Below are 60,948 nucleotides of genomic sequence, written 5' to 3'. Positions count from 1 at the left end.
CGCTCGCTAGTGCCCAGTTTCCTTCAACACTCCCTCTTGGCTCTCTTAGCTGATGGTTGTAAAGGTGAACATGTGACCTTTTTTTGTGAACAAAATCACCACCTACTTTCCCATTTTCTTGAGAAGCGTGTGAGAAATTTGAAGTCCTACAACTTTCTGCTCTCATTCAGTAACAACAGAATCAAATAAGCTGCCGCTTTATGGAATCCCTACTCCTTAAAGAGTAACTGAACAGGTGACTTGATATGTCACAGAGCTTTATGAAGCACAGCTAACAATAAGTATCAACTGCCTTCAACCAGTTTACGAGTAACTTCAACTTACTGTGCTCTATAGTGCTGAGACAGTGCATGTGGGCAAAAAGATTGAGGCAGCCCAATCTCAGCAGTCTCTTCCAATACACTTCACCCCATATTACTTAAAAGCCTTGAACTACTCGCACATCAGACAGGTGCCCAATCAAAGGAGAATCACTTGTATTCATCTTTTTATTAATAAATAATACTTTCTAAATCATTCAAAGTAAACATTCTTTACCCCACAGACCAAGAAAAAATGTCTGAAAAGAGTTCACAAAGTAGAAAACATGCTAAACATGAGATCACTCAATTAATAAGCTAAGAAGGAAAAGTAATGTACAAGTAACTAAAACTACAGGGTGAAGGAGTATTTTTGCTAAGCACCTGCCCTTTGTCAATCTTCACATTAGCTCTTTATATTTTCTTAGTTTCAGGACATTCTCTATCAAATTGAGATAGCATCAGATACTGATATAATTCCATATATGTAGCAATACAGCACTGCCCAAGAAAAGACTTGAAATCACAAGAAAATGAAGGAAGGATATACAAAATTAAAAATGAACATGACACTACTACTTAAGACATTCTTTAATTATTTGCTTAATGTTCATAATTTACACACATTATTTTTTTCTTTTAGTTACTTCTGGTGGTATGTAATTTTCGTCGTCTTCTTTCTTTTTCCCTTTCCTTTTTACCTCCTCCTTTGGTACAGACTTGGCTTCTTTTATAATAAGGTTAAGTTTCTGTAAATTATCAAAAAAGAATAATTCCTCCTCTTGTTTTGCTAGCCGCTCCTTTTCCTCTTGAATTTGCTGCAATCTTTTCTGTGTCTTCACTTTGTCCAATTCTTTCTGGAGGACTTCTTCACGCAGCTTCTCCCATTCCTTATATACACTACGTTGTGCAGTTATCATCTGCTGTTCATGCTCGGCCACTACAGCTTTAACTTTACTCACGACTGCTGTATGTAAACACTCGTTTGAAACAAGGCCCAAAGTTCTTAGGTTTTCTATTTTTTGTATGCACGTATCTCTTACACTACTTCCAGGGTCCTGTTTTTCTGGATCCTTTTCCATTTTCTGGAGTTCACGATCAAGTATTTTTATCTGGAACCAAAACAGAAAGAATCAGTTCTCTGAAGATTCACCAGTTTGTCATCATTTTTTACATATACACACTGGCACACTTACCCCTTGATTGAATACTGTTTGTTTTTTCTCTAGCACTTCATCCAGACATTTAACAACTTTGCTCCATTTTTTATATAGTGCCCAACCCACTAACTGGTATGTGTATCCAACAGAATCAGACAAAGCTATGCCAATGGTAGCAAAAGTCTTTCCGAGCAAGAGTTGAGGATCACGTAGATCAAAATGGTCATCAAAATATGGGTTTCGTATGTACTTTACACGTACTTTCACCTGAAAAAATATTGCAATGTAACTAACAATACCTCAAAATATTTATTTTACATGCACTTCATTATTACCTTCCCCCCCACGTTAAGTCATGGGAATAATGGAAGAAATTTGTGCGACTATCTAATGCTCGATGCCTCCACTATACACTGAGGGAACAAAAGTTATGGGATACTTCCTAATATCACGTTGAGCCTCCTTTCCCCCAGCGTAGCACAGCAACTCGATGTGGCATGGATTCAACAAGTCGTTGGAAGTCCCCTGCAGAAATATTGAGCTTTGCTACCTCTACAGCCATCCATAATTGCGAAAGTGTTGCTAGTTCAGGAAGTTGTGCACCAACTGACCTCTCGATTATGTCCCATACATGTTTCATGGTATTCTGTTAGGTGATCTAGGTGGCCAAAACAGTCACTAGAACTGACAGAATTTTCTTCAAATCAATCATGAACAACTGTGGCCCTGTGACATGACATCATTGCTTGGGAGTATGAAGACCATGAATGGCTGAAAATGGTCTCAAAGTAGCCAAATACAACCATTTCCAGTCAGTGATCAGTTCAGTTGGACCAGAGGACCCAGTCCATTCTATATAAACACAGTCCACAGCATTGTGGAGCCACCACCAGCTTGCACAGTGCCTTGTTGACAACTTGGAACCATGGCTTCGTGGGATCTGCACTACACTCAAACCCTACCATCAGTTGATACAAACTTAAACCAGGACTCTTCTGACTACGCTATGGTTTTCCAGTCATCCAGAGTCCACCTGATATGGTCACAAGCCCAGGAGATATGCTACAGGCGATGTCGTGCTGTTAACGAAGGCACTCGCATTGTTCGTCTGCTGCCATACCCCTTTAACACCAAATTTTGCCACACTGTCCTAACAAATACTTTCATTGTACATTCCACATTGATTTATGCAGTTATTTCATGGAATGTTGCTTGTCTGTTAGCACTAACAACTCTACACAAATGCTGTTGCTCTCGGTTATTAAGTGAACGGTGTCAGCCACTGTGTTGTCTGTGGTGAGATAATGCCTGGAATTTGGTACTCTTGACACACTCCTGTCACTACGGATCTCAGAATATTGAATTTCTTAATGATTTCCAAATCGGAATGTATCATGCATCTAGCTTCAAGTACTATTTTGTATTTAAAGTCTGTAAATTCCCATCGTGTGGCCATGATCATGTCAGAAATCTTTTTGCATGAATCATCTGAGCACAAATGACAGCTCTGCCAATGCACAGCCCTTTTATGCCTTGTGCATGTGATACTATCGCCATTTGTATATGTGCATATTGCTATCCTATAACTTTCGTCACTTCAGTGTACAGTGAGTTGTTACCTTTACTTCTTCTATTATTATTATTATTATTATTATTACTATTATTCAAATCTACTTGCAATTATGTACAGCATGACCTAATACACAATTCATGTGTCAAATACGAGATACAAAAAACGAACATCAAAATCAAATAGATCTGTGCTTTGTTTGGAAAACGTAGAACAGTGGATATAGGTAAAATGGACAAATGCCAACATATCAAACATTGGCTGCATCTAAATTTTGAAGGGAAGAAACTTTTGTGTGAGAAAATAAGTAAAATTATCACAGAGCCTGATAGGGATGCTTTTGGAGAGTAAAACATAGCAATTTAATCCTTACATACCAAAATGTCAGTAAATAACAAATGAAACAGAGCACTTGGACGTATACTTAAATGAATCAAAACTGCAATTCTTCATAGCACGTGATTTAGGTTGCAAGGAAGAGGAAGCATACGGATACAGGCTAAGAAATTACAAACTCATGAACTTGTATTTTAGAAGGTGGGGTAGGCATTTATAGTAGAAATGATACATCATGTGAAAAAGACAAATGGATTGACGAGCTGAGTAAAGAAACAGTACTTGAGGTTGCAGAAATAAATTTAAAACTAGAGAACAATAGCCTGATTATAGTAGCTCTGTATAGGTCACCTGGAAGCAATACTGTAGAATTTTTCAGTTGTCTGGATGACTTGCTGGAGAAGACATCAGCATACAAAAAATGTGCTTTTTGTTGGAGACAGCAACACAGACTCTTTAAATAACAGCAATAATTATTTGCGTTATGTTGACTTACTTCAGAGTTATAACTATTATCACATAAACTCAGCACCTACAAGAATTACTGTAGAAAGACAGACATAATTGACCACAATCTACATAACAAAGGAGAACATAAACATAACCACCGTAGAAAACAACAGGTCTGAACACAGAGCCATTACTATGGAGATTGATTTAGGGAATGTAGATATAACTAAAAGTGATACATTTATGTATTAAAGAAAATTTAATTGTAATAAACTTAAGAGGGCATTAGGCAATGAAAAATGGGAACTAGTTTACAATGCAACAAATGTGAATGATAAATGGGAAATTTTCTGTAAACTATTAAATAAGACTTTAAATGAAACACATCCTTTTGTAAAACAAGTAAGCAAAGCTATTAATCACAAAGCTGATAATTTCCCTCCAAAAGTCATGGAACTGAGAGAACATGAAAGTCTGTTACATACTCTTTAGAGATACTAAATTACAATACTGTGTTACAAAATACAAACTGGGGAAGAGAGAGAGAGGGAGAGAGAGAGAGAGAGAGAGAGAGAACAGAGATTTCTTGACTAAACTTAAAGCTCAGAAATATGCCTATCAAAAAAGCAAACTCAACCTGTGTTGGTAAAACAGCCTGGAAAATAGTGGGAAACAGCATCTCATCAACACATCGGCATAACATTGAAAGAAGATGACAATGTAACCAATGACCCAAAAGAGAAACACATACAGTTGTTTAATACAATTGTCACAAACAAAACACATGACTGGGCACTGAATTTAAGCCAATCCTTTTTCATCCATGGCATTACTGAGAAGGACTTCCTAGCAATCATTTCAAAACTTCAAGCTAAAATGCCTTGTGGGTGGGATGACATTTCACCTAAGCTGCTACAGGAATGCAGAGGAGAATTAGTGAAGCCTCTGCCACATCTAATAAATATCTCCCTCTGCCATGGAGAATTCCCTGCTCTTTTGAAAATCACTGAAATTCTACCGGTGTATAAGAAGGGAATAAAAACTGACACGAAAAATTATAGACCAATATCATTAACTTCAGAGCTTGGGAAACTATTAGAGAGAGTAACATGAAATAAATTTGAGGTAAATTTCATCAAACATAATCTATTTAACAATCTATAACATGGTTTTAGAAAAGGTAGATCTACTGTAAAAGAAGTAGCAATTTTTATTCATGAAATAGTAAAGAAGTTAGAAGAAGGAGACAGGGTAACGGGTACCTGCCTGGTTATGAGTAAAGCTGTTGATACTGTAAGTCATATGATTCTATTGCATAAATTAGAAGCATGTGGGTAGAGAGGGGTAGCCTTACAACTACTTACCTCCTATTTGAACGACAGGAAACAGTGTGTCAAGCTAACTTATGAAAGGAACGAACAGTTGGGAACAACCATATCAAACCACGCGATACTTCAATGTGGTGTGCCCCAAGGAAGTGTATTGGGGCCTTTTCTGTGTCTCGTGTACCTGAATGATTTAACTGAACCCCAAAATTGCATGTTTGTAAACTATGCTGATGACATCTCTTGTCAGCTGGGGCCGTGATGCGCAAACTACCACAAACAGTAGTGAAATCAATTATAATTTTCTGTCAAGTTATCTTATGGCAAATAAGCTAATCGTAAATAAACGGAAGACAGTGACAATGCAATTTATGCTTAACTATAGTCAGAACATAAATAGAACTCTATCTATACATCCACTGGCATTTAGCTATGGAAACAAACACAAATTTTTGGGTATAATTGTTGACAAACAGTATAATTTTTTACAAACACCTTCCATGGAAAGAACATATAGAACATATTTATAAGAAAACCAGTACAAATGTGTATACTGAAAAGGGTCTCAGCCTTTGTGAATCATGATAGCTTGGGACAAACATACTTTGGAGCGATACATCCACATCTTCTGTATAGTATTGAGATATGGGGTGGGGCACCAGCTGCCTATACAGGCAGGTTCTTCAGACTAAAATAAGGTAGAAAGGGTGGTAGTCAAGGTAAATAGGAGAGAGTATTGTAGAGAAATCTTCAGTTAAAATATGAGTGCTATTCAAAAAGTAGGGAACATTTCCATCTGACGCTGGTAGGCGTGCACCAATCGTGTATATTTTGGTATGTGTGTGCTCTGCAGCTCAGTCGGCATTCATCCGTGACAGCGAGAACATCTCTGCGCATCTGGTTTTTTTTTATATTCGAATTTGAAATGTGCGCTGCAATCAAAAATCTCTCCAGTTGTGAGGTGCGATCTGTGATATGGTTTTGTTGGCAAAAAACCTAAAACCTATAGAAATTTATCGTGAACTGTGTGAAGTGAATGGAAACAACGTAATGAGTGAAAGTTCCGTCCAGAAATGGTGCATTCAGTTTAAAAATGGCCAAACCAATGTTAATGACAAAGAGAAGAGCAGACGCCCGAGAACATTGACTGACGATCTTGTCGCTAATGTTGATGAAACGATTCGTGAAACCCATCTCATCACAATAATGGAGCTTTCGCTTTCTTTTCCGCAAGTTTCACAGACTTTGTTGTTTTAAATTGTCACTCACAAGCTAGGCTACCACAAATTTTGTTTTTGCACAACAATGCCCGACCTCACATGGCAAACCGCATTAAAGAACTCCTTAATTCATTCAAATGGGAAATTTTCCCTCATCCGCCCTACAGCCCCGATCTTGCACCAAGCAACTTCCACTTGTTTCCCAAGATGAAGAACTAGCTTGCAACGCAGTGATTTGATGAAGACGTGGAACTCCCGGCAGGTGTGATTCACTGGGTGAAGTCTCAGGCGGCAGAATTTTATGACAATGGTCTTTCAAAGATTGTCCACCACTATGATAAGTGCCTCAATGTGTTTTGTGACTATGTGGAAAAGTAGTATATCAATCAATCTTTCAGATGCATATAATAAAATGTATTTCTTGTACTTAGCTTTTTAAATGCCAAAATGTTCCCTACTTTCTGAATAGCCCTCGTATAAGGTACTAATCATCTACTCTATGCACATCCTGCAGGCAGTAATGTTTGTCAAACAAAATCCAGTATATCATGTAACAAACAGTAATGTGCATAGGCACAATACATGGCAAGGCAAAATTGTCACAGAACTGAAAAGGGGGCGGGGGCTACCGACTGTAGTCCACATACAATAGGAACTACCTTTTATACTTTTATAACAGACTTTCATCTGACTTCAAGAGAGCTAATTTAAACACTTTAAAGAATAAACTTAAGCATTTATTAATAGAGAAAAGTTGTTATTCAGTAGAAGGTTTCAAGCTGTAATCTCCCTTTGTAAAACAGTGTATGTAGCTTAAGTATGTTTCTGCAATGCAAAAATAATAATTTCTAATCTTCACACACTATGTCAATGTATGCATTTATATTTCAAGTTGTAAAGTCTCTCTATAAAACAGTGAATATAGCATACGTTTGTGTTTGAAACAAAAAAATCATAATTTTTCACCTACCCTATTATATCAATGTGTGCACTTACAGATGTTAACTAAACCTCTGTATATGTGAACTAAAATCTATTACCATGCCCAAAAACTGACTATATATGAACTGCAAACAAACAAATAAATACACACATAAATAAAAATAAATAAGTAAGCAAAAGTTCTACGATTTAGACTGGTTATAAAATGTCTCAAAATAACCACACTTTAATTCCTGCAAATCCCGTAAGTACACTTTGTTTTGTTGAGTAATACACGTCACATTTAAAAATAAATGTTTGATAAAACATGAAGAGACTGACAGATGACCCTATGAATAAAGTTGTTTATTCAGTATGGTGTTGAAAACAGGATGAACTTTTGAGTGATGGCATGTTTAACAGCAAATGTATGAAAAGTCTCAAAACGTAAATTGTTTTGATGGTGTGCAGTGATCTCATTTTAAAGTAAATGCTGAACGTATATGGTTTTCAATACATGGCTGCAATTAGGTAATGGACCATAGTAGTGTAAGAGATGCACACGATGAACAGTGGCTTGCATAGGTAATCTTTCCCTCATAACCATGGACACAAATAAAATGATAAAAGGCAAAAACATTCTGTTCAAAAAAGAATCACGAACTCACTTCACAAGGCAGAATACCATACAATAATTCATCCAATGCCATGGTTGGTTAGTGGACACTAGAAAACTATAAGAATAAATATGAACTTTCAGTTTCTCCTGTCATGATGCACACACACACTGAAATTTAAGCCTGTAACACTTTTCATTTTGGTCCTGTATCTATCATTCAGCATGTGTTTACCTATACTTAATTTTTGTTTGATAATGAATACTTTGAACAAATTGATGATGTTGCCATTGGTATTCTTCCTTCACCCTAATTGTCAATGTATCTGCTTTTCTTCCACATGTCAGAAGTAAGTCCTCAAAGTTGGAATTAATCCTTGAAAAGTGACCTCCTGTTCCAATTAAGGAATGTGTGATTACATCAGGCAGATGTTTACAGAGTTATCTGTTAATGTTACAAGGTCTACATGCTGCAAGAAACAAACTCTCTCTCTCTCTCTCTCTCTCTCTCTCTCTCCCTCCCTCCCTCCAGGAGTGTGTATCAAACCACATCAAAGTACCCATCTTTTTGCAACCTAATAAGTCTGCTGTTGCTGAATACTGAATCATTACTGGCCATTGTATGAACAATAATAATATTAAAATTGCCCTCTGCGCCCTCTATCACTTATTATTAATAATTCTGTGGAACCAGAGCTGGTGGATGATATAATCAACAATAATGAAGGTTCTTTCCACAACAAAGCCTGATATCTAACTTTTGCATGTCTGTGTATGTGCGGATGGATATGTGTGTGTGTGCGCGAGTGTATACCTGTCCTTCCCCCCCCCCCCCCCCCCCCTCCCCCCCAAGGTAAGTCTTTCCGCTCCCGGGATTGGAATGACTCCTTACTCTCTCCCTTAAAACCCACATCCTTTCGTCTTTCCCTCTCCTTCCCTCTTTCCTGATGAAGCAACCGTTGGTTGCGAAAGCTTGAAGTTTGTGTGTATGTTTGTGTGTCTATCGACCTGCCAGCACTTCGTTTGGTAAGTCACATCATCTTTGGTTTTAGATATATTTTGCTCATGTAGGACGGTTATAGAAAAAAAAAAATTTACTCTGCAGTTGAATGTGCACTGATATGAAACTTCCTACCAGATTAAAATTGTGTGCAGACCAAGACTCAAACTCAGGACCTTTGCCCCTTTTGTGAACAACTGCTCTACCAACTGAGCTAACCAAGCAAGACTCACAACCCATACTTCCAGTTTTGGAAGACAGAATACGAGATACTGTTGGAAATGAAGCTATGAGAACAGGTTGTGAGTCATGCTAAGGTATGGCACCTAACAGTAAGTTAACATTACTAACAACACAAACCCTGCAATGCACTGTCTGAAAAATTTTTCTATAAAGTTGGCTAGCTATGAGGTAAACAGTTTTCTGTCTACCTTGACACAAATACGGAATGTTTAATTATAAAAACCCTGTATTGGTATTACTAATAGCACAAATATAACCATACGCATTTTTGTAAGATACCATGAAGAATTTTCTGTCAATGGGTACAATGAAAACAAAAAAATTAGGTAAATTACCTATAACACTTCCTATATATTGCAAAGGTTAGTGCCTATCCCATCTGGCATGTTGAAAATAACAGTTAATTACATAAAATATACTGTTAACACCAAAACAAAAGAGGGAACATATTGCTGTGCAAGTTGGAGCACAATGCAACATGTCAGAACCTTCTTAGTGGAATGGACAGTGTGGAGGTCATGATACCAACAGCGGAAGTACCCCAGCTCGATTGGCTAAATAACCTTTAAATTTGGAGATCTGTGTGTTCTATCACCCATCATGGTCATGAATCTATAAAATTCTGCATTTGCGTACAATTGATATTTCAAGTTCACACTGTAGAAGCACTGAATATACAGGGGAAGAGGGGGGGGGGGGGGTCGGATACTCTGTGACAACAATTATAACTAGCAGATTCACAAGAGTCAGACATTAGGTATTATTTGGGGAAAAGTTCAACATTTGCTTTAAACAACATATGTTAAGACGTGCAATATTTATAGTCATACCTTCCAAACTGCAATGGAACAGTAAGTACATTTGACAAGGGTGGCATGTGAACGCACTATGTTATTTTTGATGAATATAGTGATATCATCAAATAATGCAACAAGAATATCTACTTTGTAACTCATTTTGGTGCAGAAAGTTTGTTGTTGATATGGATTGAAGATGATGGTGAAATATCAATCAAGTAAAATGTGACCTGTGATTTATTAATCCCCAGCATACATAATCAACATGGTGCATTCTCAAGTATACAAAATCAATAAGATATTTGGCATTTAGTTTTTACCGTCTAAAAACATGTACATACAGGGGTTGGTAGTATTTTCAATGTAACATCCTTGTTGGGAAATCTATTTTCCATCAGACTGTAGTCTTTATGTTTCGACAAGGAGTCGCAAAATACCAGGCCCCGCTCTCTAGAATGTTCTCTGAGGAACACATATAAAAAGCTTTCCATGTGTTCACAAGTCATTTTTCCACTTTTACTCATTTCAACATGGGTGTTTCACTAACACATTTATCCCAGTTTTTTGCAATTTCTTTGCAATCTGTATACCAAATATCTCATGGGTTCGGTGTAAACAAGTATAAAGGTTGTTTGCTAAACCACCATCCATGGGCAAAGCAACATAAGCAACATCCACTGTGGAATTGTGTGTGGTCCTATGAACAGATTGTACTACACCAGTTGTTGAGTCCCTCCACCAGCCCAACACTCCCCCGCTGCCGAACACACACACACACACACACACACAAAATGACAAAATGGATGGTGTTGAAGAAGGCAATAGTTCATTGGGAGGGGGGGGGGGGAGGGTAGGGAAGGATCTGGATACCGTTTAACAAATGGGAGCTATGACTGTAACAATACATCTTGAACAAATATATTCTTCTTTGCAAACACTGTGAAGTGCAAAGAAGCTTTAAAACTGCCCATGTTAACTGCTCTAGTAGGTTACATAAGCAATATTTGACTGAATGCACCAATAGTGGCTACTGATACAACGTCTCTATCTCTGGCAAACTGTGCCCTTATACACTCTTTAAGACTTTATTTTGGATGTCTTGTTGCTGCTGAAACTTAGATCTTGCCTTTTGTGTGGCATATTACCTAAAATTATCTTGTAATTGGATTTAGAATGAATGCAGCAATAACAGTTCATTAAATGAGGGGAAATCCATGATGGGACAACAACAGTGGAAAATGTTAGATTGCTACACATCACATGGAGGAGACATTGAGTGGAAGTCATACTTAAAGTCAATTTAACTGTACATCCGGCTATTAGAAAAAGTCGTCCTTCAGGCGCGCGCGCGCACACACACACACACACACACACACACACACACACACACAGTGGAAGTGTACAGAAGAGGCATGGAGCACAACGTGGGGTGGGCGGAAGGGGGAGGGGATAGCACGATAGGGGTATGGCAAGATGCTGTAGTGCTGCCAGTGGGAGTGTGGAGGAATGAGGTAGGGACAAAATGGTGGGCTGTTAGGTGCAGCATAGGGAGGCTGTTCTTCGAGAGAAAAGGGGAGATGAAAGAAGCTGAGAAGGGGGCTATGCAGATATACTAGTGGGCAGATAGGAGGCATGAGTGAGACTGAAGTGGGAGCAGGGAAGGGAACAGAGGCAGGAGGGGACAGGAAATAGCAAAAGTTGAGGCCAAAGGGATTATGAGAATGAAGGATACGTTGCAGGGAGAGTTCCCCACCTGTGCAATTCAGGAAAGCTGGTGTTGGTGGAAAGAATCCTGAAGGCACAGTCTGTGAAACAGTCACTGAAGTCAAACACATGATGTTGCATGGCATGCTAGGCAACTGGGTGGTCCAGCTGCCTCTTGGCCACAGTTTGGCAGTGGCCATTCATGTGAACAAAAAGCTTGTTGGTGGACATGTGATTGTACAATGCCACACATTGTTTGCAGTTGGTAGACCAATTGGCTGCTTTCGTAGGTGGCCGTGCGTTTGATGAGTTAGGAGAAGCCTATGACAGGACTGGAGTAGGTGGTAGCAGGAAAATGTATGAAACAGGTCCTGTAGCTAGTCTATTGCAGAGATGTGAGTCATGGGGCAAGGGGTTGGGAGCAGGGGTGGAATAAGAACATACAAGGACACTGCACAGATTGGGTGGATGTCAGAGATGCTCTGTGAGAACAGTGAGGAGGATGTCTGCTGCTCAATGCCTCCTCTTGGTGGTGAGTAACAATCTCTCTTATTTCATTGTTTTAATGACTCGTTCGTTTCTTATTAGTTTTATAACCATAGTTACAATAATTCTCAGTATCCAATGTTCACTTATCAACACTCTGTAGCTCATTTTTTTAGGTTAGACTAAAGTTACAGACGGACAGTCTTGAAAGAAATTAGAATAGAACAGGACCGTGATATACATAAGTTTCCAGAAAAGTAAAATTAATTCATCTCAACGGAACATTAATGGGATGAAAAAAAAAAAGATGTGGAAAACTCTGATGTGATAAATGTTCTGTCCTTTATGAAAACCATATAACTACAGGAACAGAGACATTAAATAAAGGTGATTTCAGACCAGTATCATTTTCATATAGAGTGAACATGGAGAGACTGACTTTAAATACAAGGAGTTATAGACCAACATCATTTTCATGTAGAGTGAACATGGAAAAAGAAGGTGCTACATCATATGTAAAAGTTGAACACACAGTCAAAAATACAGATATAAGCAATTTCTATGTAGATCAGAACCTAGAAGCATGTGTTTGTGAATCATTATTGCAGAGTACTTCTCTTTTAATTGCAACAGTCTACAGATCCACATCGGGAAACACAGCTATTTACAAAAAATTTAGGTGCATCATTAAGCTACCTGTAAGACAATAAGAAACAGTCAGTAGTTTTATTATTTTATTCATTGCTGTAATTCTCAGCAATTGTAGTATATATTTCAGAACAAAATTCAGTCGTCAGTTTCAAATATATTTTTATTTCATTTTATCAGTTCCCACTGTAAAGTAATTTCAGTTGCTCTAAATTGTACATTTGTGTTTACAATAATCAAACACAATATGTACATTTTTGGACATATCATGGCATTATGCTTCTCTGGAGAATATACTGACATCTGCTAAACTAATACTAAACTTCTGAAGATGAAAAATTAATTTTTCAAACCCAGTAAAGCAAAATAAAAATATATTTGCAACTGATGACTCAATTTTATTCTGAAGTTAGTAGTTTGTGGAGATTTCTATACATATTTCTTAACAGATTCTGATATTAACAATGAACTCGAATCATTATTTGGCTGTTTCTGGTTGATTTCAGAGGTAAATTTTCCAACAAAAATGCAGCAAGATAGTGGGACTCTAATAACATTTTTACAAAAAGTGCTCACACTGAAACAATTAATGTGTACCCAATTGTTAATGAACTATCTGAGCATGATGCACAATTTATGGAAATATACAAAATAGCGCCTTAGAATTCTGGGACAGTGAGGATTATTAAAGAGAACAGAGTACAAAGTTTTAAGAATAAGTTAAAATAGGCAGTCGGAATGAAGCATATATAGAAACAGGTGCTAATGTGAAAGACGATAAATTCCACACCAAATTTGTTTCAGTATTTGAAAGTAGTTTTCCTAAAAACTTATAGAAAATGCCCATTAAGAAAACAAGTGAATCAAGGATAACTAACTGGGTTAAAATTTCATGTAAGGTGAAAAGGCGAATTTATGTAGAAGCCAGAATATGATCTGATGTTACTTGCATTCTACAAAAATAAGATTTCAAGGAAAGGCATTAAAATGTCCAGAAATACGCACATCCTGACAAAAATTAATAAGGCAGATAATAAAATTAAAACTACATGGGATATTGTGAAATGGCGACAGGAAAACCAGTCAGTGCACAAAAATTAAACTAAATGACAATGGTGTGTCTGACAACTCACATGTTGCAAGTATTTTTAACAACTACTTTATAAATGTAGCAGCAACAATAGGATTAAATGGTAAAATTGAAGAAGTAAAAGAATATATTATAAATGTCATTCCACAAAACTTTACACAACTACAAGTAACACTGAAATTCATGTAGTCATAAAAGCAATTGATGGCTTTACACACAACTGGTTTGAATCACACTTAACAAATAGAATGCAAAAAGTTTGCTGAATAATTCAAACAATGTAGAAAGGAGAGAAAATTTTAATGACTACAAAGTAATCGAGGTTCAATTTTGGATCAATTCCTACTTCAAATATATGTGGGAATGACCTTCCACTTAACATTCATCAGGCAGAACTGGCACTTTTGCAGATGACTGATAAACTAAATCCCAATGGAAAGACAGCAACACAAGATTCTGTAATGATATTTTCCAAACAATTATTAATTGGTTCTCTGAAAATGGACTCTACCTTAATTTTGGGAAACCACACTATATTCAGTTCTGTAGTACATAGAGAATATGAACAATTGATGTAGCACATAAACAGGAGTCAGTAAACAGGGTGGAATGTTCCAAATTTTTGTGTGTATGTACTGATGAAAACCTGAAGCTCTACTGAGCTGGTTGAACAATTAAGTTCAGCAACTTTGTCTACATATAATTGCTGGTCCTCAAAACAAACAAATCAATCTGTTGAAATTATTCATATTTCCATTCAGTAATGTCTTATGGAATAATTTTCTGGGTAATTCATCACTTAGAAAGAAAGTATTGCCTACACAAAAGCGAGCAGCATGAATAATATGCAGTGTTCACCCGCAGTCATCATGTAGGGACCTCTTCAAGAAGTAATGCATTTTAATTGCATTGTCACAACACATATACTCACTAGTGAAATTCATCATAAATTATCTATTACAATTTGAGAACAATAGTGATGTCCATACCTACAACATCAGAGGAAAAATGACCTTTATTACCCATTATTAATGCTGTCTGTGGCTCAGAAAGGAGATCAATATGCAGCAACAAAAATTTTTGATCATTTTCCCAATACCATAAAATATCTGAAAGGTAGAAAACAAGCTTTAAATCTAACCTAAAATAATTTCCTCTGGACAATTCCTTCTGCTCCATGCATGAATTTTTATTTAATAACTGCTAGCCTGGAAAAAACTGATTTTTAAGTTTACTTGCATGACTGGGACTAAAAAATTACACATTCATTAATTTTAATGCTAACCACATATACGTATCCTGTAAGCTGAATCGTTCCATGTCTTCTCGATAAAAGAATCATCAAATTACCTACAGAACGCATAACTAACTAACTAGCACACCTTTCTGTGATAGTTGTGGGAGTAAAGGTGCATATTCGCTTTGACTTTTAGTTCACTCAGTTGCCGAGTATGATGTTTCAAAATTTCTCAAGCTCTCTTACCCTTGCAGTGTTTCTTCTCAGACATCAGATTCACACTCAGTATTCCTCTGTAAAGTGTCAATGTTTTTGCATTAAGATAACATGAGACATGCATGCAAACAGCTTATTTTCCACTCCAGTTACATCCATATTAACCAGTGTATAAATTCAAGGAACATATTTGTGCAGTAGCTTAACATTGGTCACAGCATTAACTGGTTTTTGTTTACTCATGTCATCTACTGGTATGGCAATAACACAGTGAGGCTATTACACTAACCTACAGATGATCCTAGTGGCTGCACATTTTACAGACAAATGGCATTCATTTGCTTCGACTAATACAATGCTATAATTTAACAACAGAAAATCCAAGATGAAATAATGACTGTATTATGAAAAGGATAGTTGCAACTCATCATGCAGCAGAGCTGATGAGTTGCAGAGAAGCATAACTGCCTATCTGCAACTCTGCATCTACGTTATGTGGTAACAACTATACTTTTCAAAAAGTTATAATTTAAAAATGTTTCCAGTTTGTTTCAGTTGTTTGAGCTCAGGTGCTTGCCTTGTAACTGTTGACTGATCTGAATGTGAGAGAACTTGCTTCCTTCCTCTATGCACAGTAGTGGTACTGGCCAGTGCAAGCCAGCACTGACACAACTACACTGATTGCAGTCATTAGTTGATGCAGCATATCATCAGCCCATTCAGTTGGCAACCACGACTATCAGGAAAATCCAGGCTGCTTCTGCAGCATTTCGACAGGCGAGCTACATGACACTTGGAACATCTGCATCTCAACACGCCTGACCCTGGTATATGTACTGCCCACCCTGGTGGCAGAGAAGGCATTGAATTGACAACTGCCCAGAGAAACACTGTTGCTCTACTGCTGTCCGTTGGTGAAGTCATTATCATCCATCATCCTGCAGCACCATTCATTGTACAGTACAGTACAGCATCAGCTTCAATGGGCTGAGTGTCAAAGAAAGACTCTTTTAGTCTCTAACCTGCTTTGTTACTGAGTGAAGACAGACAGACATCAGGAGGGGGGGGGGGGGGGGCAGCAGAGTTTGCTCCCTGGATGTCATCACTTTCATCACCAGTCACTGCTGGGGCAGACTGCCAGCCCATCATGCATGTGGCATAGAGGCATGGGTCTGCAACACCAGCACATGATACAGCTATGCCACCAGCTGGGAATGCCTACCTCACAATATCACTCTGCTCATGGGCTGTGCTGAACCGTGCCGGACACAGGCAATGATACAACAAAGCATTGCTGTCGAGGATTGAAGTTTGATGCCCATTCTTGCTCAGTGCGGGTATATGATTTCTGATGTATGCTTTACCAGAGAAATAAATCAAGTAGTGCCAACCTGAGTGTGGTTGGGTTTGCTCCTGCCCCCAAAAAAGAAGCCACATGCTTATGGGGTCATACTCACCTCCCTGACAATTCTGCCCCTGACTACCTCACCCTGCAACAGGGTGACTCTACCCAGCAATGTTGATGCTGTGGCAGCACACTTCATGTCTTTCATAACATGAATACTACAAATGATCAAAGAGCTACTTCGTTTCAGTTAGTAGTGCCACTTAGGCTGCCATGATTCAGAATAATTGTTGTGGTTTTTTCCTTACTTAATGAGCCTTTAACAAAGGAGACCACAGACTAAACTATTACCGCAGCATACATTTACACACTGTTGTCATGCCTACACAAACACTGTTGTCCTATCTACACAAACTACTCGCGAAAACCTTCATGGCTTTTAAGACAGAGAAAATTTTCAAGAAAAGTTCCTTCATGTCTCTGATATTATCGAGGCAATATGCATCACATTGTTTGTACTGCAAACAATGAGTTGAGCTCTTCTTTATGAGATACATCTTCAACTGAAAACAATTCTCCATCTGCAAATCTGTCAAAATAATCTTCCAAACATGATCACGAACTCAGGCATTGCAGGCAACAAATCTATGCCCTTAAACTGTAATATATGTTCATCCCACACAGCAACAGACAAGAACATACTGATGCTCTTCCATTCAGACTTTACATGTTACTAAAGCCACTCTTCCATGGAACAAAAGATGTTTGCAGACATAGAACAGGTCAAGTTTAGTGGTGTCGCTGTGTAGAATTTCAGTTTCCATAGCTTTCGGTACCATACAATTTTTTTATAATAAAATGTTAGGGCAGGAAATGTTTTTGTAATAAAATGGCAGGAAATGCAGTACAGCGGGCACTAGCGCGCGCGCACACGCTCACACACACGCGCGCGCACGCGCGCGCACGCACGCGCACGCACGCACACACACACACATTCTCTCTCTCTCTCTCTCTCTCTCTCTCTCTCTCTCAGGGTTTTACTGCCTGAAAGTGAGAATGATGAAGTAATCTTTATCTTATCTGGAAGACTTGTAAATTTGTATCACACTATTTGTACAGGAAGTTTTAAAAGTTGATGTCCTTACTGACTGGACAAGTAACTTTCCTTTATGTCTTGTATCATGGTCATGGATGTGGCAGTTTTTATTCATGTATGCTACAAAGGCATTAACATGGCTAGCATATGGACAAGAGCAGAAATGTGTGTTATACTAGAGGCAACATAGCAATGTTACATGTGCCCATTTTCTTAAACAAACTGTGTAGTTTAAGCACCAGAACTGATGCTGGAGAGAGCTGCAGTTGCAAATGAAAATGAGGAGCACATTCCGTGTGATGCACCAGCTTGTTTATAAGAGTGCACCAACCATGACAGAAACCATGTCTAGCATGCTTCACAATAAGAAACTCACTTCATGTGAGGATGGCATTGTGGACTGCCATGACTCACTTCAAATATTACTTGTGTACTGCACGACATCACCGACTGTCTGTCATAAATGTTTCTTTAAGCTTGGTTTTCAGTGTTTCTCTTTAACAGTACCAATATTCTAAAAAACTTTCCCATGGGATGTACAAATAATTGCTGTATCCTGCTATTTTTGCATGTGAGTGTGGCTGCACCAAGCGTAGTGTCATTGTGCGTATGTACTCAAATAAATCATCAACTGTATAAGTGCAGGCTGGCCACTAGAGGCCACCTGTAAAAACCTTTCCCTCAGCATGGTCTGTGCCATGCCGTTTACAGGTGACTCACATCTATACACACACAGAGCAGTGCTGACTCACCCTCATTGTGTTCTTTTAGTTTGCACTGCTCACATCAGTCATTCTGTGTATCCCTTAGGTTGCACCTTCTGTATGATTCTTTTGTACTGTTACATGTGGAGTCACAAGAGACTTATTTCCATTATTGTTCAGAGGTTTTCGAATGAAACCATATTTATGCTACGTGGGTCAGTTTCATGCATTACTTGCTTACTACAATAACAATAACAATAATAATATAAAATGTTAGTTTGATTTTCATTTCATTCTTTGAAATGTAGTCAGTTGGCAAGTTCCTTGCACTGTTTCTCTTGGTGATTGAATCTTTTCATACTTTTTATTCCACAGAGCTAGTTTCCTAGCATTTGTTGTTCTGGTGGACAAGCTAATGTTTCATCATCCTGAATTCAGTACCTCTGATTGTGGGCTGGTAACTCTTAAGAAATTGACATTGACAGGCATCTGTAATAAATTATCTTTAGACAAAGAGGCTATATTATCATGAGCTTTCCTACACTTAAAACTTCTTCTGCATCACATTTTTAACCCATGTTCCACACATAAAGAAATAAAGTTTAATAAGTGAAACGAGAACATTTAAATTCACACATGTACATCTCTAGAGCTGCATGTATAAAAACACTCTTCTGTTGCAACACTTTTCCTTTCAAAATTTGTTCCTTTTTGTTTTCTTGACAAATATAAAGTTAGCACCTACAAAATAGCATTTCCTGCCTGTCTTTCAGTACCACAGAACATAGTTTATTCTGAGAACTTTTCCAGTTATTTGTACAATGTTCAAGTTAGTATGTCTATCAGTACCCAGATAGGTACACCATAATTAGAAGTTTTACTAATGTCTCCAGGACAATTTGAAGTGTTAGCACTAGATAAATCATCTCTAGAACTAACATTTTTCTGGTTTAAACATATTAATAATCTCTTTAAACATCTAATTGCTTAATTCATGAAAGAAAAAAACTTTGACTTCAATTCTTGCCTCTTCTTCAGTGTCATTTTCTTCCACCACCTCCTCTTTCCAAGGTTCAGGCCCAGGATCCTTTAAGTACATATGGCATGAATAGAGGGCAAGGTGTGTAGTAAGAGGATTGGACCAGTCCTCCTGTAGCATTTCCATTGCAGCAACTTTTGCAGCAGCTGTAAAATAAAAATGTCTAATTACACAAGAAAATGGTCTTAAACTGAAATCTACCAAATAAACATACTCATACAATAACAGAGATAAATACATGTGGCATGCTATCAGAAACATAAGCCACTTGTTCCCCAGAGGGAAAAATGTTTGACAAAATCTGACACTCCAGTCAACCCAAGAACCTAGGTTAAGTGAGCTACAGCAGCACAGCAAATGAGCAATAGCATGGCCACAACATTTGAAAACCTGAGAGGTTGTATGTTAGATCTCTCTTTCTGGACCTACAGCTTTGAGTAACTATTTCTTACATGCATTGTTTGTACAGTGTCAATCTGAATGAGGGGTCTATAACGCCACAGTTTCTTAAGATGCTTTATGACGATCCAGGGCATGTAAATGTGTAGAAAGTTTTCAAAATAACTACCTTCAGTTGCCATAACCTTCTACGGAATTAAATACATTAAGCAGTTAAAAATTTCTGTAGATAGGAGGATAAATGGAAACCAGCAATGCCAAATCTGGGGAACAGGATGGACGTTCCAACAATTCTTTCTTCAAACCTATCAGTTTTCTCATTGCCAAAAACCTTTACACATCATCATGCTGAAAGACTTTTCTCCCTCCTTTTGCAATCCAGGTCTCTTTGCACATACTTTTTCACATAGTTGATCCAGGAGTCTTGTACACACACTTTTCCATCCTGGAAAATACTGGCCAGCACATGGAACTGACTTTGCCGTTTCTGGTGTAGAGCAACCAGCTTCCACCCACTGTGTTCTTTGCTGTTTTGTTTCTGTCCTTTTATTGCACGCTATTCGTGCTCAAATGAAGCACAGATTTGATATAGAGCATAGGGCAACACAGCATGGGCTTACCTAAAGTATGCCTGAAGACGGTGTTGAATAACTGCATTTTAATAGTGACAGTTGTGTTATAAAACAGCCTATTTATGATCACGATGCAATACAACTCAGTATATGAATGAACTGCATTTATTGCTTTTTTAGCTTTTGCTATAATATAATTTACCTGCATAATTTCCTGATTTTAGGAATGTATCCATTAACAAACATGAACAATAATAATCAGGAAAGATTCCATAGTTAATTCTGTCATTCAAAATGTTCAACAGCTGTTCATGCCTGCCAAGCTCTAGTAAGATACGAATGACAGCATGTGGTGTGGAAGGTAACATAGAGGATGTGTTTTCACTTAATCGAAGCTTATGAACCAAATCTTCCAACTCATCAGCATGTTCTTCAGTCTTCACAGCATTTGCAAACTGTAACAGAAATGAAAATGACATTACTACACCCATGAAAATGTTACTGCACAAAGGAAACAAAATAAGCCTGCGCTGAGTAGATACTACATTAAAATCATTTAAAATGGCAAACTGTGCAACAACACATGAAAAGTATTCCAAGGTTCCTTATATACCTGTTTAGTTTGCAAGATGGAACATCAACACGAGCAATTAATAATGAAAATAATCTAATCATCATCTTTTCATTAACAGTGCTCTAACAGAAGGCTTGTTTGCAGATTAAATTACAGAAATAGCGTTCTGCAGGATTATGTAAATATTAAAATCTTCGCAAGAGATTTCGTGGTATGCACAATCAGTAGAACCCTATTCCCATAATTTGAAATAACACCATACATGACGTAATGCCAGATTAAGTGCATTTTACCATTTGATGTATGAAGACAGGAATTCAAACCAGACATGATGGTGTTTCAACACAAAGGTTTAAACCTGGAGGCAAAATAATAAAAAAAAAAAATGAACTTATAAAAACTGTTTATCTGTCATCAGAGGAACACAATTCTGCAAAAAAGAAGCAATTCATGATTACTCTTGCAACATAATAATCCATACACCTATCTGCCTCCTCTCTCACTGTACAAGACACTCACTGAAATTGTAACAAAGCACACAGAAAAAAAAAACCATTAGATTTTAATCTGATAAAGCAAGTGACCTTTAGACAAGTAAATGTTACAATGTACCATTTGCAAGTCTCAAATAAAATTATATGATGGGGTATTTACAAAGTAACAATATTATGAAAAGGAAAGTTGTCACTCACCATATGGCGGAGATGCTGAGTCGCAGATAGGCACAACAAAATGTCTGTCACAAATAAGCTTTCGGCCAACAATGCCTTTATCAAAAATAGATGACACACACACACACACACACACACACACACACACACACACACACACACACACACACACACACACACACGACTGCAGTCTCTGGCAGCTGAAGCCACACTGCGAGCAGCAGCAGCAACAGCATTGCATAATGGGAGTGGCAACCGGGTGGGGGTAAGGAGGAGGATAGGGTGGGGAGGGGGAGGGACAGTAAGGTAGGGGGTGGGGACAGTGACGTACTGCTGGGGAGCGTGCAGGGACAAGGTGGAGGGGGGGTAGGGCAGACAGGTGCAGTCGGGAGGTTAGACAGAGGGAAGGGGAGAGGGGGCAGTAGCAGAAAAGGAGAGAAGTAAAAAGACTGGGTGCGTTGGTGGAATGAGGGCCATGTAGTGCTGAAATGGGGACAGGGAAGGTGCTGGATGGATGAGGACAATGACTAACAAAGGTTGGGGCCAGGAGAGTTACGGGAACATACGATATATTTCAGGGACAGTTCCCACCTGCGCAATTCAGAAAAGCTGGTGTTGGTGGGAAGGATCAGTATGGCACAGGGTGTGAAGCAGTCACTTCAATAATAAAGTCTATAAACAAAATGATGGCCTTGCAATGGGTAGCAGTCTTGCTGGATTATTAGCCGATATTTACATTAACCATCTTGAGCAAAAGTTCTTCTCATCTAATAACCAAATGAACAGTAAAATAATTTACTACAAGAGATACGTAGATGACACTCTATTACTTTTTGATGGTAACAGCAGTGAAATTGATGCCTTAGCTGAAGATCTGAGCAAATTACACATCAACATCAAATTTACAGTGGAGCATGAAATAAATAATAGCATCAATTTTCTGGATCTCAAAATATCAAGCATACATAACAAACACCATTTTGGTATCTTTCGAAAACCAACAACCACAGATGTTACCATCAGTAACACATCCTGCCACCCGAACCAACATAAGATGGCTAACTTCCGGTCAATGCTACATCGTATGCATAAAGTCCCCCTCAACCCCACTGAACAGCACAAAGAAATCAGCATAATCAAATCAATTGCCCAAAATAATGGCTATGATGCTTCAATCATAGACACACTCTCTCAAAAAACAAAAGTAAAAATTGCTAGCAATAAGTCTTTGCAACAAGCAACAGCCACAATAACTATGAAAGATAAAAAATCAGTAAAATATGTAGCCCTACCATATATAGGCCCACTTTCATATAAAATTTCCAACTTATTCAAGAAAAAGAATGTCAAAATCAGTTTCTCTACCAATAACAAACTCCAACAAAGAGTCATACACTCACTCCCACACAATAGCATACCCCATAAAAGATCTGGAATTTATAAACTCAAGTGTAACAACTGTCCTAAATTCTACATTGGCCAAACAGGTAGAGCTTTTGAAACAAGATTCAAGGAACACCTTGATGCCCTACGTCTGAAAAACCTAAGCAAATCTGCATTTGCCACCCATCTTGCAGAAAACAATCATACAGTTGAGAATATAGAAAACAATCTGCAGATATTAAACCTCAAAGACAAAGGTTTCACATTGAATCTCCTAGAGGAGATTGAGATTCATACACATAAAAACAGGTTCCCTGATCTCATTTTGAATGAACAGACAGAGTCAGTTAACACCCCCTTCCTAAATAACTTTGAAGAAGCTTTCACTTTTTTTAAAATAACTTAAGCCTAATATTCCATCAAAAACATTCAGTATACAGGCCCCAAAAACTGCTTATATGTCATTGAAAAAATTGCATAATGAAAACATGTGCATTGCATATTATGCCATATATTGACTTTATCTCCTACTATTGTAACAACTAATTAGTAACACACAGTAATTCTGTACTACATATAATGTTTGTAATCTTATTTCTATATAATTTTATTTATTCCATTTTAGATTAATTTCATACAATAGCAAAGAGATATTTTACTGTACCCATATCGACCATACAGCATCTGTAAGTTAACATTGTTATGACCGTAAGCTCTTTGCAAACGTTGTTTCTTGGTTGTAATGTGAAGCTGGGCCACGTTATGTAAACGTTATTCGTGTGTGCTGCTTGTGTAATTAAAATGATGAGGTTAAAAGTGACGCCCATTGACTGGAATAGCACTCACATAGTGCATATTGAAAAGTGTATGAAGCTTGCGTTCGAAAACATAAACGCACGAATATTTCGTCAGGCAGAACTACACGGCTCGTAAGTACACTAACCTGCAAGTTTACTAATGTTTATAAAAACCATCTCATGAGCAATTAGATCTTGTAAAAGAAGTAAATCTTTCGTAAAAATACCATTACCGATATGACAACAAAATATTTCTTTTCTTTCCCAGTGCAGCAAACGAATAACACAAACAAAACTAGGTCCAACTAAGAATGCGTGTAATCTGCCATCTGAAGATGGATTTGTAAAGGAAAATCCGAAACCGGTCATGGTCTGAAGATAATAAAACTTTTTAAACCATACATGTGGCTGGTAGCTGTTTTTTATATAAATTATAAACCTGAAGGATGTTGTGTTGGGCAGCACGTACAGCAACAGGCTAGTCCACTTGTTTCTAGGCCACAGTTTGTCGGTGGCCATTTATGCCGACAGACAGCTTGTTGGTTGTCATGCCCACATAGAATGCTGCAAAAATTCAAAAACAAATTTCCTGTGCCTTATCTTTCCAGTCTCCCACCACCTCCCAAAGTCTCACCATCCCGACACAGAGGAGCATTTCCCTCATAATTCAGTACCACCCTGGACTGGAGGAACTGAACAACGTTCTCCGCCTGCATTTCGACTACCTCTCGTCATGGGTTGAAATGATAAATGTCCTGCCCACTATACTTCCCACAGTGGTAGTCCACTGTTCACTGAAACTACAAAATATACTCATTCATCCCTAAACACAAGCCCTGCTCCCAGCCACTTACTTCATGGCTGACATCCCTGTAATAGACCTAGATGCAAGACCTGGCCCAGACATCCTCCCACCACCACCTACTCCAGTCTGGTCACAAACATCACCTATCCCATCAAAAGGAGGACTACCTGTGAAACCAGGCATTTGATCTACAAGCTAAGCTGCAACCACTGTACTGCACTCTATGTGGGCATGACAACCAACAAGCTGTCTGTGCACATGAATGGCCACCCACAAAATGTAGCCAAGAAACAAGTGGGCCACCCTGTTGCTGAGCACACTGACCAACACGACATTCTTCATTTCATTGACTGCTTCACACCCTGTGCCATATAGATCCTTCCCAGTAACACCAGCTTTACTGAATTCCACAGAGGGAACTCTCCTTGCCTCTCCTGGCATCAACCTTCATTAGTCATTGTCCTCACCATCCAGCCCCTTCCCTGTTCTCATTCCAGCACTAAATATCCCTCATTCCACTGACGCACCCAGTCTGTTTACTTCTCTCCTTTTCTGCTGCCTCGCCCCCCCCCCCCCCCACCAAACTCTCCCCTGCCCACAGTTTAACTTCCTGACTGAACCTAGCTGCCCTAACCTCTCTCTACCTCGTCCCTGCGCACTCTTCCACAACACTTCACTGTCCACCCCCCCAACCTACTAACCCTTCCTCTTCCCTTAGCCCTACCCAGTTGCCACTCCTTTCATGCACTGCTGCTGCTGCTCGCAGCAGCTATGGTGACTGTGATTGTTGTTATTATTATTGTTATGTTGATTACTTAATGCAATACTTCCTTCGTAAAAAAATTAATCGAACCAGTTTTCATTGATTTTATAAATCTACAAATTTTGTCATGATGTACGAATAGAATGAGGACTATATTAAAATGACCTTAAAATGGGCATGGTTTATTTTACCCAAGAAATAATCATACCAAGATCTGGCAACAGACTTAAGTGTAAAATGTAATTTGAACAAAAAAGTTACAGGAAAATTAGAATGAATCTGGGTTCCAAAGGAAGTAAAACATTATTAATAAACATTTACATTATAAGCAATCAGCTGTTGGGAGGATCTAGAGATCTAAGAATAAATTCAAATGCAATTTGAGAAGAACAATTATGGAAGGAACAGTAATAGACTAGTCTGATAAGGACACATTCATGAACACTAAATCAAGTCACAAGCAGGTACTTTTTAGTGATAGAATTACTACTTCATTCTGAGAAATCTCTTTCTCATAGTTTGCAGTGCTCTTAGCTTTCCTCTACTCACTTTTTATTTGTCTCATAGTCTTTCAAAGACTTCTCAGTTACCCTCTTCTCTGTTACTGATTCTACCATGTGCATTTTGGAAATTATGTATTAACTGCTTTGTGACAGTTACAGATACCACACTCTCTGTGACTGCATCATGAACAGCACAAACGGTATGAGAGTGGCTTCTGTCAAATTTTTGACCAACACAGAGAAATCTCTTTCAAGGCTGATATTGCCATGGAAGAGACTGCAAGTATCCTTGATAAACCTCTTCACATTTTCACGTTCACTCTTAACCTGAATGACCATTATCCAGAACTGATTGATGCAAAGACAAACCCCATCAAATTCTTCGAGGATATCCTTCACTGACATGATCCCTACTAGATTTTGAAACTTGTAGACAATGGCATCAGCCTTATGATCATTAAAGCATTTTAAGGTACTGAGAGATGTATTAATGCTATGCTTAAGTGTCTTTCTTATGGTCAGCATTAATTGCCACTTCTGGGTCTAAACATGGAATGCCCTTTGCAAAAGAGTATGTCAGGGGCAATTTATCCCGAATTTTGGATACCATACTTTTTATAAATGTAAGGCACTCATTTCAGAATGCCAAGATATGTTTCTTCAATGTGTCACATTGACTAAGGGCTTCTTTGGCTCTGTGTCTTCTGATGTCCACTTTCTGAGGTTGCAACTAATTAATATTGTCATTCAGATCTATTTTGAAGCTAGTCTGCAGGTGACTCAGACGCGTCCATGGCTGGCAGCCTCTGATGGGCACCTGGAGCAGCCACATTGTGTGCTGCTTGAAGTGCATGATGCATGCTGCGGTGAAAGTGTTGTAAAGGAAGGATTACTACAGTAATGTCTCAACATATAGTTGAAGCACTGAGTGCGCACACACACACACACACACACACACACACACACACGTGTGCAACAGCATGGTTGGTCTGGGGCATGAGGGTAGTCGTGAAAGTGGGTGTGGGGGCAAGGACTAACAGCGAATGAGGCCATGACTCTAGGAGAACAAAGGATGTTTTATAAGACAATACCCATCTAAATAATTAAGGCACACTGGTACTGAGGATAGGGAGTGAGGATGAATTTCAAATAGTATGGGTTGTGAAGCATCCACTGACATCAAGCACATTGTGTTAAGCAGGTGGTCTTGGCCACATTTTGGCAGTGGCCATTCATTCAGATAGATAGCTGGTTAGTGGCCATGTCCACATAAAAGGCTGGGCAGTAATTACTCCGGGGCTGGTATATGACTGCCTTCGCCAGTGGCATAGCTTCTGATAGAGTAGGATTAGGATATGCCTATGATGACATTAAAGTAGGCTGTTGTGAGAGGGTATTGACAGCAGGTCTTGCTCTTGGATCTTTCATATTCTGATTACATACCAGATCAATGTCAACAGCAGCAGCTTTTCCTTCTTGCTGAAACCTTATATCCAACTCGTGGTACATCTCATCTAAAAAAAAAAGAGGGGAAAAATCAAGTGTTAATAAAAAATCATTATGTTGAGCATTAACACTGGTTTTACTAATGTCACAACAAATTTGATCTGCATATATCTGCATCCAAACTGATAAGTAATTATAAATCAGGCTTAATTCAAATAAGAGAGACGAAATATGTCATTCCATATGGCCAACTGATGCCATAGGAATGGACAGAGCTGAGATGACAAACACAGGAGTAAATATGTTAAACTTATAACTTTCAGAATTTCTCTCTCTGAAAGAAAAGAAAGTAGCTATTAAAAGAACTGAAACTGAAAGGGATACATATGTTCTTCAGGAACAGATATTCACCAAATTCCTAGACTATGGCACAAGAAAGATAACCAGAAACAGGCTTCCAGCCACTTTATGGATTTCAGAGTACAAATACTGAGCTACTGCTAATGAAAGCGATCAAAGAAGAGAACTTAATTCAATAGAAATAAAATGAAACAAATGAAAATGGATGATAAATTAAATGATAAAGAAAAAGAAGAACTAAAAACAGAAAATATAACTGAAAGAAATTTTTAAGAGAGGGAGAGAGGGGGCAGATTAGAAACAGAGGCAGGTGTTGAAAATCATTTACATGATTAAACAAGTACCCCTGTCATACATCACAAGTATGTTCAGAAATAGTATACAGTTTGTGTCCACTCAGCATGGTTATGGACATGATAGTAAAAAAAGAGAGAGAAAACTTATTGGTTGGTTGAGACAGACAACATTTATTGTCATAAATAATTGCTTTGTTGATTACGTATGTTTCACCATTTGCACTAATAAGCACAACTACCATCTTATCACCATTCATCAACTTGACTGTGAGTGGCATGTCCGAGGTAGGTCTAGGAGACGCATACAAGTGGAGTCAGGGTCCAGGGAAAACTTGGGGTACTACACCCACACCTCAACCAACGAGTTTCAGGTGCTATTTCTCATTGAAACTGAGCCAGTACGACACACTCCACCTGTTGGAAGTCCTACTGTGTTTTGTGATGCAGGAGACAAGCTCAGAAGTGTAGTGGTCTGCTAATAATTAGTTCAAACATAGTGCAAATAACACCCCTTATGGAAATGACAACAAGGGATAAGAATGACCCCAGGGTACTCAGTATGCTTGTCTGGGAGGATAATTGAACATGATGATGTGACTGTTTTGGCAGTCATTGAGGAAAGAGGATGCAATCAGCTGTAGATTGTGGTGCACACTGGAACAAACAACGACTGTCATCTGGGCTCTGTGATCATTTTGGGAATTTTTCAGTGACTGGCAGAGAAGGCTGATATGGCTAGTCTTACTTGGGGGCTTTTCAATGAAGTCCCCAGTCTGCAGAATTGTCCCTTGGACTGATTTGTCACCCTGGTTCTGAATGAAATGTACAACAGAAGACATTGAAGGTTCTGTAACAAGCTAGGCTGAAATTTTCTACATTTGCACTACAGGATTGAGAACTGTAGGATCCTTCTAAATGGTTCAGGGGTGCATTACATATCAGAGGCTGCTACCTAGGCAGTCGACTTTGTGTAGGGAGCACAAACAGGATGTGGATTTTGTGACTCTCCATTCTTTCCTGTTAATGATACCTGTAAAAGACTCAAGTATTTGTATAAGATCCAAAGAGTGACCATCCACATACGAGACTATTAAAATCTTAGTGATAAACTAATGAAAACACCACATCGATACTTACTAACAAAATTACAATCGTAAGGATATCAAGTGAAATTTATGACTTGACTGAGGATCTCTTGGAAGGAAGGATGCTGTCTGTTATCTCAGATGGAGAGTCATCGAAAGATATAAAAGTAACTTCAGAAATGACCCAGGCAAGTGTGTTGAGATCATTTCTGTTCGTGTTGCACTCTAATGAGCTGGTAGACAGTATTAACACACTTTTTGCAGATGATGCTGGTATCTATAATAAAGTACTATCCACAAAATGTTGCACAAATAAACAGTCAGACCGTGATAAGATTTTTTAGTGGCAGTAAGATTGGCAATTTGCTTTAAATTTTCAAAAATGAAAAAAACTGCAGTTCATAAAACACAATATGCTATGAGTTAAATATCAATCAGCTACAATGGGAATCAATAAACTCACACAAGTCCTGAATTTAACAATTGGTGGAAATATGAAATGGAATAATCACAGAGTGTCTGTTGGAGATAAAGCAGAATTTGGTTAATTGGTATGATGTTTGGAAAATGCAATCTGCATTACATTTGCAATCAGTTTATAAAGGTAATTACTTACAAAATACTCATGAACCCATCCTAGAACATTACTCAAGTGTGTGGAACCCAGACTGAATATGATTAACACGGGATATTGAATGCATACAAAAAAAAAAGGCAGTGTAATGGTCACAGATTTATAGGAGAGTGACACGGAAATGGTGAAGACCTGAACAGGGAGATGCTTGAGATAGATGCCAAGTATTTTGAGTATTATGGAGATGCTTCATGAACTCAAATGGAAATTCCCAGAAGGAAGAGGATATTCTTTTTGCAAAACACTATTGAGAAAATTTAGACTACTGGCATTTGTGGCTGACTACAGAATGATTCTACCACTGTCCATGTACATTTCATGTATGGACCCTGATGAAAAGATAAGAGAAATCAGGGCTTGTACAGGGGCATATAAACAGTCATTTTCCCTCACTCTATTTGGGAATGGAATGTGGAAGCGTATAACTAGCAGATGCAGATAATATGGAATGTGGAAGGGTATAACTAGCAGATGCAGATAATATCCAAAACAACCTTTGTTTGCAGCACACACAGAAGCAAGGAAAGTTGAGAGTGTGTTAGGACCTAGGAACTATGCTGTCTATAGTGTCTGCTATAGCTGCTGAAGGGTGTACAGCAAAGTTACACAGGAAAGATGATCAACAAAGTGATTCCACAGTTGTTAAACTGGAAATACAAAAAAATATGTCTCAAACACTTGGTATCAGGTCATCCATTCCCTCTTCCAAGAGATTTGTCAGTGCACGATTTGGCAAAGAGTTCTTACAAAGGACACACAGGACTTATCAAAACAATCATTGTGTGTATTTCAATTAACACATTATCAGTTCAAAAAAACTGCTATGTTAGAAAAAGTAACTTTTATCATCTGTGTCCATAATTTCCATTATTACCTTCATGGTGTGCTAGTCAAACCCACACAATGGATTACAAGTCCTTTCTAATTACTCTAATACCCTTCATTCCACTTTCAACATAACAGTTTTGACACCTCAGGGGAAGTCTGCTGTTAACTATATGATCAGCTGCTACATCCATTTCATAAATTCCCTGCACAATGTGGACAATGTGTCCACACCCTAAAGTATGATTACAATTACATGAGAAATGGATGGTCTAAAAGTCACTGACCAAAACACCCAGAACTCAATAGTTCCCATTCCCTTTACAATGTTATTAGATTCAGTCAAAACATTCTATTTGTCTTCTCCAATAAATGAAGACAGTTTATCACCACTGCAATGCCATTACTTACATCTTACTCTCATCCTTAACAGAGTTTGAACCTGTCTGATGGAAAACAGCTCATGAAGAGAGACACAGATTTGCCAGTGATAAAAAGATAACAAAAGGATAGTGGCAATACATTGTGGATCTGTGTTGTTCCAGCAGGATCACTCCAACTGTCCACACCAGAGTCACTATCATAGGACCTTTGTTATCATATTCATGATGATTTCAACCCTAATTCATCATTGTCATCAATGCTCTATCGAATTTACCCCTGTGATGCAGAAGTTATTCATTTTAACACAAACCACAAAAAGGGGCCCTGAATGGTTTTTACCCTAAAATGAGTAATGGATGGGATAATCTCCAATAATGAGTCCCAAATACAGACTCAAATGTTTGTTTCATACATTATATAACAACATAGCTACATGGTTCATTCAAGCATTCAGCGTACAGCACCACAAGATGTAAATTGCAACATAGAGCTCAGAAAATCTCCCATAGTATATTCCACACAATAAACATCAAAAAGGAAAGCTCTGTCATGATACTACTAGGGCTCAAGTTGAGAACAGCACTCTGCATTCTCAGTCACCTTTTTCAGAGTAACACATATTCTGACAGCAGAACCTGATGATTATTTACAGGAATGGAAACTAGTTCAGCTTTATATCCAGAACCATCCTCAAACTTCATATAAAAACAATGGCACCAGCATAAAACCAAAATGAGGTAGTGCAGGACCACATATATCAGATTCAACCTCATTGTCTATCTCAGTGACAATTTGAAGGCAGATACAATTGAACTGCATTGTGCAGGTGACTAGCAAACACTTGTCACTTTTGTGACCTCAATTCAGGCACACACTTCACTTTGTCAAGTTGTATTTAAAACCTTAATTTGCTGGTACTGTTCTTGAATCAGATCTATGAGCAGAAATCTGCTTCTTACTGATTTTTCCTTTTGTATTCACTATCTTCTGTCAGCTTGCATTTATAGATAACACCCTGGTTGTCTTTGAATTATGATATAGAATAAAATGCTTCCACTACAAAATTATGCCTAGTGATACACGAAGTTATAATATGAAGTATGCTCAATTGTGTCAAAAATAATGATGATGTTTTTCTTATTTTATAGACAAGACAAGAAACAACACATTGATAAAACAGTACAGTAGCAACTTTATTGAAGACTCAGCTCATGTGTACCCTTAGTTCCTATGTGCAATCACACAGAGGCTGCAAAGAGCTTGTGTTTCTTTTCTTAATTAACTCCTCACCACGGCAGGTTCTCTTTGATGGAATCAAAAGAATATCTATATCTCTATCTCTATCTCCATCTATACTCAGCAAATCACTGAGAAGAGCGTTGTACCATTTATCGCAGCTTCTTTCCCTTCAATTCATGTATGCATTTCAGGAAGGAGGAGGAGATTACTGTTTAACGTCCCGTCGACAACGAGGTCATTAGAGACGGAGGACAAGCTCGGATTAGGGAAGGATGGGGAAGGAAATCGGCCGTGCCCTTTCTAAGGAACCATCCCGGCATTTGCCTGAAGCGATTTAGGGAAATCACGGAAAACCTAAATTAGGATGGCCGGACGCAGGATTGAACCGTCGTCCTCCCGAATGCGAGTCCAGTGTGCTAACCACTGCACCACCTCGCTCGGTCAGGAAGTATGATTGCTGAATGCCGAATACCTCTGTGAGCATTATAATTAGTCTAATCTTGTCTTTGTGATCCTCACAGGAGGGATTTGTAGTTTATTGCCAGATTCCTCACTTAAAGTTGATACTCAAAACTCATTAAGTAGAACTTCACCACATCTACCTTCAAGGATCTATCATTTCCAGTTTTTAACAGCTCTGTGACACTCTCCCAAGGGTCAAACAAACCTGCAACTATTCATGTTGCCTGGTTTCTATACATTCAATGTCCCCTGTTAGCCCTACTGGGTATGGTTATCACACACTTGAGCAATGTAGTACGATGGGTCAAATAAATGTTTTGCAAGCAATCAACTGAGCTTACGTGATCATTCCATTTCATGTTCTTTCAAATTGTTACACCCAGATGTTTGCACGAGTTGCCTGTTGTATTGAGCTGTGTGTGTGTGTGTGTGTGTGTGTGTGTGTGTGTGTGTGTGTGTGTGACAAAAAGAGAAAAAATACTCACCCAATTTAATTTTCTGGATGACTGGAGAGGAAAACCGATTATTCCATGCATCTTCACAACGATATGCTTCAGATAGTATGTATCGCCTCCCTGTCAACATTTTTAAGTAGCTTTGTAAAACAATTTCTGTAAAGTACCAACAAAAAAGCATTTATTGACAAAAAATCTATCCAGTGAGAAACACTATTTAAATGCAAGACTCTGGGAAAAAGCAAATTCAAGATTACAGAAAAATTATAGCAATGTATTTGTGAGAACTGCAGACAGGCTTTTGAGAATACCACTAGTTCTCTCATCATATTCATACAACATGCACCATTAACAATCACACCTTCATCAGCACTTGGAGAAACCCATTAGGTTCTATGGAAAACTGGGGATTTGTCATCACTTGCTGTCAGTATTGTGGATTGGGTGGAAGATAGGCAAAACTGGAAAAGAGTAAATAATAACTAGAAATATTAGGAGGAATCATTATGTTAGAACTATTACAATATACCACTTTTTAGTTAAAATAGGATGATTTTGTGTTAAAAGATGATGGTTTAGGGCCTAAACAGAAAGGTTATTAGTGCCTTTGGTTGAATTAAAGAGAGTTTGGTTGTTTGTTGGAGATCATCAGTGCCTTTATCCTATATGTATCTAACCAGGAATAACCATCAGTAGAAAGATACAAAAGGCGAATACTGGGCAGCCCAACTGTAAGCAAGATACAGTAAAACAGAGATAAAATCAAGGAGAAATAGGAGGGAAGTGAGAAAGGGCAAGGTGGGCAAGCCACCCTGCCCAGAATGCAACTGGAGTTCGCCGAAGCAAGGTATGCATTGGGACATGCACACTCTCCTCACCATCCCTTAGCCCAAGGAATTGAGCAATACAGACATGATGAGAAAAGTTTAGGACAAAAAAATTACAAATAGCAAACAAAGAAGAACAAGGAGAATAAAAAGGTGGTAGAGGACAACCAGAAGACCATCCAACAAGGGCCACCACTGGTCCCCTAAGTCAAAGCAGATGAGGGGTGCCCCTCAAACTCCAACTGCCCTGGCGGTCAATGAGGCTGAAGTGTCCCACCTCACAGAGATGAGTAGAAACACCTTCACAATGAAACATAAAACCAGGTCAGCAGTCTTGGCAACAACCACTACCACCAGAGGTAGCATGTCAAGAAGCTGAAGATATCGTCACAAAGCAGCCAAATTTTTGCAATCTTGTAGCATGTGGGCCACTGTCAGGCATACGCCATATTGGCAGTAAGAATGGTCCTAACGTCAGAGAATATGACTGTGGGTCAGGCAAGTGCGGCCAATGTATAGCCGACAAAAGACACTGGATTTCCTGTGAGAGGCGCGAACATAAGACTGCCATGTGGTCCTGGTCTTCTTTATTGCCCTCAGTTTGTTTGTGGACTCTAAGGTGAACCATTCTGAGTTCTGGACATCCAACAATTGATAGAGTCAACCACGGGTCACAGTTCTGAGACCTCCATTTCCAAAATTGGTATCCTGATAGCCAACTTTGCCAAGCGGTTGGCATGTTCATTCCCCGAGGTCCCAACATGCCCAGGGGTCCACACAAAGATGTTGGGTGTCCAGCTTGATGGAGGTCAGAAAGAAGATCCTGGATATTCGGGACTACTGAGTGACGAGAGTAGCACTGGTCTATAGCCTGAGGGCTGCTCATGGAGGCACTGCAGATTAGAAGCATCTTCCTGGTGCAAGAACGAGTGTAGCTAAGTGCTTGTTAAATGGCCACAATTTAGCAGTGAAGATGCAGAATCCATTCAGCAAGGAGCCTAGTTCACGGCACCTTGTGTACGTGTATGTAACTGGTTCATCCATCTACCAATGAGCCTTTAGTGTATGTCACTTTCAAACTTGGAAATGCATTGAGGACAGCCAGGAACAGGTGGCAAAACACCATGGGGTCAACTGAATCTTTTGGTCCAAATGATAACTTGAGACAGATCCAAGATCAGAGCACATGCCATGGGGGGCATGAACAATTGCTCCCTGATGAGAGGTGACAGTGGAGGAAGTTGGAGTTCAGAACAGAGACACTGTAGTCAAACAACAATTGTGATCCCACTACTGTGTCTCTGTTGTGGGAGGTGGAATCCCTACTAGGAAAAAGGATATGATAGTTTGGATGCTTAGGAGAGCATCTTGGTGGCAGAAAACTGAAAGCTGTTAGTGGGGTCCCATGACTGTGCCTTTCGAATGGTGCCTTGCAGTCGGCATTCAGCAAAGCCTACATTAGAGGAGCAATAGTAAAAGCAAAAATTGTCAGCATACAAGGAGAGTGATACTGAAGACCCCACAGCTGCTGCTAGACCACTGACGGCCACTGAAAAGAGAGGGGCAATTAAAACAGAGCCCTGTGGGACCCCATTCTCTTGAATATAGGGGCTACTGTGGGAATTAAAAAGTTGAACTCAAAAGTATGGTGCAACAAGAAATTCTGGACAAAAATCGGAAGTGGGCCTGGAGACCCCACTCACATAATGTAGCAAGGATGTGATGTTGCCATGTCATGTCATAAACATTTTATAGGCTGAAGAAGACAGCAATAAGGTGCTTACATCAGTCAAAAGCTGCCTGGATTGTAGACTACAGCAAACCACATTATCAGCAGTTGAACAGTCTTGCTAAACACCACCTTGGGACAGAACCAGAAGGCCCCGAGGCTCAAGGAAACAATGCAGCAATGGGGATTGGTGTTCCTGGTGGGTGAGAAGCAATTGTTCCCAAACTGGGTGTGTGGGAAATAGCAGCAGGAGAGCACCCAACCATCAAGGCGACAGCACAGTCGAGCAGCACTGAGAGCTTGCTGTAGGGTGCATAATGGAGGGGAGTACCGTTAAGAGAGAGGACAATGTCATCATAGCTGTAGCAAACGACATTGTCATATCCGGAGGATGTAGACACTCGTACTTTCTCTGCAGTCGGCAGTGACTTGGTATGTCAGTCTATCCGAGTACTATATTCTCGTATCTTTTCTCTCTTTCTGAAAGACAGTACAGTCTGGTGAGCAGGGCGAATGGTGCTCTCCACAGATATGCACACGGGGAAAGGGGAGGGGGCAGAGGCAGAACACAAGGAATGTTCATGTGCTGCAGTTGTCCGCAATCCAGACAGATCTGGCATCACAATATGAAGACATGTGCCCGACTTTCATACGTTTGAAGCACCACATGGGGAGAAACATACGATTTCATGTCACATTTGTATATCAACACCTTGACCTTTTCAGCCAAGATGAACATATTGGAGCAACCCTATTGTTCTTTGGCCCCCTATGGACATGGCAGATAAAGTGTACACCATGTCACTCGAAATTGGCACATAGCTCAGCATCAGACTGTAAGGAGAGGTCAAGATCAAAAATTAAGCCTTGAACCACGTTTAAACTATTACAGGGAACGATAGTACCAGAATGCATGCATGTTCAAAGGAACTTTACATTGTAATTCAGAATACAGGCAATGCAATATCATATTTATCTGCCAAACCGGGCAAGTGACTTTCAAGTAAAATGTCTCCCCTGTATGGGTACATACATGACTGAGTATGAGTACAGGTTGTAGACACATGGTTGATGACATATGGAAGTTTGGATCTGGATGTGAGTCATGCTCGGATAACTTAACGGTAAGGCGACCACTCCTGCTAAGTGGGAAATCTGGGTTCAAGTTCCGGTCTGGCACAAATTTTCATTGGCGCCATTTCATTATACAGATGATGTAGTCCATGTTCGCAACTGTGAATATATTACATGTATTTCATGATGGCTGTAATCACCGCAGTCCCTTTTCCTTTGGACATGCATACATGTTCAAAGGAACTTTCCATCGTAATTTGGAATAATACAGGCACTGCAATCTCACATAGTACCCTTATGGTGAAACACGTCCAAAATTTTGAAGTTCACAAGCCCAGCTGATAAATAATCCTGGCAATCATATTCAAGCTGGGGGCACACAAAGGCTTTACAAAGTTGGAGCGCCTGCCCAATACATATAAGCCACAAATTTAAGGGTGTTTAAAGTCTTGAGGCATCTCAGTTTTAGTTCTTTAATACATGGCCATCACATTAGCCACTCATCGAAAGTGAGGCCCAAATATTTCACCTCATCCTTAAAAGTGAGAACAGTATCCACTAGTTTTAAAACACATAATTAAAAAAAGAGTGGGAGCAATTAAAATCAACATAAACAGTTTTCTCCAAAGAGAATTTGAAAGTGTGGTCTTGAGGTCATTCATCCAACCAGCTGAGTGTCAAATGCAGTTGCCAAGTATCTGTTGCAATGTTCAAGGACATACAGAAGATGGAAACATCGTCCACAAACAAGAAACACAATATGGGATGCCATATTGTGGACGTAGTACCATCAATAACAATGGTAAATGCCATTACACTAAAGACACTCCCTCGAGGGACACCATTCTTGCTGTTTAAAATTGTCAGACACTATATTCCCTACTATATACCTTTTTGAGAGTTAGGAGCCTACGAATATGGGGAGATGTCAGAACCTCCACTCCCAGAGCTGCAACAATATTTTACACTTCTAGGTAGTATCATAGGCCTTTTCCAAATAAACAATTTCACCAACAAGACTTTGAGCAGGGTCAAGTTATTGAGTGTGGAGCAATACTTCCTGAACCCTCACTGAGAGTGAGTGAGTAGTAAACTGGTTTCAAGAACTTGCACTAGGCACCAGTTCACCATACGCTCCAGTGTCTTTCCTAACCAGTTTGTGAGCCTGACACTATGATAACTATCGGTGTCAGTCCAGCCCTTCCCTGGTTTTAAGATTAGGTTTAAAACAGATTCTGACCATGAGGTGGGAGATACTCCTGTTACCCAAATATCATTAATGGGCTGAAGGAGGACTTCCTTGACTACTGGATCAACTATTTCACCATGCTGTACGCTTTCAGATCGCGACCAGGCGCAGTACCACAAGTGAATGACAATTCAGAATCCAGCTCCCAAAGAGAGAATGGCTGGTTGTATTCCTACATGTTGACGGAATGGAAACCAAAACCAAACCTCCCTCTTTGTCTCCTGATAACAATGAAAGCCGAATCCTGGCTGGTGTCAGATGGAATGTTCTGATAAGATTCAGTTATTGTCTAAGCAATGACACTTGGCTACAATGGGAGACACGCTTCATTCATACAGCTGCTGTTGTGTTCGTGAGTTGTGCCCTGAGATCTTCCTAATGGCTTCCCATACTTTTCTTGTGGGTGTGGCTCTACTTTTGGAGTTCAGGAATTCTTGCCAAGACCTCTTTCACTCTCTTGAATTATTTTCCTTGCCTTTGCTATCGTCACTTGAAATGTTGCAAGATTCACATCTACAGGACACTGATTGAACCTTCGCATAGCAATCATTCTTTCCCTGACTGCACAATGACACTCCTCATTCTACCAAGGGACAAGCTGCTTCCCATGTGTCCCTTCGACTTTGGGATGGATACATCAGCAACATGGTGAATCATGGCTGTAATGTGATCCCCACAATCCTAGATGCCTACACATTCCATGAAAAGAACTAATAGTCTGCAAAGTAACCAATTAGCCTTTTTGAAAAGTCATCTCAGTGGTTTAATTCCGTGATTTGCTCCATCTGGCAGATGTACTGGTCACCGCCACAAGGTCGTCATCCGCTTCACATCGAATGTTGTCTGTAGGAGCAGGTGAGCACAAAGAAAGGTCTATGGCTGTAGATGACCCTGTAGGGGTGCTGAAACGTGTAGCTTGACCCATGTTCATCAATAAGATTTCTGTGGTTCATGTCAGATCCTCAAGTACCCAACCCCTGGGGCAAGTGGTGTTAAATCCCCATAGTGCACTTTGTACATTAATGTCTCCTAAAATGAGAAAGGGACAGGGTAGTTCAGCAATAAGCTGCATGAGGCTCTCACTGTTAATGGGCTCATGAGGCGGTAGGTATAACAGCAATTGCTTGGAACATTTTATTTATTTACACATCTAGGTCCATACGAACAAATTGAGGAGCAAATCTCCAAAGTCATGCATGAAATTACAACGTAAAAGTAATAAAAAATAAAATGAAATGTTTATGAACCCAAAAAAAGTCAAGCCATAAGTTTAAGTAAACACAATCAACAGTATAACATACGAATTAGCTTAATTTTTCAAGGAACTCCCTAACAGAATAGAAGGATTGACCCATGAGGAAACGCTTCAGTTTCAATTTAAAAGTACGTGGATTACTGTTAAGATTTTCGAATTCTTGGGGTAGCTTATTGAAAATGGATGCAGCAGTATACTGCACACCTTTCTGCACAAGAGTTAAGGAAGTGCGATCCAAATGCAAATTGCATTTCTGCCGAGTATTAACTGAGTGAAAGCTGCTAATTCTTGGGAATAAGCTGATATTGTTAACAAGAAATGACAAAAGAAAATATATATTGAGAGAGCAATGTCAAAATACCCACACTAGTGAACAGGAGTCGACAACATGTTCGCAAACTTACACCACTTATTGCCCTAACTGTCCATTTATGAGCCAAAAATATTCTTTGAGTATGGGAAGAGTTACCCCAAAATATAATACCATACGAAATAAGCAAATGAAAATAAGGAAAGTACATTACTTTTCGTGTCGAACGATCACTCACTTCAGATATCGTTCGAGTAGTGAAAATGGCAGGATTAAATCTTTGAACAAGATCCTGAACGTGGGCTTTCCACGACAGCTTACTATCTGAACACCTAGAAATTTGAACTGTTCAGTTTCACAAATCATATGCCCATTCTGTGAAATTAAAACATCAAGTTTTGTAGAATTGTTTGTTAGAAACTGTAAAAACTGAGTCTTAGTGTGATTTAGCATTAGTTTATTTTCTGCAAGCCACGAAATTCTGTCATGAACAGCACTATTTGAAACAGAGCAAATGTTACACATAACATTCTTTACTACCACGCTAGTGTCATCAGGAAACAGAAATATTTTAGGATTATCACTGATCCCTGGGGCACCCCTCATTTGACTGTACTCCACTCAGACCTCACGTCACAGTCATTCTCAACCTTGTGAATAATGACCTGTCTGTTGATAAAGTAAGAAGTGAACCAAATGTGAGCTAGTCCCTGTACTCCGTAATGGTCCAACTTCTGGAGCAATATTTTGTTATCAACACAATCAAATGCCTTAGTATATCAAAAAATATGCCTAGCATTCAAAACCTTTTGTTTAATCCATCCAGTACCTCACAGAGAAAAGAGAATATAGCAATTTCAGTTGTTAAACAATTTCTAGAGCTGAACTGTACATTTGATAACAAATTATGTGATATAAAATGATCAATTATCCTTACATACACAGCCTTTTCAATAACTTTGGCGAACAGTGACGGCATACAAATAGGTCTAAAATTGTCTACATTATCCCTTTCTCCCTTTTTATAATGTGACTTTACTACTGAGTACTTTAAACATTCAGGGAAATGACCATTCCTAAAGGAAAAATTACAAATATGGCTAAGTACGGGGCTAACATGCGCAGCACTACACTTTAATATTCAGCTAGGCACTCCATCATATCTACGAGAGTCCTTAGTCTTCAGTGTTTTAATTATTGACTCAATCTCTCCCTTGTCAGTAGCACAGAAGAGTATTCCAGACATGTCTCAGAAAGCCGTTTTCCAAGAGAGTTATATAATTCCCTGCAGAAACTAAGTCTTTATTTAACTCACCAGCAATGATCATTAAATACTGTACATATATCTGACTTATCAGCAACAGAAATATTTTTACTATGAACTGACTTTATATTTTCAACCTTGTGCTGCTGACTAGCCACTTCCTTTTTATATTATCCTGTAATTGGCTATTCTATTTGCATGCCACATATTCTTTGCCTTCCTAATAACATTTTTAAGCACTTTACAATACTGTTTGTAATGGGCTACTGTAGCTTGATTGTGACTACTTCTAACATTTTGATGTAATTCTTGCTTTGTTCTACATGATATCCTTATCCCACTAGTCAGCCACCCAGGCTGCCTTTTACTGCTAAAACTCTGTTTAAAATGTTGTAATGGAAAGCAACTCTCAAAAAACATGAGAAATGTGTTAAGGAAAGCATTATATTTGTCATCTATGTTATCAGCACTATAAACACCCTGCCACTATAGTTCCTTGAAGAGGTTTAAAAAACTCGCTACTGCCATTGGATTAGCTTTCCTACACAGTTTGTAATTATATGTGACATTTGTTTGAGTACAAAAGCCTTTTAGTGTTAAAACTTGTGTCTCACAGTCTGAAAGACCATTCACCTTTTTGCTAACAGAATGCCCTTCTAGTAATGAAGAAAGAATAAAAACACTGTCCATGGCTGTGCCAGCATTCCCCTGCACCCTAGTTGGAAGAAACACAGTCTGCATCAGATCATATGAGTTTAGGAGATCTACCAACATCACTTTTCTTGCACAATCATATACAAAATTAATATAACTAATTTCTGTTACTTCCTGTAAGTGAATCAAGAACCCTCTCTAGCTTGAGCAGAAATGCTCTGAAGTCAGAGTTAGGGGGTCTATAAAAAACAATAATTAGAAGTTTAGTTTCACTAAATTCAACTGCCTCTGCACAACATTCAAATATCTGTTCAGTTTAGTGCCATGATACATCTATGGACTCAAACGGAATACTGTTTTTATATGTAGATGGCCACTCCTCTACTTCGCAAGGAACTCCTCGAAAAACAACCAGCTAATCTGTATCCTGGTAAAGGAAGCCTCTGAATTGTCAAATTATTTAAGTGGTGCTCTGATATACCAATAATGTCAGAGTCAATATCTATAAGCAGTTCACTAACTTTGTATCTAATACCTCTTTTATTTTGATGAAATATGCTGCTTCCTTCTCTACTTGGCTACCTGACCACCTCTGAAGGTGATTCCTTAGTTAGGGGGACTTCCTTTAAACAGGTATACCTACCAGCTGACTTCAATCGAAAAAGGTGCTGCTCTAACACCAACTACAACAGGAATTTTTCTAAATGGCTCTGAGCATTATGGGACTTAACTGCTGAGGTCATCAGTCCCCTAGAACTTAGAACTACTTAAACCTAACTAACCTAAGGACATCACACACATCCATGCCCGAGGCACGATTCGAACCTGCGACCGTAGCGGTCGCACGGTTCCAGACTGTAGCACCTAGAACTGCTCGGCCACTCTGGCCGGCTGGAATTTTTCCATGAGTGATCCCACCCCCATCCACTACACTGTCACCTATAAGCTATGCCAGCCTCCCCTTTCCATACCTATTGAGGTGCAGGCCATGCCTAGTGAAACGGGCACATGTGGAATCGAATGTGTCCTTGACGAAAAATGCTACCCATCCTTCATCCTGTCACCAGTAAGGTTGTCTTTCTTGTGGATGGGAGAGCCTCCAAGTACTTGCACATATTTCTTTAAAATGAGTCTCTCCAAGACAGAGGCAAAAAGATCTCGCCTGTACAATGAGTCTCAATTCCTCCAAACGTGTCCTGTATCCATTCATATTCCACTCAACTGATGGGAGACATTTCAGTGGCACAGTTTCGATTTACCCCTCTCTTTGGCCCAGGCACTGAGGCATTTCTAGAGTGAGAAGGAGTAGAGGGGCTGCCTGGGCCTGGTGATGAGGCATCTACCACCTTGATGATGTCCTCATCAGTTACGCGTGCCATAACGACACTTGGTGGTGCCCAGTGCAGCTTTAGATCCAAAAGCCATGACCTTTAGCCACTCTCTTTACTTTTGATGATGATGGGAAAGTGGAAAGTTGAGAGGTTCTCTGCTTTTAGGGCACTTTCTTGATGCTTACTGTGGAAATGTTCTAACACTCTTTTGCCACAGCTGTCTCGATTGCTATATGAGGTGTGCAAGAAAAGTAATGAGACAACTAACACTGTGAGCTATCTAGCAATGCTGTGTTGTTCTACTTGTGTAGACTGGAGTCTTCGTCCACTCAAGAACCTCAGTCTGAGTTTCAGCCCAGTAAAGCAATCAGGTGATTTCTGAGAGTGCCATCAGTGAAGTTGAGATTTTTTGTGTGTTATGAAAAACAGAACAATGGAATGTAGAGCGATGTTATGCAATCAAGTTTTGTTAAACTTGGGGAGTCCTTTAGGACAACCTTTGAGAATTTAAAACAGGCCTACGGGGAACATTCTCTATCAAGGGCATAAGTTTTTTCGCTGACACAAATCATTTTTGGAAGGCCGTGAACATGAAGATGAACCTCGTTCAGGGCGGTCTTAAAATACAAATACCGACAAAAATGTCCAACATGTGTGCTTTAGTGAGATCAGATCAACATTTAACAATAAGGATGAACAATGACCTATTAAACTTAAACACTTTCACTGTACATCAAATTTTGATCAAAGATTTTGAGCCACGCTGCAAGGTCAATACCTCGGGACAGACTCGCGAGTATGTCTGTGGTGTTGCAAAATGAGGCTCTCTTTGGTTTGTTTAGAGATAGCAGGCTATGCAGCTGTCACTGGCAATCTGATTTAACTACAAGGTGCTGGGTATGGAAGGACTCTGTTTGGAGATCGCTGGGCAAGTCAGGAGAAACAATGTAAACGTGCCAAGGAGGACATTCCTGAACAGGGGACATGTCACATGTTCTGTTTTCAAGATCTCTCTGTTGATGCTGGTTTATCTGGAGAACAAAGCCTTGCTGCTGCTGGACACATTAAGACTGAGTGAGCGCCGTAATTATCCTCATGTGTTAGTGGTTTTCCTCATATCTGAGCAGTGGAATGTTTAGCACTGTTCTCGGAATATTATTCGGCAGCTTATCTGTTTGTCCTGTTGGGGTGCATCACTTTCTTCTTCCTTTTGACACCTGCCCATATTGCTTATTAATGCGTCTTTGACACGTTCATGTCAATTTAGCAATGCTATACTCATTCCCCCTTTTGGATGTAATTTGTTTTCACTTTTGGCTTCTAATGCCAAGTGTCTGTGTTTTATTGTGTTCACCTGTTGGTCGTACCTTCTTCATTCTGACACCTGCCCGTATTGCTTATTAATGCGTCTTTGACGCGTTCATGTCGATCTAGCAACGCTATGCTCAGCCTCCCTCTTGGATGTCATTTGTTTTCGCTTTGGGCTTCTAATGCCAAGTGTCTCTGTTTTATTGTGTTCACCTGTTGGCCGTACTTTATAAGTTATAATGTCCAGTTATGTCCAGGCTATTGCACAAGCTGTAATTTTTTCCCATTTTTTGGTATTTCATGTTTGAATTTATTGAAAGTTGGAACCTGTCTCAAAGCAATCTTTTTTCAATTAAATTAAAATGGGTTGTTGTAATACACATTTTCTCACTTTTCTTAAAGAGTTTTATTGCATTATAGAAGGCAGTTACAATCTGGAAGCCTTGACTGGTCTTAGGATACACTGTTGGTGATCACTTCTTAAAGGCACCACTGCTGTCTGTATTCTGCCAATTATGTTTGGTATTTTTATCTTTTACTGTTTGTAAATTTTACTATTTTGTGTGCGTGTGTATTTGTGTCTGTGTCTGTGTGTGCATGCAAGCACGCATTTTTCTTAACTAAGGAATCCTAAACCTGCCAAATTCTGTTACCTATCATGACAGATTAAGGCAGAAAAAGCTTCGCAATGCTACCACTGCTCCTGCCTCAGCAGCCAGATACACTTGTGACAATTGCGGCAAGAGATGCCATGCTGCCATTGGCTTGACAAGTCATATAAAAAATGCAACCCATAAACACACAGACACTGCAACAACCATCTACCAAGATGTCGTGGCCAATATATATATATATATATATATACCAAACAAAAGCGCTGGCAGGTCGATAGACACACAAACAAACACAAATATACACACAAAATTCAAGCTTTCGCAACAAACTGTTGCCTCATCAGGAAAGAGGGAAGGAGAGGGAAAGACGAAAGGATGTGGGTTTTAAGGGAGAGGGTAAGGAGTCATTCCAATCCCGGGAGCGGAAAGACTTACCTTAGGGGGAAAAAAGGACAGGTATACACTCGCACACACACACATATCCATCCACACATACAGACACAAGCAGAAATATATATGTCTGCTTGTGTCTGTATGTGTGGATGGATATGTGTGTGTGTGCGAGTGTATACCTGTCCTTTTTTCCCCCTAAGGTAAGTCTTTCCGCTCCCGGGATTGGAATGACTCCTTACCCTCTCCCTTAAAACCCACATCCTTTCGTCTTTCCCTCTCCTTCCCTCTTTCCTGATGAGGCAACAGTTTGTTGCGAAAGCTTGAATTTTGTGTGTATATTTGTGTTTGTTTGTGTGTCTATCGACCTGCCAGCGCTTTTATATATATATATATATATATATATATATATATATATATATAAAAATGAAAAATGCTTCATTCCTCCCAGTGGTCCCCCATTCCTAATGTGTTAATCCAAGCACATGCCTTGATACCATAATGCCATGCTACATTCTGATGGCAGCGCTTGATTTTGTTGTTTTCTTTTTGGGACTTCCGGTCCACTGAGCATTGTTTGTTTCTATATTTATTATTTTCAGGTTTTGGTTCACTCTGTCCTTGCCTCGGGGACTACCAGTTGTTGATGTCTGCACATTTTCTCTGACCGACATAGAAGAACTGCATCAGGTGATCAGGGTGGATGTATTGCGCAAGGGGCAGTTTAGGTATGAGTTCATGATTCGTGGCCAGTCTGAAGACAGTGACATATGGAATATGTACTCACAGTGTACTCGCACTCCCAGTGAAATTATGCCAGATCATATTGGGCAGGTAAGTGCCACACAGGAATAATGTTTGGCCTCTCTCAGTGATTTGGGAAAGAATATCAACTTCTTAGAAGTCAGTTCCCCTTCTCAGTCCCAAATCTATAGGTTTCAGGCACAGAATACTCACTCAAGTAATTGCACTAAGGATTTAAGTTTGGTAATGACTGACCCTTCTTTAAAAGGCAGAGTTAGAGAATTACTCATTGGGGTAATGGCCTTCCAGATGAGGTTAAGTGCTTTTAGAGTGGGAAAAGGAGTTTATGTGGAAGCACTGACTGATCAGGACCAAGGCCCACCAGGCGTGTATGAACATGCTATGATTCTGGTCATTTCACCTAGCTTCTGAATCCCCTTTGCAGGGTTATACAAGGAATATACTATTTAGCAATTGATGCTATACCTTATTTAATGAAGGTTTTGTGTTTTCAGTCAACCTGGAAAGGCAGCTCAGTGTTTTTAATATTCCTTGGGAGGTATAGTAGTTTTTCATGTGATATCCTCTTTGTGTAAAGGTTCATTCAGCAACTGTCTTAGATAGTCATTGCAGTGTACGAGAATTGCGTACCTGCATTTTAAGAGAACGGCTCTCTGAAAGAGTTCTGAATGATTTAATCAATCAGCATATTTTTCGTGTTCAGCGCACTGTGGAATTCATGACTAAGTCTATAAATGAAGTGCACACCACTGCGATTGCTTTAAATGTGAATTTATCAGAGGCATATGGAGTTAGTATTATTGTACAAGGAATTCATCCCGAGGATCATTCCCACATTTTGTTTTCAAAAGAACCAGTCACTTACCAAAGCCTAGATATTTTGGTTACTAATATCATTGGGTTTCTCATGCTAAACCTAACACCTCAGACCAGGGCAGGAGGATGCAAGGGCTTTGCTATTGTTGCGATGAACTCAGACATTTTGCTCGGAACTCCCATGCTCCCCAAGAGAAGATTTTGAACAGTTGGATAAAGGTAGATGCTCAGCTTGATATATCTTTCTGCGATCTTGTAACAACATGGTGGGTGTAAAGTTCCTTCCTTGCCTTTTGCTTGCACTTACCTCAACAATGAGACAGTATGTGCCTTGCTTGACTCAGGTTGTACTATGTCCTTGTTGGACTACCAGTGATATTCCAGATATTGGTGTATTTGTAAACTATCCAAGGTACGCAATAGGAAGCTGTAGGGCATTTAACAGGCAGCAATTGGATTTGATAGGCACACTGGGTGCACTGAGATATTGAGGAATTTTCCTGCCCTGTTCAGGACACTGTGGTGAAGGGGTAGTGTACCAATGTCCTGTTAGGATGAGTTTTTATAGGAAAAACTGGGTTAGTGTTGCACTATGCTCAGGTTTCATACTTATTTAAAGATTTTGTTCTGCAAGCATACTCATCATTGTACTATGGTTTCTGAATCTAGTGAGTTTGAGTCGAGTCATTTATCTAATTGCAACTACTTCGTGAAATGCTTCTGTTCTACATTTGTTCCAATGAAATATTGATCCCTTGTTAAAATCACTTTAATTCACAACAATTATCTGGTGCTCAATTTGCATTTGTAATAATAATAATAATAATAATAATTTTGTGGCTCAATAAATTTAAAACTGTTTTGAATGAACAATGAAGAATGCTCAATTCCCCCACGTGCTCCTGTCACTCCTAATGTGTTAAGCTGAACACACGTCATGGTACCATAGTGCCACGTTACAGATTTGCACATGCAAAAGGTTGTGCCAAAATGTTACCGTAAAACCTCACAACTGAGCAGGGCAATCAAAGAAACATGTGCCTTGATCTTTCTGAGACAATTGCCAATGACCACGAATGGTTCAGTCGTGAGATCACACAGGTGATGAATCCTGGATTTTTGAGTATGATCCTGAGACAAAGTGAGGAGAGGCACTGAAACATCTGCTTGAAAGAAAAAAGCTCAAATGACCAAATCAAAGATCAAAACAATGACAATTTGCTTTTTTGACAGTATGGGTTGTTATGCACAAAGAATTTGTTCCGCCAGAACAAACTGTCAACCATATGTTTTACAAAGATGTCTTTGAAGGGCTCAGGAAAAGGGTGACTTGAGTGAGACCAGACATTGCAGACAAGTGGATGCTGCATCATGGCAATGCCATGTCACAAGACCTTGTGACTTTTTCCTTTTTCTGAAATTGAAAAATTCTTAAAAGGATGTCATTTTTGGAGTCTGGAGAACAGTCAAAAGAATGTGACCGACACGTTAAACGCCCTACCTGCTGTAGCCTTTCAGCACTGCTACTAAGACTGGGAACAATGATTCTGCTGCTGTACAGCTGCCAAAGGGAACTACTTTGAAGGGGACAATACTGTTGTTCGAAAACAATAAAAACTTCAATAGATAAAAAATCAGTCTCATTACTTTTCTCACACATCTCATATATTTACTCTCTCTGATTTCGCAAGTACTGGTTGAGGTGGTTTTTTCCTTATTGTGAGTTGACTTCAAAGTAATCTATATATTGTGAGATGTCAAGTCTTCACTCGTTCTCCTGTAATAATAGTTACATTCTTTTCCAAATTTCCTGGTCAGCATCTTGTTTTCTCTTGTATTTCAGGTCCTGCTATTAAGTGCCACGTATTTAACCACAGACTTTGTTTCCACTTGCAGTGGGGTGAGGGCTATAAGAGAGCTTCTGCATTTAAATAAACTCACTATGAAATCACAAAACACTGTCTCTATAATTCTTCTATATTCAAATAAGTTATAAACTCACAACAACTATTAATTAACAAAGCTTTTCAGACATTTCATACATGATGCTTCAATGCTTCGACAAAACCAGAAGTCCGTACTTAACTCCAGACAGCATGGCATAGAGTCTATATAACAACATTCATTTTTCTTTTGTGCTTGGCCATTGTCATCAGGCCCCTTTCTTCTATGGAGTCCACAGCACTCCCAAAGCATCACTGCAAAGTGCAAGCGACCCGTCACTGGCCAGTTCAAATTACACATCCGTTGCTGCTTCCTGCGATGTGCCCACATTTTTCTTTCTCATATCTGCACATAAATTCCATCATATCTGGGCACAGTAGATGCTTTTTACTCTACTGCTAATTAAGTCACGTTTTCCACACACACAGCTTTCAACGGTCTAGTAAAAGGAAAGTGAGACATGTTGCTATGCTTTATAGCAATATGTACCACTACAAGATGCACCTACAGGTACGGATGATGGATAATGGGACACTGAACTTTGTCCTCCCTCAAAACTTCTGGCTTTGTAACAGATTTCTTTGCAAAGGAAGCATATAAAGAGGTAAAGATAGGAGGCTTTGTCGCCTTTTATTCTTTTCTGGTTTCAGCACAGGGAATCTGCTTCATCAGTTATTTTCTGAATTTTGCATTCCTCTGAGGAAACTGGGTAGTCTCCGCCACAGCCTGCGTAGCTCTCACGACAGTTAAATGCATATTGCTGGAGAGGGATAGTCAGTTCCAGATTCATGGGCTGCCTTTCCACACTTCATGCATCATGTCCACAACTCACCATGTATGGCGAAATAGCTAGCATTTGTAGCAATCATAGGGTTAGGCAAGTAAGAACCTTAAGTCGGAGGAATCGTGCCATGGTGTGTTCCAGCAGTGGTGGAGAATTGAAGGGCACAGGGAAGGTAGCAGTCTCCTCAATCACTCCATTAATTTTTCACATCCTTTGTTCCGCATCTACTATCCCCTGTGATGCTCATTCTTGTTTTGAGTTCTGAGATGTCTATGCCCGTAATATCATGAAATGTGACCACATCCTTGCCTGACCTGAGGGCATTGTGTAACTCAACAATTATGTCATAGTCACTTAATTTTTGTGACTTCCCAAGAGGTCCCGCCTGCTTTGCCCTGATAGTCTCAACCAACATTGTACCATTTAAAATCCATTTAACGGACTTTAAGGTACCAGGAAGCTCTTCTTATGCTTTATGAATATGGAAAGGGGACACTTTCTCACACATCCCTCCTCCCTCTTGAGCACTACAAACAAGTTCTGACTGAAGACTCCCTGAGCCCCATTACTAAATGCAGTATTATTTTCATGAGGATTATGGTGATACACACATCACACTGGGAGTAAAGGTACCGAGTGGATTCGCCACAGTGTTTCCCCAAGCAGCTAGGAACATATAGGTCCACCAAGACAGACTCTCAATTGCCTGGGTAAGGCTTATACAACTGAGATTGCCTGCTAATGACTCTTTCTCCACAAGTCACACGTCTCATCAGTGTGCAGCAGATCTAGAGACTGTGGGTCTTTTATAGAGGTTTCTACCATCCTCACAATCTGCGCAGATGAGGTAATATCCCCATTCCCCTTGACACACAACCTTCCACCACTGTGCCATATGGTGTTCACTGAAACATGCCCAGAGCTTATGGTTACAAAGAACTTGAGCTCCCCGAGATACTCGCCAGACATTTAGGACTCAGGGGAAGTGTTGGTGGGGGGGGGGGGGGGGGGTGGCGGCTTGATATGTGGCTTTTCAAGTGCCATGGCTGCATCAAGCAGTACCCTCAAGATTTTTGTATAAAAACTCATTGTTATAGAATGGTAGTACTACCTGAGGTAAAACAAGCTAAAAGCAACAACGGTGAAATTAGATGCTTAGAAAAAAATGTATCTTATAAAATATGACAATTCACATAAAGCAAATGTTGTGGAGTATCAGGCTGCTGGCTTCTTTCCAATACCATGTATTTTACTTACATTTAGAAACAAATTACATCTACATCTACATCCATACTCCGCAAGCCACCTGACAGTGTGTGGCGGAGGGAATTACTGCTGCAGCGTGAGATTGTATCTAGCGAAGATTATTTCTAGGTCTCAAAATATATACTCGTGTACTCTGGAAAGGCATATAATCAGGACAGGGCTAGGAAGCTGTACTTATTTGTTACTTGGTTAATTATTCATTCATAGATCATTTCGACATGTCAGTCTAATAGAAAGAAAACATACAAAAAAGATAACTAATTCATATATACATGTACAGAATGGCTTACTAGTCTACTCTGATAATTATTTCTATGTTGTGCATTTTTTGTTTGTTTGTTTGTACAAAAGTGCTAATGAATGAGGAACAAAATTATTTATTTAGGCCTACATTTGCCCATCACTAAAAACTCCTGTGTGTGTGTGTGTGTGTGTGTGTGTGTGTGTGTGTGGGCGCGCGCGCGCACGTGCGCGCTCTGACACTTTAACTAAAATTTCCAGCCATACATAATTAAACTAATTTGATGCTTTTTATACAATGAGTATCTTGTGCTCAGTCTACAGCCACATCAGAAAATTATTTCAGCCTCTATTAATATATTGTAATTGATTAATAGGAAATGATCTTACATTTTCTCCAGATTAATTCAAAGCCCTCTTCACAGCATTATGAGAGCTGTCAAGTGTGTGTTTTCAGCACAATTTCACAAGTCTACATACACAAATATTTTGAACCCTGCTTCACATATTGTCTTTGCTCATTCTCTCATTATTGATGAATAAGTTTTCCAAGAAGTAAAAACTGAACAACCTGTACATTCAACATTTTCTGTATCTCTGCTGAAAGTCTGTTCATTAATGATTCTCAATAATTTTTGTTGCAACATGAGAAAACTCTCTGTCAATATGGACGTCTATAGTGGACAGAAACGTCTTGCTGAAATCCTGGAATTTAACGAATGCAATGAAAGATTATTTACAAATGTGAGCCAAATGCCAAATATAGTGCCCTACAAGTAGTGATTTGTTTTAGAAATTATCATTTCCCTCTCAGGACAAAACTATGGTACCACTACCACATTCTTTGCAAAGACCCTTTGGCAGTCCAGAATGTTGATTGGTTCAGTATTTTATTCCAGCAGAGAAATTAGAAGTTAGAGAAGAAAGAAATTGATAGTTTAACACCCCAAGACCACTAAAAGCATGAGCTTGGATAGGAGGAGAAAGGGGAAGGAAATCGGCCATGGCTTTGTTGTAGGAACAATTTCAGCATTCATCATATATTGTAACAGCTGAAAATCTACATAATGGTGAACAGATGGGGATTACAATCCTGCTCCTTCCAAATACAGATGAAGTTCCATAACCAATGAGTTGCTTCTCTTACGAACTAAACATTTCTTGAGTAAATTATTTTCTGCAAAGGTTTACTATGAGTTGCTAGTAGTTAATGTGGCCAATAATTATCAATACTACTTCTGAAACACACATCTACCAATTAAATATTTTTGTCTATTTCAAAATACAAACTGTGAAAGTGGTGTAGTATAATGAGTACGCTATGGTAATTATCAAAATATCTGAACAAACATGACTAACATAATTATAGGTTATCCTTAAGCTAGTGAACAATTGGAATTTTCTGCCAAGTAAAATTTGTACAATTCAAAAAGCAGTGCAGCAACTACTTTTAGAAAGAAAATGCATTGTAATGTCTACTCTTGAAATGTAGTTGAGTGACTAGGCAGGTACGGTAGACAGAATTTATTCACTAAATTTAAGACTGTAGATGGTAAGAGTTCAGGTTGATGATACATTTGTTGACTTTCAGGAAACCTTCACTACAATTCAATATTGTTTAGCTTGTAAAACATGTTCCTTCAAAATAATGAAACAAGTATACTGTTGGATTGAAAATATCACATTAACCCAGAACACTGCTCTTAATGGGGAAGACACTATCAAACATTTATTTACTTAGCACCCATTTTATTACATTCAAAGTTCAATTACATTGTCAAAGTAACTTGTAATTTTACATCAAGGCAAGATCCTTTCTTATGAACACATCTTCAGGACTGTAGTAACATAAACTGTTTGCAACTTAATGAGGCACAAGCAAAATAAAATTAGAGAAAATAGACATATTGCTGAAAACTCACTTCAATATCTTGGTCAATTTTACTAAAGTATTAAATATTGCAGTTAAAGAGGCATAACAACATGTGGAATTTCATATCCACATAAATAGCACAGAAGACAGGTACATATTTAAGACACATGAGTACATTAGTGAAAGGAGTTTAGTTCTGCCTATGAATACTTTGATAACTATGAACTTTTGTTTACAGAGATTAATGTTTGGTATTTATATTACATTATCTGGCAGTGCACAGCAGAGGATTTTGGCTCATAAACTACACTGTCCTGATACTCAGATTTACTGTGTACATCCCTATGACAGTCATCCCTATCTCTTGTTTGATAACTGTGGCACTCACTGTTCAACACTGAAAACTCTCTACGGCTCTTAATGAAGCCTATACTTTCAAATATAAATATAGATGGCATGGTCATGATTTTTAATTCCTTAAAAATACCTCTATATGATTTTCTGTAAGCAAAATCCTTTATTAAACTAATAGCTTTCTTTTGAAGTTTAAAAAGATTGCTTAACAAAAGAGGTATTTCCTCAGAATTGTATGTCATATGTTAGTAGACTGTGCATGTAGGCACGGCAAGCATTTAGTACTGTTTCAACATTGCAACAATCTTTAAGCATTCTTAATATGTTACACCATTGGCTAAATTTTTTGTTAAGCATTTCTATACGTTTTTCCCTCATTATATAAATTGATAAGACTCCTTACACAGATGGGGTAAGCTTCCTTCGGCCGCTTGTCTCAGCAGAGACAGACGGTCAAACACATCATGCAGGAATGCCCACTAAGGGCATATGAGGGTGACCCACAGGATTTCCTAATGGTGACCCAAGAGGCAATCTACTATATATTATCTAAGCTGGACGTTTGTTTGTGATTTCTCTTCTGTGAATGGAAATTTACAATTAGTGGTGTCCTTATATACAAACTGTTATTTATTGTTCTGTTTATACATATGTGTTTTTTTTTAAATCGTGTTGTTTCTGTAATTTTTACTGTGATGTTATGAGCCATACGCTAAATAAATAATATGTTTTTCCCATCTTAAATGTCCATCCACTTACAATTCTAAAATTTTATGTGATTCTGTTGCTGAATTTGGCTATTCCCTAATGTAAACTTTATGTTGGACCTATTTTTGTTCCTTATATGGCTGAAATTTATCCATACAGTTTTCTTGTCTTTAATAATTAGACAGTTATCTTTAAATCATTTTTCAGCCATTTCTACGGTTTTATCGGTCTTTTGCTGTCACTCATAATCATTCTTTCCTTTTATAAAGAAGCTAGTATTGTCACCAAATAATATAGTATCAACTTTGAAAATTGTTGTGGTAAATTAATAAATACCAAGGGATATATAGAGGGAAACATTCCACATAGGAAAAATATATATCTAAAAACAAAGATGATGTGACTTACCAAATGAAAGTGCTGGCAGGTCGACAGACACACAAACAAACACAAACATACACACAAAATTCAAGCTTTCGCAACAAACTGTTGCCTCATCAGGGAAGAGGGAAGGAGAGGGAAAGACGAAAGGATGTGGGTTTTAAGGGAGGGGTAAGGAGTAATTCCAATCCCGGGAGCGGAAAGACTTACCTTAGGGGGAAAAAAGGACGGGTGTATATATACACACACACACAAGCAGACATATTTAAAGACAAAGAGTTTTAAAACCCACATCCTTTCGTCTTTCCCTCTCCTTCCCTCTTTCCTGACGAGGCAACAGTTTGTTGCGAAAGCTTGAATTTTGTGTGTATGTTTGTGTTTGTTTGTGTGTCTGTCGACCTGCCAGCACTTTCATTTGGTAAGTCACATCATCTTTGTTTATATATATATGTGTGTGTGTGTGTGTGTGTGTGTGTGTGTGTGTGTGTGTGTCCATTCGCATGAATGGTAATGTTGGTAATGAGGATCACCCTGTGGCTAAACATGCCTTGGTGCACGGCCAGAACATCTTGGCACAGTGTTACACCATCCGGGTTATCTGGATACTTCCCACCAACACCAACCTATCCGAACTCCGGAGATGGGAACTTGCTCTTCAATATATCCTCTCTTCCCGTTACCCACCAGGCCTCAATCTCCGTTAATTTCAAGTTGCCGCCACTCATACCTCACCTGTCATTCAACATAATCTTTGCCTCTTCACTTCCGCCTCGACTGACATCTCTGCCCAAACTCTTTGTCTTTAAATATCTCTGCTTGTGAGATGTCTGCTTGTGTCTGTATATGTGTGGATGGATATGTGTGTGTGTGCGAGTGTATACCCGTCCCTTTTTCCCCCTAAGGTAAGTCTTTCCGCTCCCGGGATTGGAATGACTCCTTACCCTCTCCCTTAAAACCCACATCCTTTCTATATATATAAAAACACACGCACAGAGTGGTAAACATTACCATCCTGGATACAGGTACATTGGGCCTTTCACTTATTGGAGGTTCTACCTTTGTCTTTGAATTAAATTTACTTGTGATGGAGTTTTGTGCTACATTAATACAATGATAATTAAATATAGTAACAGAAGAGAAGTAGATAATCAAAATTTCATTTCTGTGTTTTAAGGTGATTTTATTACTTGCTTTATTGTGTCTGCCTGTATAATCATTAATAACTTTCCACGTTAATTTCATTTTGTTGTTTCTCTTTCTGATTTAGGAATCACTGTGCTTCTCTTTTTTGCCGCAACTACAGCTTCCCTTTACTTTTTCCTATAGTACTTCAAGTGTGGTTTCAAGGTAGTATTTTGCTTTTCACATTTATATAGCATTCAAAGACTTTCTGATGACTATTTGATTTCACTTATAATCCATATATTTGATTTTTTGTTAATTTTCATAGGAAATGAAATATTATAGCAGTCTATATAATTAGACAAGAACATACTGCATTTTATATCTACAGAACCATTGGTTTCTGTATCACAGTTTCCATTTTTAAAACATGATATTAAAGACCCTAATGCTGTCATCATTAATTAATCTTCTCTCAACGTAGTTCTCAGTTACATTCCTTATGAGATTTTTTAAAAATTAATTTAAATGCTTGATGATCAGAGAGAACTGTATCCAATACCTCAGCTTTACTGGTACATATTGATTTATCAGTGAATATTTGATCAATACTAGTTTCATTTCTGCTGGTGTATCTGGTGGCATCCTCTGCATTTGCATTCATATAGGCCTACTATGTTTCTAGCAGATTAACATGTTTCTGCCCCTTTGTGCAGCTGTTCTCGAAATTAACATTGAAACCTCCAGTATAATATTGTATTTTGATTGACTATTTAAACAGTTTAGAAGGTTTTCCAAATCATCAGATAACAGTTTCAAATGAAAGTAGCGTCAAGTGTACCTCAAGGAAATATATCTGGTTGGTTGCTAAATATAGCTCCAATATCATCTGACTATTAAGGTGTGTGTCTACTAGAACACAAACTTCCGCACATCACTTTCAGAAGCCACGCCTGCAAATTCTTTGGCTTGTCAACATCCTCAGCAAGTTGAGTTCCACAAGTTTTTTCAACTTCCAGAAGTAGCTTCTGTAAATTAGTGGAAAGAGTTTCTTGCATCTTGCTGCAAATACTTGCCAATTTTGCCAGTTGCGGGAAGTTGTTCTCAAACTTGCACAAGTTTTGTTTGTCAATACTGGTACAAAAATGTCTGTGTGAAAAAGGAGAATGTACAAAGACAGACGGGCCAAAGCTAATATAGCACTGGAACCCATGAACATGTATAATTGGCCACAGTCAACTGAAGAAATGCAAAATGAGTGTATTGATTACTTTGTTTCAACAGAAAGGGAAGCAGAATGGCAATACAGATGTCTTTAAATTTTAGCAGAATTTTAGTGTTAACATAAATGATTTACCATAAAGGATTTACATTATAACAAAAGTAAAAATACTGTTCATAGAAATCAATGATTAATTAAAAGGGGGCCTCTTGGCAAGGTACTTGCCATATTTTTGTATCCCGTTTTCAAATATTTGATTGTACAATAGACAAGAGATATTTAACAATTGCATATAACATACTCAGAAATTTTCTTCAGCATGTGATGACAGCAGCCATTTGTAATTTAGTAGCTACTGAGATTTGTGAGGAGTGGGCCCAGAGCCCTTCAAAACAAGTAATACATCAGTTCCTTTAAAATGGAGACAAAAGTTCAAGCAACTTTCTCTTAACAAGCTTCAGTTCTTCTCACAAGTCTTGAATCCTTCATTATTCATCTGCATTATGTGAACTTTATCTTCATTCTAGTGATGTGACCAAGAAGATGGAGAAGACGTCTGCCAGGATTTGTTTGCTTCATAGTTGCTATATCCTGGCGATATAAAGTGGGTGAACGAATTTGAATGGCAGTTCTTTTCTTCTGATTCCAGTACCTGAATTTATTTATACTCTTATATTGACCACGACGTGATGTACCGGTTGATTTAAATCTAATAGTCGCCAATAGTTGAACAGTGTAGTACGTCATACCAACACCATGAGGCTGATTATTTCGTTTTACCGCCACGCAACGTTTATGCTACGCATTATCAATAAAACTTACCTTCTTTTGTAATATATGATACTGCTTCACATCTCTTACATAATAATCGTACTTTCCTTACAGCCCTAAACATTGTGAACTACATTACAGAACACAAGACCATAGCAGACGCACAAAGCGTTTGTTTACCGATATATTATTCAAATATCTTTGACCAGAGTTAATTTTTACCACCAGAGTTCAGTGTATACTGTATACCACAGTCTAACATAACAGTCGCGACACTTCGCCTAAATTTTGTTGCCTTCAGCGCCAGCAGCGCCCCAAGCGGCCGGTAGGTTGAACTGTGAGTTCGGCGCGATCGTGAAATCGAATAGTGACTGTTTATTTTGATTTACACAATGGTTTCTACCATCGGGAGCGTTTGTAGCGCAATAAATTGCAGCAGCAGTAGGAAGAAGACACCACAGCTGTCTTTTTCAGGTTTCCTAAGGATCCTGAGAGGTATATACCATCATGTTACTAAAGTGTATCGTCAGGATTCACTTGCAAACTGTATGTGTATAAATGATGAATGTTTCGTTTTAGGAGCAAAAAATGGCTAGTTCATAGCAGATGAGAAGACCTTATGAAGAAACACCCGGTTTACCTGTATAATAATATTAGGTTTTGTTCGCTACATTTCGAACAAAACCAGTTCATGAACGCAGACAATAACAAACTCGTGTGGAATGCAGTACTCATACTGTTTGACATTCCAAATAAGCCACCTCAACTGACGATGAAGAAGATACTGCCACAAAGGTTCGACAGTCAATCTAAAGCTGTAAAACAGTCCTATGACACAGAAGCAGCCAGTTCAACTCTCCATGTATTAGTGCCAGATTCGTGAGAATCATCAACACAGACCTGCTTTGACGATGAAGTGGTTAGATTAAGTGCAGCTGTTCGTGTCTTACAAAAGCGTGTGAAGTGTCAGAATGTGCAGATCGCTAGACTTCGAGCGAAACTATTATGGGACAAGGAAAGTGCCTACAGACAGACTGTTTGAAAATTATTCAGATATTTGGTTTTGCGTGAAATGTAATGTAATCAGCTCATTATAATGTTTTCAGCATATTTCTCCCACTATTTGTCAGTTGCTTGTCCTACTTAGAATAATATAAAGATGAAGGTCGTACTTGTGGCAACAAGCGACAGTGACAAACACAGTAGGCCTACAGAACGATAAACGAGCTGTCCATCGCTTTTGCATGTAGAGGTACACGTCCGTGCTTCTTACATGTGAATCTGTGTGTTTAAATTCTTTTGATATCAAAGTGGTAAGCTGCAATTCTGTCCAATGTCACAAGTGTTTCTTCACGAATGTATTGTAGCTTGCCACTCTATTCATGGTTTTTGTCCATACTTTCGCTTATTTTAGAATCATTTTTAGAAACATATATGCTTTCTGATACTACACAAACTCTTGGAGGCAAGAATCTAACTCGAATAATTCGGAAATTACGTAGGAAATGGATGCAAACACACATTATGCTTACGACGCGTCTGACGTTCACCTTACCTGCCGCTTGAAGCGCTAGTGTCGCTCCAACTGTCAAACGGCAACAACTTTTACAGCAGTGAGTGTCGCGACTGTTATGTTAGACTGTGCTGTATACCACCACGGTGGAGCGAGGCCGAAAATAATAATAATAATAATAATACAGGGTCATAGCGGGAATGACTAATAGCATGCTATCCCAAAATGAAAAAAAAATAAGAAAAACGCAGGACAGAAAACAACAGTTGATACACATGTTCCGCTGAATTGAAGGAATTTCGTGCACCAAGAAAACGAAGTTTTATACTTCCAAGTAATAAATAATTATTGACCACAGCATTTCGCGTTTCATCTAAGGGCTCAACGACAGCAAGAAGCTCCTGAAACATAAAAAAGTTTCGAAACTAGTAAATTTCTTTTGTATGTTTCGGGTCTCAGTAGCAACTTCTCGCAAAAACACTGTGGCCTTTCAAGTGCAGCTCATTTAGTTACCCTCTCATCTACAGGGTGATTCAAAAATGCATGTAAATATTTTAAGGGTGTATTTGTGAGGTAAATATAAGACAAAAATGTTCTATAAATGTTTTTCCATAAACGTTTAATTCCAGAGTTATCGTTAAATACGAAAGTCATGTCCGTATCAAAACGACGGCAGTGCAAGCAGCAGGATGCCATATTCTGGTACGTAATTCACATACGTATCTCCCAACAGTTGATTCGAAACTGCATGAATAGTGTTTGTTTTTGTTTGCACGTGATGTTTACTCCTACTGTACGGAAGATGGCGCTGATGTTGTTGGTAACGGTAAAGTACGTCCTGTCGTTCATTCATCGTCGGAAGGCTAAAGGTTTCGTGCACATGATGTACTCAAACAGTGAGTATGCTGATATGCACCTTGTGTATGGTGCAGCAGATGGAAATGCACTTGCAGCAAGACGAAGGTACAGTGAGCTGTTTCCAGGAAGACGGTTACCACGTCATCAGACGTTTGTATCTGTGGACAGACGTATGCGGGAGTATGGCATTCGTCCTGGGCCACATTCAGGTCGACCACTTGAGCATGCAGTGAACGTCGAGGAACATGTTTTGGACCTGGTAGACCAAGATCCATCTATCAGTACGAGACAAATTAGTGCAGCTGTACGACTTCCACAATCTACTGTATGGCGGCTGCTTCGGAGACAACAGTTGCATCCATTTCACCTGCAAAAAGTGCACGAATTGACACCTGAAGACTATCCTCGCCGTCAGCAATTCTGCCAGTGGTTACAAGAGCGTCATTTGAATGATCCAATGTTCATTCGGCGGATATTATTCACAGATGAGGCCATGTTTACTCGTGCGGGTGTAATCAATTCGCATAATATGCACCAGTGGGCTGTCGAGAATCCTGGCGCGAGAATTGTGCGTGGATATCAACATCAATTCTCCATAAACATTTGGTGTGGTATTGTGGGGAATTACTTACTCGGACCTCATGTTCTGCCTCCAAGGCTGAATGGGCACGCGTACTGCGAATTTTTGGAGGGAGAATTGCCTGGATTGTTACAGGATGTCCCTCTTGCAACACGAGCCACCATGTGGTTTATGCACGATGGTGCTCCCGCCAATTACAGCCGCAACGTAAGGGCGTACCTCAATTCTGCGTATCCACATCGATGGATAGGTCGCGGAGGACCAATTGCTTGGCCAGCCAGATCACCTGACCTGAACCCTTTAGACTTTTATTTATGGGGCCGACTAAAGACATTGGTGTATTCTTCTGCAGTACCGAACAGAGAAGTGCTACAACAAAGAATTGAAGGTGGTTGTGAAATTATTCGTGGAGAGTTGAACGGACTGTGTAATGTGCAGAGATCATTATGCGACGAGCACGGGTCTGTCTGCAAGTTCAGGGACAGCATTTTGAACATGCATTGCATTAAGATTTGTGCAAATACAGTACAGTACAGTACAGTCTGTAAAATGCTTCAATTTTCCTTAGTTATTGTGCATTGCTGTAGTTCA

The 60,948-nt window shown here is 39.0% G+C and overlaps 1 protein-coding gene across 1 annotated transcript; it reads right to left on the bottom strand.

The window, feature by feature from the left end:
• Positions 1-875: 875 nt before the first annotated feature.
• LOC126259972 (28S ribosomal protein S27, mitochondrial) lies at positions 876-57,601 on the bottom strand. Its single transcript, XM_049957098.1, has 7 exons — positions 57,458-57,601; positions 33,186-33,275; positions 27,413-27,483; positions 20,676-20,928; positions 19,491-19,648; positions 1,496-1,726; positions 876-1,411 (listed from the first exon to the last, which is right to left on the bottom strand). Exons 1-7 carry the CDS (start codon positions 57,528-57,530, stop codon positions 926-928), a joined length of 1,362 nt encoding a protein of 453 aa, XP_049813055.1. The 5' UTR covers positions 57,531-57,601; the 3' UTR covers positions 876-925.
• Between the last annotated feature and the right edge of the window lie 3,347 nt (positions 57,602-60,948).

The sequence above is a fragment of the Schistocerca nitens genome, chromosome 5 (assembly GCF_023898315.1).
Source record: "Schistocerca nitens isolate TAMUIC-IGC-003100 chromosome 5, iqSchNite1.1, whole genome shotgun sequence".
NCBI lineage: Eukaryota > Metazoa > Arthropoda > Insecta > Orthoptera > Acrididae > Schistocerca > Schistocerca nitens.
Note: the sequence above shows the minus strand (reverse complement) of the source record. Positions and strands in the feature narration are given on the sequence as shown.

Bases quoted from the DNA above. Each gene is read 5' to 3' on its own strand.
- LOC126259972 (XM_049957098.1), bottom strand. From the start codon at position 57,530: ATGTTTAGGGCTGTAAGGAAAGTACGATTATTATGTAAGAGATGTGAA. The intron at 19,649-20,675 runs GTAAATTATATT...TTTATTTTACAG, and splicing joins AAAATCAGGAAATTATGCAG to CTGCTGCAAAAGTTGCTGCA. The intron at 1,727-19,490 runs GCAAGAATTGAA...ATATTTTTTCAG, and splicing joins AAAATGACACTGAAGAAGAG to GTGAAAGTACGTGTAAAGTA.